The sequence below is a fragment of the Adiantum capillus-veneris genome, chromosome 9, assembly GCF_014529385.1.
Source record: "Adiantum capillus-veneris isolate H3 chromosome 9, ASM1452938v2, whole genome shotgun sequence".
NCBI classification, from domain to species: Eukaryota; Viridiplantae; Streptophyta; class Polypodiopsida; order Polypodiales; family Pteridaceae; genus Adiantum; species Adiantum capillus-veneris.
Window position 1 is genome coordinate 10424423 of NC_140939.1, and position 72089 is coordinate 10496511.

General features: G+C 41.3%; 1 protein-coding gene across 1 annotated transcript; it reads left to right on the forward strand.

The window, feature by feature from the left end:
• Positions 1-29139: 29139 nt before the first annotated feature.
• Positions 29140-51871, forward strand: LOC147450126 (SNARE associated Golgi protein family). Its single transcript, XM_086519447.1, has 4 exons — positions 29140-29611; positions 50446-50716; positions 50830-51000; positions 51382-51871. The coding sequence occupies exons 1-4, from the start codon at positions 29313-29315 to the stop codon at positions 51514-51516; spliced, it is 876 nt and encodes a 291-aa protein (XP_086375573.1). The 5' UTR covers positions 29140-29312; the 3' UTR covers positions 51517-51871.
• Positions 51872-72089: the final 20218 nt, after the last annotated feature.

The window sequence follows — 72089 nt, forward strand, 5'->3', positions numbered from 1 at the left end:
AAATTTATCTACGAGCACATATGTTGTAGGTTTGGCACACCTTTAGAGATCATCTCTGATAGAGGGCCAGGTTTCAGAGCAGACTTGGTAGGAGAATTAATGCAGAAATTGGGCATTACAAGGAGGCACTCTTCACCATATTACCCTCAATGTAATGGCCTAGTTGAAAAGGTAAATGGAATGGTTTCTAAAATTATTACCAAGCAGGTAAACAATCACCCCGGAGACTGGGATAAGTATCTACTACCAGCTTTATGGGCCTACAGAACTTCATTTCGTACATCCTTGGGATTCACACCGTATCATCTAGTATTTGGTAAGGAAGCAATCTTGCCCATTGAAGTGCAACTACAAAGTCTCAGAGTAATGGCAAGCCAACTTCAACAACCCAACATGCATTTGAGAGATCACATCATCAACTTGGAAAGACTGCAGCTGGATAGAGAAGAAGCAATAAATTATTATGCAGCACAAGCAGAGCATAGACGGCTTAGCTTTAACGAGCATCTCTGGAAAAAAGAATTGAAGAAAGGAATGTTGGTGCTCCGCTACGACAATCGCTTCGACACGCGCAAGGATAAGAAACTCCTGCTCCGATGGGAAGGCCCTTTCATCATCAGGAAAAAGTATGCCAATGGAAGCTACCAGCTTATGGAGGCTGATGGAAAACTTCATAAAACCAGGGTAAATGGTTGGCGACTTAAACCTTATTTTCTTCGATTTGACCAGGCTCCACCAATTGACATTCCAGATGAGGACACACCATCAGCCGCCACCTCCGACGATAATGATCAAACAGATGAGCTAGAGACATGAATGCCTCTAGCCAAAAGGGGAGGGCTAATGATGGGGGCTTTTCACAAGCCAAGCTCCCATACCCCTCTTCTCTCGTCCCCACCCCATGAAAACCCCCTCTTATGGAGGAAGTGATAAAGGCATTGGAAAAAAGTAAGAAAAAAAAATAAAGTATGATTATGTAAATATATAAGAAAGGTAAAATAGGCCACCTCATGCCTGCGGGGTAGCCCATCCCCACCTTGCTTCCTTTTTCTTCACTGTTGCCCCGCCGGGTGTCCCTTTTCCTCTCCTCCACTCAAAAGGTCAACCCCCTCTCTCTTCCCCTTGTCCTTTCTCCTTTCTCTCTCCCCTCAAGCTACCCCACCTCTCACCAATAATGCATTATAACTCACCAATAATGCACCCTAACTCACATGCAACTTACCCTATCTTCCAAAATAGTATACCCCACCCCCTCTTTCTCTCTCCTATCATATACCATGGCCCAAATGCCCCCCTCTCTCTCTAAAGGGCGCCATGTCTCTTGTCTTGTAGCTAAATAACCTTCCCCACACTCACACACACTCAGTTTCACTGAAAAAGGTGCCCACAGACCCATCCCCACCCGGTGGTTACCTGATTTTTCTTGTGTTCACACACATATGCACACAGATTCACCTCTGAACACACTCCCCTCTCTCCCCTCTTGTAATTACTTTATTCTCCATGTCACCTCTCACTTTTTTTCATCAACCCACCTCTCTCTCTTAGTCTCTCTCTCATGAGACTGCTGTTCTGGCACATATACACACAGCCTGACAAGTGGGGCCCACAGTCACATGGCCTATGTAGATAATGATTTCTTCATTTCTAAATTCTAGAATTTCTCCCCCCTCCTCCCCTATATAAAGAGGGGTCACCATCACACTAAGGACACACACCATCACCAAAGAGTACACTATGCACTGTGTGTGCCTAGTGCACACACACACACCCACACCATCACCATCACCGCAATCACCATGCTCGTCTTGAGCATGACCTCTACACCCTTGGGCTATGGAAGATGAAGGGAAACTAAATGAAGGATGATGGTCATAGCCTTCGTGCGAGTCTTCGCCATCAACTCCCACCTATCCGCCATGTGCTCTACCACGCTCTCCCTTCTCATTCCCCTACCCTATGCTCCCCATTTCATCGCCTTATTCTCTAAATAAAGCTTGAGGTTTTGTGAGTATGTTTTCTGCAATGTTTTGCTCATGTGAGGTGTGCCGAATCGCCACCTAGTCTTGTGTTTGGAGTGAGCTTATGTATGTGTGAAGGGTGTGCGGATTCGCCATCCTTTTGTGGTGCCTAAGTACTAAGCCGCTATACCCCCTCCCTCACTCTCTCTCTCTCTCTCTCTCTCTCTCTCACTTGATCTCATTCCCTTTCCTCTTCATCATTACTCCCAAGCATCCATCTCTCTTGGATGAAAACTTTGTTATGGTGGTGTGTTGTTTGCGTCCTAGCCGCTGAAGCTAGGTGGTGCCCCCTGTTTGCTTTACCATGACAGGCTCGAGGCGCGCCATTCGGTCCCCGGTGTTTTAGAGGCCATCGGGGTTCGGGGTTCACTTTGCTCCCGTCAACATTACTAACAAGTCAAAACGATATCGATTAAACACTAATTTAGAGCAGGAGTATGCTAATGTGCAACTTGGCACATCTAATCCCAATGCTGGAGACTAGCTATACGGAACCATGGATGCAAGGCAATCAACTTATGGGTTGATGGACATATTTACCCTGGCGATCCAATGACCAATGCATCACTGCCTTTCCATAATGTCATTGAGCTACTGCGTTTTATTGGAGATGGGAGAGACGGACTCTTTGGCTACTGCTGGAGATTACATTCAGCTTTTTTCAATGAAATGGAAGCAAGAAAACATCTATGTGCTTCCTACATCATTGCAAGAGAAGTACGTGGAAGACATTCAGCAAGTCAGAGAGGAAGCCAACAAGAAGACGAAGCAGCTAAATGACGCGATGTCAAAGCTTATCAAAAAGTCAGAGCATCAAAAAATGGAGCAAGAGAGTCGTTTAGACAATTATGTATAGCTACAACACATTGCACGTAATATGTGCCGGTGAATAGACCATCTCACACACACTCCATTGGGCTATCACATTCGCAAGCGCAAGAGACATGTGATGTCTATGCTATCTTCAAGCGGTGGAGCTCAAAAGAAACGTATCCGTCAAACTTGGTAGGAATACAAATGCAAGCTTCTAATTTTATACATTTTTTGCAGGTTCCTGTAATATTATTTCAATATACAGGGACTTGGCTCGGACAATGATGGAAATCGATTTCGATTCTGAAATGACTGGACATACTCTTCTTGCAGCATATCACCAAACCAAAGGAGTTCGTGGAGCTTTTGGATGATCCATCCAATGCTGGCATTGTTAAAGTTTTGCGCCAGAAGTATTGCAGTGAGCTAAAGAGCATTGTTTCACCTCAGGAGGTGATGGAGGTGTGTGACATGACAAGAATAAGTTTCAAGGCCTATGATGATTGGAATAGACTTGTCACACTAGGTCACAGAGCAAAAGGTTTGTTTGGGTTGCTGCCAACACCTTACAGTGTAAGCGTTGCAAAAAGGTGCGCCAATAATGATGTTGCAAGCTTGTTGGGTGGATTTCAATATGTGGAGGATGCCCTACCATTAGAAGAGAACAAATCCTTTCGTTACAAGGAGTACAATAATGTCTATGTTGACTTGTTGAAGCTCTAGGAGTCAATGATCATATTTTATGGGTTGACACAGGAAGAGTGTGATGTCAAAGTTATATTTGTGATGAAGCTTGATGAATGCGAGTTTGTGAAAGGTCAACAGCTCAATAGGGTAAGCATCACGCTTATGAATAGAGCCTTGGTGGGTGTCGATGTTGAGCTAAATGCCAGCGTGAAGGGAAAGACCTGTTTAGGTGTTCAATCCAAGAATAATATTTGGTGGCTGGTAGCTTTTCATCTCCCACATGAGACACATGAGTCCCTCAAATGGTATTTTAATCACACCCCAATCATTGACGTCATATGAAAACAACAAGAAGGACAATGATTGTAGGTTTCAAGTCTAGGTACGTTCCAAGTGAAGTGGCATTTGGCAGGAGACTTGAAAACTCTCAAGTGTATTTAGGATGCAAGCAAGGTGTAATGACCCTCTTTCCATGCATTTATTGTTACCACAATAAAGTCTCATTAGGAACTGAGGGCAAGGGTACAGGTAAGGATGGCAAAGTTGCAGTCAACTCTACGAAAGGTAAGGGTAAGGGTGGAAAAGCTGCAATCAATTCTGCAAAAGGTATGACTACTACACAAACAGTGGGTAAGCACTACAACAATGGTTTCAAAATATCCTCACTTATAACCAGAGTGTACCCCCTAATCGAGACATGGACGATCCAAATTGGGATTCTATTCTACCGATTCCTTTGATAAATGTGCATGTGTGCACTCTTCATGCCCGTCTACAAATTCTTGACAAGTTGTTTATGCTCCATATTAATTATGCTTGGAATATGGAGCCTGCAGAAAGAAGGGAAGAGTGTATCAGAGAACTCAAATCTATTCTATCAAGCATTGGCCTCATGGAGGTGCAATAGAGTTATCAAAGGACAAGAAGGCATCTAGAAGTACACAAGATCGTCCCAATAAAATATGTATGGGTGGTAGTAAAGCTAGGCATACGCATTTAAACTATTCCGACTCCCAAAGTCCCAATGAGTTTCAATTGTGGAAAAAGGTGTGTGACATTACCACCTACAGAGGTAACGAAGCAGCCCTAGGAATTAAGTGTGCTCGTGTGTGGCAGTCTGAAGATGATACTTTTCGTTTGCTTGAAAAGGCAGATCTAACTTTTGCTGAGATATCCACCTGAAAGTTTGTAATCAATAGTTTCACAACGCAAATGGTGGATGCCTGGGGGGGACACACATAACACATTACATGGTGGGTTAAACACTTTGTCTTTGTAGTAAAAAAACATCAGTGTTTGAACTAAAGTTTTATATTTTTGCAGCACATTCTTTTTGCTCATACCTCATTTTTTCTTGACACATTTGATTCATTGGGCATCTGGAGTAGCCAAGGAATGGAGCGCTCACACTATCAAGCAAAGGCAGTGTATTTTAAAAATACAAGGCATGGAGGTGGGAGAAAAAAGAGCAATGCCCTACACGAAATGTTCAATTGGTTCTACAAAGTTTTAGCAGTGAGATAAAGGAAGAAGACTAGAGTGTAAAGAAGCTTGAAATGCAGAATAGAGAAAGTGGTTAGCGTGAGGCAATCACAATCATATCATGCTTCTAGTGCAAAAGAGTGATTTCAATGGTGGTTGGCAACAAGGCGACGAAATGGCAGGCGTTGGGGGGAAAACCAATAAATTCTTGACACTAATCATTTTCATATTAAGCATACATTGTAATGCCACATGATTTGTTGACGCCCCAATCAGTGGTTCCATGCAACAAAATTTGATAATTTTGCAGTTATTTTTTATTTTTAATGGTATTATTGAGTTTTTAAGTTTTTTTAAAAAAATACTACTTTATAGGTCAAAACTCACAACTTGAAGTTCATTTCTTGTTTGCACATTATAAAAGATCCACTGGAGCATAAACGCATATGCACTCACATCTTGCACCACATGGACGATTCACACAAGCAGACTGGCACTACGCATAGAAATACCACCACAACCACTCACACCGTAGAAAATTTGCAGCCCAAATCCCATGCAAAATCTACAGCTTCAAATCCACGTCCCCAACCACAAGTGGATAACCCACCGCGCCCAGCCTGCTCCAAACACCCAAGAGCCTCCCCAACCATCGAACCCAGATGATCTAAGCAACATGCGACATATTTTTGGAGATCTCAGCGATATAACCCATGCCAATCCCACACCTCTGCCGGATCCCCCACCGATTTCAACATTTCATATAGCAGCATAAGAAACTAGGGAAACAGGAGAAGAATACCGGGGTCCACTTGAAAATCCGCCACCCTCGCTTGCTGTCATGACCAATGGTGCTCGGGCCACCCCAAATACTACGCCGTGAAATTTTTCACGGCGAATCAAAGACAGAGTAATCAAGGTTTTACCAGGTGACCCGGTTTCTAAAGCACGAGAGGCCAAGATGAGGAGAAGGCAAAGGGAATTTTTACCATTCCGTGCAAATGTTCAATTTTAATTTGTACATTGTTTTTTATAAGTATTTGAAATGTTGGATATGTTAAATTTAAGTTGACCACCACGGTTCTCGGCTCGTCTGACGATGCACACACATGCAAAAAACCTCAAACATGCAGCCGCCGGGCGGCTGGGGGCGCGTCTCAATGATTCTTTTGCGAAACGGGACAAATGAGGGGGCGTACAAGGTTTTTTTGCCCCGTCCAACCTCGTCAGGCGTCACCGATGCGTTACTTGGTCTTATTGCACGGTGTGCAGGGGGTGCCCCATCCGACCTTGCCGGGCGCCGTCAATGTGTTACCTGGTCTTGTTGACCCATACGCCTCCCCGTTTGCCCCGTTTCGCAAAAGAATCACTGAGACACGTTCCTCGGCCATCCGGTGGCTGCGTGTTTGAGGTTCTGTGCATGTGTGTGTATCGTCGGCAGAAATGAAAATTATTGAATAATATGAATAGAAAAACAAGTATTGAATGGTGGCAAAAATCATTGACAAAAACAATTATTCTTTATTGATTTGGATATTATATCATGATCGATTAGTTTTTCTATGAATTACATCTGTGGGTATGGGGCGAATGGCTGACTTGACACCGAGGGATTTTATAATCTCCTTTGGGTTTGTCAACCCTTGCCCTAGGCTCAAGGCGCAGTGTGAGAGGACCGAGCCTTGGGTGCTTGCCTGTAAAGGCATACAATGCTGCCTCTCGGTCCACCAATATACATTTGTGAGCGTTTATGGGGAGAGAATCTTTAGCGAGTATTCCACTTAATTCTTTACACTTTAGCAGCTCTGTAGAACCCATCTTGGAGAACTCTGTGTGAGAAACTCTAAGAATCGATGGCCCCAGGTGGCTTAGGTAGTGCCAAAGCGAGCTATTCCTACCCATGAAGACGTTGCGTGAACCTCCAGTACTCATTGCAAACTTATCAACATGATAGATCGATGCTAAATCGATCATCTCTACCAATCGCGATCCATTGGCAACCACGCCGTGTTGGATCCCTAAAAGATTATGGCATATTCTTCCATGTGCTATGCCATGTAGTCAAGAAAGCTTTTGAATGCCTCTGCATGAAGGTTGGCAGTGGCGTGCATGTCAATTGTCCCCTTGAACACATTGAGTATTTCATGTGCTCAATCTGCAAGTCCTACCTTTTCTAATTGTGTGAGAAGTGCATCAGTAGACGTTGCCATGGTTTTTTTTGCGAAGATGATGCAAAGAGAGCTTAGAGCTAGAGTTTTGTGAATGTGAGAAATGAAGTTTGAAAACTAGAAAGTCACTTATATACCCAAATTCACTTTTTGAAAATCACTTAAATTAATGTCAAAATAACTTACAACTTTAATTTCAAACAAAATCAAGTGACAAATCATTGAAAGACACCAACATTGAAAACAATTGTGCTTCACATCAAATAAATTGGACGTTTCAATCATAAAAAACTTGAACAAGTTGAGAATAAACAAGTATGTGGAGAAACAAAATTCAAAACACCATATGTATTAATATGGACAAAATCCCTGTCAGTTACAAGCTTTTACAAAAATACATCGCGGAATTGGAACATTCTCACACAGAAAGCTCATCTCTCTTTTGGAGCAAACAATCTTTTCATTGATTACAAAGAGATATTGCTTGGGCAAGGTATATCTGAGATTAAGATACTCGCAAAGGTGAATGAGATGCCAGTCAATTTTCACTGTAATGTGGTGCACTGCATCATCGTGGAGACGTATTTACATGTCACAAAATTGATTCTCTAGCAGCAATCTCATAGTCTAGTGCCTCCCATTCTCCCATCCCCAGCTTCCATTTCCTATAGGAAAAGACCATCGACAAGATTTTCTTCGCAATATGGTATCTGAACACCACATTGTTTGCAACTACAGAGCACTTGATTCTATCTCCCTGGTGGTCGACCACCTTAGTTTCCCATCCAGCTGCAAGATACCCGTTGATTGCACTTCCCCCTTTGCAAGTTCACATTGTTGGTGTCCTGCGAACATTCTGAAGTCGAAATATAAACACAAACACATAAAGAGACATAAACCATGTTACCATGGCTTTATGGGAACCATAGGTCAACGTCATTGCTACTTACACATCCACTTTGATTTGCCTTTTGGTTGCTGCAATCAAGGCGCTATCTGGCTTAGGCCATTCCAAACTCTCTAAGGTTGGTGAGTGCACCAGAGACAGATCACCATATCCATTTCGCCTAGGTGTGACATAAGTATGATTATAATAAAAAATGTCACGTGAGGCAAGCTCAGAGGACTGACAACCAGCATAGAGTAACTTGCCAAGCTCAGGGTGAATGGCCTCAAAAGTTACTATGAAGGACTCTATTGGCTCCCACTCTTTAAAATTGGATGGAAAAACATGTGTAAACATGAACAAATAGTAATGGGAATCTTACAGTCATCAAAAGCAACACACAAGGAAAAAATACTAAATAAATAATCAGAAAACTTGAAAGAGGAGTAAACATTACAATTTGTAGAAAACCTCAATGGAGCCACTGCTGTCTAGCTTCAATTATGAAGTAGCATATACATGATGCACCTTCGCAAGCCTCTTGCCGCATTTTTTTTGCTTGAACTCCATGATTCTTCCCTTCCAATGGTGTGCTTGAGAAGCCACGTGTCTCCTTGAGACCTTGTGTGCACCTCTTACGTTGGGCTGCATTGTAACCCACATCATTCGTTTTGACTCCATCATCACCAAATATCCATTGTCGTCTTGTACATTGCGGCACGAAATGGAGTCAATGACACTCCTAGGTCATCAAGTACCTAATGATTCCATGGGGAATAGTGGCACAACCTGCACACAAACACTTATGATTAGACATTGCACATCCATGTTCTCAGCTGTATAAAGAGCAAGATTTTTGATGGTATACAAAGGTGAAAGATGCCAGTTACTGCTATACTGCTCCGCCTGCTTGTTGGCTTAATGTGGAAGATAATGTTGCAAAGCTTGAGAGGGAAAGTAGATCCTCTCTAGAGAGCTTAATGGAGAAGGAGCAACAAACCTGTTGAGGAAAGAAAGACGGATGATCTAGCAGAAGGATATGCTGTAGACTTCAGCTTCAGCTAGAGGTGTTTAGTGAAGCCCATGGATAAATGGAGAACTTTAGCTTGAGGAGAATGCAACCCTCAAGAATGTAGTAAGCTTGAGGAGGGGAAGGAGGTTCAAACTTCTGCTACTGAGCTTTTGGGAGGAAAAACTAAACGGAAGGAAAGAGAAACAAGTTAAGTGAAGAGAAGTGAGAGATGGTAAAAAATAGAGAGAGGGAGGGAATGATCATCACGTTTTTGGAGGGACCCCGTTTTAAAAGAGAGGGGGGAGAAACTGGCAGCCAGTAGAGAGAGAAAGGATTGATTTTTACTCAACTATTTTGAGAAAAGTGTAGTTTTTTGAATTTAAAAGAGATTTTCTCTTTGTATTTTATAAGAGAGTACAAGTTTGAACACTTACTTTTAGGCCTTGCCATACCCACCATTTCAATCCACATGGCATCCACCCATTTGCCCCTTCCATAATCTCCTTTTTAATCCATTGCAATTAAGAGGCCCCATTAGACCCCATTTCCTTCCTAATGCTTGGTGGATCCAATACAATGTATAGGTACAAAAATAGAATGGTTTGGCACAAAATAGAACGAAGTAAATTAAAAGCTAGAGTGATCATCATCGTCATTCTCAATGTCTCGAAAAGAAACCCAGTACGACAAAGGCTCTACCCTAAAGAAGTAAGTGCTCTCTTTTTTATGAATGTCACCCACTGTCTAATCTCCTCAGAGACTCTTCCTATTGTTTCCTCAGTCTTTGAGGTCTCTTGGGAGTGTCCGTGAGGCATAAGAAACCCCTTTTCCCATTCATGTGTGTGTGTGTGTGTGTGTGTGTGTGAGAGAGAGAGAGAGAGAGAGAGAGAGAGAGTAAATATGTCTCTAATATAGGTGGAGTCTTAAGTTTGTTGTGAAGCTTGTTCATTTGACTACAGAGTCTCCACCCTATGTGTCAGTGCTCTCTTCTTAATGAATGTCACCCACTGCGTAACCTCCTCAAGAGACCCTTCCTAATTTTTCCTGAAGTCTTTAAGGTGTCTTGGGAGTATTCGTGTGGTGTAAAAGAACTCCTTTTATCATGCGTGTGTATGTGTGTGTGTGTGTGTGTGTGTGTGTGTCTCCATTTACCTTTCTATCTCTTTTGGTTTGGTTGATTGGTTATCTCATTTTGCGCTTGAGTATTAGGTCTTCAGCTCAAGCCCCATCACATAGATCTTGGAGTTTGCTTTGTATTATGGCCAAGGCGATAGTTTTTCATGGTTCGTGTTGTTGTACCCTTCTAGTTACTGAAATGTTTCATGATTATTGGTTTGTTAGCACTTGTGGATTTTGAAAATGTTATCATGTAATATTGGTTTGTTGGCCCAGGTGAGGTGGAAAATGACACTATAAATTGTCTCTCTAGCGGTTGTGCAAGGACTTTAAGTAGCGAATAATAAATAATATCAATGCTAATGGGAGAAGCACTGAAAACACCCATAATATTGTTCCGTAGCTCCAATGATTGTAGTCCATGTCTATAGTTATTTGAAAGGCACACTTCGCTATATCAACTATCTCCCTCCACAACTCCTATTTTCATATAGCACTACCTTCCTAGGACATTGATATCCTTTGCCTTGTTTTTAATAGCTCAATTTAGTGACTAACTAAGCTTAACACATCACCTAGTTATTTTGAGGAACATTAGAAGGGATTAGCACATTAAGTTAACACCGTCATTTAAAGACATGGCAAGTTGAGGCCACGCTATTGCTTGTTGTCGATAGATGGTGCATCTATGGATTTATAGTGGAGAAAAATTATGATTTAGCCCCTGCATACACAAGGTGTGGAATTTTGACATTACTTTGTTTTAGACCTAATTATCTCCCATTGGTAGTCATTGCATGTTGAGATTTTCTAACCTTGCTGCAATTTTGTCTCTATTCTAATTTTTAATCCAATTGAATAAACGCTATCATGTGATTGGTTTGTTGGCACTTGTGGAGGTTGAATACAACACTATAAACCAGCTCTAGCCTCTAGTGGTTGTACGAGGCCTTTGAGTGGGCTACAATAACTTATGTCAAAGCTACACCCATAATATTGACCCATATGAATTCTGTCTCTATTCTACTTTTTTCTTTTGAGTGAATGAAATGTTACCCAGTGATGTTGGTTTGCTGACACTTGTGGAGGTTGAAATGACATTATAAACCATCTCTAGTGGTTGTATGCGGCCTTTCAGTAGGCAACAATAACTTATATCAAAGCTATTGAGAGAAGAATTGGAAACACCCATAATATCTTCCCATTTGGATTCCTCTCTCTCTCTCTCTCTCTCTCTCTCTCTCTCTCTCTCTCTCTCTCTCTCTCTCTCTCTCTCTCTCTCTCTCTCTCTCTCTCTCTCTCTCTCTCTCTTTGGATACAAATATCGTGGAGGGATCAACCAAGTGCATAGCTATTAGTTACTATTTGGAATATTTGTGCCTGAGACATGGTCACACATGTACCCTTTATTTGTCTTGTATGCATGCTGAGTTTGGCACTTTGAAGAGCAATTCTAGATCTCTCCTTGTTTGTGGAAGTCTTTGAAGAGGCACATTTCATAAAGTATGTACTGTGTTGCCATGATAAAGACACATTCAAAAAGATGTTTTGTGTAGTCGGTGTACATACTTCAATCATCATTACCATTGGCTTCTATCTAGTTTCAAATTACTAAATCATTGTATTGTGGGCTTTGATAAGTAGCTTTCTCAAAATGCATACTTTAGTGCCAATCGAATGATAATTCCAAGTACAAAATTGGAACAATAAGGAAGCAAATTCTATTTATATTCCTTGACAAGAATTTATTTGGTACTAACGGTGGATATTCAAGATTGGTGTCACATTTAATAATAACTTCGTCATGTGAACAAGTGAATGCTTATCACTTACAAGATGAGAAATTCTTGTATTCGTATTGATCTATGGTTAGATTAGTTGAACTTGTTTATTGAGATTTTTTATAAATTTTGGCTACATTTTATTGTGCTTGAAGGGCAAGGTGATCATTTGCTAATCTAGTGCATTACATTCCAATTGTTAAGTGTAGAATCAGGTCTCATAAGTTAATTAAATGTACCTCTATTAGAAGTACAATATGCTCATCGTACTACGTTCATAGAAGTTAATTTCAATAGTTTCCAATATGGTTCACTCCAATCAAGTATTGTTTGATTTAATTTGAATTGGGAGCAATGTAATTACTACAATATGATACATTTTATTTCCCTCAAGTGCAAGTGAACTCAATAGCACATCATAATCCAATTGCACTATCTAGCTGTTGCGATTGATTGGAATAAGGTCAATGCAAGAAAACTAAGTTTTGGAAGGAAATTAAGCTTTTTTAATTGAATGTAATCTGCTTTAAATTCACTAACAGTTCAATCAAAGATAGTTAACTTTCGGGTTTGATTAAGTTGAAAAAAATCAGCTTGAAATTCAATAACTGCTCAATCAAAGATAGTTAACTTTTAGATTTGATTAAATTAAAATGCAAAAGTAAAAAAAAAGTGCTCATAGTCTCACTTAAATGATAGCTTTATGCCATTGAATAGAGATAAGTCCCAACACTTAATTAAAAATAATTTTACAAAGTTTGAGTCAAAATTGATTCAAATTCACATGAATTTATAAGATGAATTCTCATGAAATTTTCATTTTTCAAATCCAGAGAATCTGAGGCTCTCGAATCGTAAGATATTCTCATGATCCCCCTCATGGTCTAACAAATCCTAGCTAAGCGTGTGCAATAAGTTCAATTCAAAGTGATATCATTCAATGTGATTTTAAGTGTACTTGAGCCAAATTTGGTGCTCTTAGGTCTAATTGATTCTTGACTAAATCCGATTTTATCCCAACTAAGTTCAAGTAGTTTACCAATGTACATTTGAGGCTGAGTAAGTTTTGACTGTCTTCGTTTCAAGTCAACTTTAAAAATCATTGATGTGAATTGTGTGATTGACTCAAATGAAGTGTAAGTGAGTTATATTTGAGTTCAACTTTATTGAGTTGACTATGATTAAGTAGAAGTATGTGAAACTAAGTAGAGTGAAACTACCTTAGTGTAGTTTATAGCTACATGAGTGCGACTAACCAAGATTTCCTAGCTTTTGATTGTGTCTAATAAGTACAAATGGTGCTTTTATTTCATTGTTGAACAACTCCGATGAAATTTTTTACGGATAATAAAAGTTTTGACATTAACTACATTGTAGTGAAATACGTGTTTTCATTTCCTATATAGAGAATATTGTCTAATAGAAGTGTGCTAGTTATCTATGGTTTTCCTATATAGGAAAATAGAAGATACGATCATTTTCTTATACTGAATAGCATGTTACCTAGATAATCCACGTGTTTTCTAATATAGAATCGCTGTATTATGTAGACATTTCCTTTTCCTAGATATATATAGGAAATCCAACTTGGTATAACTAGTAGAATAGATACATATGTTTTTTCTATTTAGGAATTGATTTAAAGTTCCTTGTGGAAGAGGATGGTGATGGTTGAAGCATTATTATTGTTGGTAGCACTGAGGTCAGGACGAGAGGTGGTAATGGCCTCTACATGCCCAACAAAGCCCTGGTCCCTCTGCAGCAACCCAGTAGGGCATGACCAAGAGTTCACGTTCGTATCGAGGTCTACAGAGAGCGTTCTTAATCCGCAAGGGTCGGCACCCTTCCGCGTGTTAAACCTCACCAACGGAGACTTTGTGGTGCTATCATCCTTGCCGACGACCTACAAGCTCATCTACGGTGGGGATTCGTCGACGAGCGTGACTAGCGTGGCGCATGGGCAAAATTTGACGATTCAGGATGTGGAAACTGGCTAGTATTTGAGCTGGATGACCACCAGTGACAATGGTAGCTACATTTTGGTTGAGGTGGAGGATTCCACCAACGCCTGCAACTTTCAGTTAGTGGAAGACGAGGATGCTATTGTTGTGTACGCTGTTCTGTCTACCACATTATGAGAAACCCTAGCTTTGGTGTCAGCAGCTACGCCAACGATGATCTCACCTATTTCACTTGAGAATCCTCCGACCTCCAATCCTTCTACATATTCCATTCTTCCTCCTCCACAACATGATCCAATCATGTCCAAGTAGCCTCCATTGTCTCATAGCTACCGTGCGGTTGCATCTCTCCCTTGTTGTTGTTGTTGTTGTTCCAAGTAGCTTCCACGCGTGCTGTCGCAATATCTCTCCCTTAATGTTGTTGCTATCAGATTGTAGTGTTCATTGAGGACCATAAATAAAAGTTTATCATATCCTTTGAACCGTTTGCCTCTTCTGCACTGCTTGCACTACTACTTCAGACCTAGTGAATGGCTTTGGGAGAAACTAGAGTGCTTCGTTAGGTGCATTTAAATTAAATTAATGTGTACAAGAAGAGACGTCCCAATTCACACACACACACACACACACACACAAGAGGAGCATTTTTTAACGATGTGTGACAATCACTACAGCTTTTAGACCTTTTTGCATGTGCAAAAAAATCAAATGGGAATTTCATTTTTGTCGTTGCAGTGTAGAAATACATCATACGAGTTTTTGCAACAAAAAATGTGGTTTTTTGTCGCATTTTTCTAGCTATCATGTTTTCATCGGTACAAAAAAGAGAAACAATGTCAGATGTCGTTGGGAAAAAGAGAGCAATAACATCGACATCACTAGCAAAATGTGTGTCAAAAGGCAATATGTGTATAGAGAGAGAGAGAGAGAGAGAGAGAGAGAGAGAGAGAGAGAGAGAGAGAGAGAGAGAGAGAGAGAGAGAGAGGAGCATGCGCTTTTGCTTGTCCTTTTTATCAGAGCATGTTACTCTTGTTTGATCAAATAGTTTTTGCCATCTTATGATTTTTGTATTTTAAATTCATCATGCATATATAAAACAAAAATTGGTTGGATATGTTTGTTAGGATATTCATAAGCATATTGGATGTGGTTACTATATATTTTTTGGATACTCCTACACTATGAAAATTTCAAAACGTTTATCGCGCCCTTTTATCACGTTTTGTAGAGAGAGAGAGAGAGAGAGAGAGAGAGAGAGAGAGAGAGAGAGAGAGAGAGAGAGAGAGAGAGAGTCTAAAATGGGCTATCCAGAGAAGAGAGAGGAAGGTGGGGGGAGGGGCTTATTTGTATTTCAAATATTATCACGGATATAGCGGCGTATATTACTGCTTATATTACCAGTATTATTGCCGTTGTAATTATCGTGTCTATTATCGAACCCCACTTTAGCACTTAAACATTCAAATTTTGGTGTCTCCCTTTGTTTTGGTGTCTCCCTTTGTTTTGCTTGTTAATTAAAACTAAAGAATATTATTTAAAATTTAACAAAAAAATAAAAAAAGATATTAAAACATGAAACAATAGCTATGTGGATAAACATGAAACTACGAAGATCTTGCTCCATCCTAAAGTTATGAATGCACCTCAAGCACTATCAGCTGAGATGAGAAGCTAAACATGGACGACACCTTTTGTTGAGGCATGGGCATGATAGAGTGAACTAGTGTGCCCACATTTTACCATACGGTAGCACCTATGTTAGTTTCTTCAAGCACTATCTTGCAACAATGTGCATACGGGCTACACTTTTGCAAGAATCTTTTTGATTCTCTTGCTTATCATGGATATTTTATAAATAATTATTTCAATAATAATAATAATATATTTTGTTATCAATTAAATTAATCACTCCCACTTGATTAACATAATTTAGCATGCTTCAAAAAATTAGAGAGAGAAAGAGGAGGGGAGAGAGAGAGATGAATGGACGACATGACAAAAAATTTCAGAACTTAAAGTATACAAAATATTTATGAATCATCTTTTAAAAGATCTCTACAAGAAGCTTCTCCAATTCTAAGCCCCTGGCTCCTAAATCAATAAAAAGAGAAATAGAATTATCGTTTGTGGATGTTTGGCTTCCTCATCGTCAAATTTATCATCCTACATCTCATCATCAACATCATCATCCTGGAAATCATCCTTGCTAAGACATGTGGCCATGGGACTTGAATCTCTTTGTCCTCTGTCTCCCCCTCATCCAAAGCAGTAGGTGGGAGAGGATCGAAGATGGACTCCATTTCATTAGTGGTAAAAATAGTTCTCCCCCAAGGTGTTATGGAAATTACGAACTAAAGTTTTGGTGGGTGGATTGCTGGGATATAGATGACCTACTGAAGACAAGTTCACAGTGAGTAACATTGGTATAATTAATGTCACAAGCAAATAAGGGTAAACAAGGTAGTCACTCACCAGCTCACAATTGCTTGGCAAAACTAAATTATTATCTCTCCCTATGTGATGCACACTAGAGTCCACCATGTAGAGATCAGTCTCATGCCATCTAGACACATTTTCAAACCACTTGCACTCAACGATAAAGGTATATAGAAAAGGTTCTTAAATTAACTTAAAAATAGTATCCTTTCAATAGTCCCACAATACTTGGCTTCATCACCATCTGTGTCAAAGTTGCCCATAATGCCAAATTCCATGATGGTTTGACGGTTGTCAATGTGGCGTGTATGAAAATTGCAACCCTTTGACCACATAGAGTTAAAGTGGTGTTAGTAGCAAGCTAACACGAATACCATTTTTCGGAGTTCTCTTTGTAAAACACTTATTATTTTGATAAATCAGGAATATTGTAACTCCTATTTTCTCGGATAAACTCTGTAATCAAGGATCCGGGGCTACAAGCTTCCAGATTGTATTAACCTGTCATTACCCAGCTTTGGTAGAACTCCCAGATTATTAGTTTTGACCACCAAAAACCTTGGCTAAGGTATAAAAACCAATTTTTGTAAGTTTTTTAGAAGTTTTGGATAATGAAATACACAGCGTGAGCTAATGACACTCACTCCTCTCCTTCTCGTGCTTCCTACTCCCTCCCCAGTTGTCACATTGCAGTCGCGTTTGTTGCATTGCAACCGCAGGTAAGAGCTCTACGCATTGACATAAACACATCACAATAATTCATAGTTTTGGCTTCGCAAACCCGCGGCCTAATTTCAACATAACTAGGAATTTACATTTTCAAATTAAAAACTAAGCGTAGGCGGAGTATTGGGGCATCATTGCTAAGCATTTAGATGCATTCTGGGTCGAAAACGACTAGGTCAAAAATCCACTGTTGTTAATAATCGCAATTTTGGAACTTGACCTAAAGTGGGATTTGAGACCATAAACATGTGTGCTTAGGTCTTATAAACATGTCCTAGAAGTTTCATTATGTTTGGATGTCATTTGATGCTGTAACGAATGTGATTTGTTTGCCGATGAGCGATTGGCTTTTGGTGATTTCAGTTACTTGAATGTAGCTTGAGTTAGATGCGAGTTGTTAGTTATTTTCCGAGATATTGACAACCTCTTGTAGCCTCTATGTACTAGTCGAGTCAGCTTCATCCCATGGATTGACAAATTAATCGTGGTTCTCGCTAATACTGCAATAAGATAGGATGGTGAGGTTAGACATACATCCCACATCTGGCACTGTTGTCGGGGATGAAGAGACCTAAACTAGGGAAAAACATGAGCGTCTTGTGAAGTTATCCTTTAACTTACTCTAGGATTGCCTAGAGTTCAAAACTTTCTTTTAGAAACCGCATAGCTTAAGATTGTCGTCTTTTCCTGTGTAGAGGTAGCTTGGAAGTAATCATACTTGCTGAGTGCCTTTAGGATTATAGGATTGTAGAAATAGGTTAGGACTTTGAGGATGATTGGTAGACAAAACAAGTCTTAAGATCACTGCTCAGAAAACCATAAAAGACAAGAAAACAAGTGTTTGTGAACACTTTCCACAACCCCATTGCATGAGAATCTAGGAGTAGGGTAAGTAGGATCCGAGGGGGATTTCAGAACATTGCTCTCTCTGAAAGAATCAAGTGTGAGTTGTTGTTGAAAGTTGCAAAATTTTAGGTCTACGGCTAGAAATAGCACGAAAAGACTCGAAACCACTCAATCTGCTGACTGGAGACTAAGCTTAAAAGTTGTCTGAACCAATTGGTAAGTTCAAAGACACTTTGAGGTAAAAATTTCAAGAGTTGGCCAAAACTCAGATTATTTACTTTTTCTTGACATTTTAGGCCAAATTAAGTTTTAACTTGATTCATAGGCTTAAAATAGCTCATATAAGGACTGTCTTTGAAAAAATTGCAAAAAAGTGTTCATTTCAAGCCTGAAGTTAATAATCGCGATTATTAACTTTCTGCTCCAAATTGACCAAGGTTTATATCATTGACTCATTGCATGTGTACAAACAACTTTTGTAAAGGCCCAAAAGATTTGGATCATCGAACTGGCAAAAACCTGGGTAAAAACTAAAGTTTGTACTGACTTTCTGAGTCTTGAGTGTAAATTGGGGAAAAATTTGTCCAAACTTTGTTGAAAATTGATTCATAGGCTTATATTGATGTGATAAACATGTGTACATGCTTAGTTGACCAAAAAGATACAAAAAGTAAATAATCGTGATTATTTACATCTGCCCCATATTTCAACTTTTTTGACCTGTGACCAAATTTGCAAAGTTAGTTTGCGGACAGAAAATTGATGACCATTTGATAAAAAATTATCCAAACTTGATGAAACTTGGCTACTGACCTTGATCTGAGGTTCTTAACAGATCTGTGTCAAATTTGGGGCAAAAAGTTGTAAAAATATAGCTGGAGTAAATAATCGTGATTATTTAAATCTGCTTCAAAAATTGAGAAATTTGCACATTCGAGTATACCACAAGGTCAAGCATATCAAGTAGACCCCACAAATCAATTTTGGTGAAATCTGGATCACAAAAGTGAGACTTAAGCCAGATTCTTGAAATCAGAGTCTGCGCACACAAAACAGTTGATAAACTTGGTCATAATTTTTCCAAACTTGATGAAACTTGTCCAGGGACTTTAACAAGTTGTATACTTGCCAAACCATTCCAAAAAGTACAAGAAACTAGCAAAAGTAAATAATTGTGATTATTTACTACTGCTACCCAGGGACATTAGTTTTGACTTTTGAACTTATACAGTGTTAGACCAACATAATACAAAGCCATCGGGAAATTTTGGGTTCAATCGGATCAAAATTGTTACATGTTTACTCAGTTTCCAGATTGCACATTAAACCCTTGATTTTTTGCTAAAGTCGAATCTGAAAGTCAATTTTTGACTCCCATAGATCGATTTGAAGTGATACACAAAGATCAATCACGAGAATTAGCCAAAACTCTACTGTCTTTATAGAAGAATAGCTAACTTGATCAAATTTGTATAGGAATCAGGTTGCAGACGAGGAATCAGTGGCTTGACAAAAAGTTGCAATCGAATCACGTGGAAATTGATGACAAGTCAATCCACAGGTAAGTACTCTAACCAGGGCTTCATAAGTCTATATGAACCTTAGATCTGGTCGTGTACTAGGAAATCAGGGCATACTTGGAGAAACTTCCAGTAGAGTATCCACCGAAGAAAGTGTGAATCAAGGCAATTTCTTGCACACAATTCTTGAAGAAGTCTCAGACACCTTTTCAGATTCAATATCTAAAATGTCTTTTTACTCGACTCACTCGAAAATCGGAACGACAATGCGCTATAAGCATATACTCTCTTTTTACAAGACTAACCGCCAGGTTTACTTGGACCCTAATGAAGAGTATGCTATTCGCATTGATGACCATGGTATTGAGTTCAAAGAAGAGATTAGGGCAAACAAACAAGGAAAAATGTACATGGACAGAAATGGAACTCAGTATGTACAAGTCGAAAACCCTAATGTGGTAGACAAATGGGGGTTAGAAGTAAACACCATAATCCCAGATATGTCAGCAAAAGAAGGACCACCAACTTTAGAATTCGAGGGATACGATCAAGTAGATTTGAAGCCTTTGAAACGGCTTGGTACGGATAATCCTAGGATCGGAGTCTATTGTTGGGAGGATGGAAATATAAAAGATCTTTTGCGGACTTTGCATGCCAAACCAGGACAACTAACGGCCATGAAGATCATCTATATCTTCAAGATCAAAGATAAGGGATCAGCCGACCTACCAACCTACCTGTTTAGGGATTGTTATAACAACAACTTTGTTATGATGACTCCTGAGGAGGTAGAACAAACCAAATACCAAGGGTATTCCATAAGGGATTGGATATTGGGACAAGGACCAGAAAAAATTCCAAGAGCCCGGGTAGGCCACCTAATAAAAATGTAACCTATCACGTGAGTTCAACAGAAGGGTATTTAAAGTTCTTGAAACTTACAAAAATATATATACAGAAGGGTATAAACTGTTCAAATTCGAAAAAAACTTACAGATTTTAAAAGAAAAGGGTACATTATATTCTTAAGAAAATTCACAACTAAGGGGTTTTACAAACATGTCTTGAACGCATGTGATATGGGAGTTTTACACATAGTGAACCTTCCGAGTCCAAGAGATGAACACCGTGAGAGATCATCTGAGAGTAATGCGAAGAAACTAGAAACCACCTCATCACGTAGAAAACCGGGTGACACTAAGGCCAGTCCAGGGCTACATGAGTCAGTATTTCCAACAGACTGGTTTGAAGGGCTCGGAACATGACCAACTGCCAGGAGATTGGGAGTTGAACCAAACAGACACGTCAGACCAGCTGATTTTCAGAAATGGATTCAAAAATACAGTGGATCAGGGGATTCATACGACCACTTAGTAGGCTTTAAGTAAGTGCTAAGAGTAGAACGCATATTCGATTTCCATACTCAAGTTGAGGGGTTGGAATGACATTAGAAGGAAAAGCATTGACATGGTTCCAAAACACACATGCCACTATAGTACCAAATGTATAAAGTACTTAACATGCAACCATATTCATGCAACCAACATGCACAATAATGTCTTACATAACCTTAATTAACATGCAACCAAACCAAATGATACATTGCCAACCATGTAGAGTAATAGTACTTACCCTTCTTCTTTGTTGTGGATCTATTCACTTGTGCAGCAGAGGATTTTCCCATGCTCTCTGTCATCTTTGATTGATCAATGTTCTACCTCTCTTTGGGGGTTGTAGTACCACCGCTGCTGCGATGCTCGTTCTTGCTGGTATGAGGCTCATTGCGGCTGCTACTAGGAGTTTTGAATGAACTCCCCTTCATCCTAGACTGCTTCTCTTCAAAAATTTTGGGTGTGGCTTTAGATGCACATTTGCAGGCTGGCGTCCTCATGTTGACAGATGTTTGGCGGACAAAATGATGAAGCTCCGATTTCCAAAGAAAGAGTCACATTTTTCAGGGAATTACATTTTTGCGGAAATCTCATCCTTTATAAAAGAGCTTCTCTGAGCCAAGAACTTGTAAAAGAATTTATGATTATTTTTCTGGGAGCAAATGTATATAAGAGAGCCCGTTAGGAGTTTAGAAGCTTTTGGCCGGACAAGCCATTTGTAAAGACCTAAACTATAAAGCTCAATTTTGTAAGTTTGAACGTGATCTTTTTGATGAGAAACTGAGAAGACAGCGTACGTTTGAGATCTTCTTCTTGCTCCAACTTGTAATCTTCGCTATGTGGCTACGATAATCCGAATTCAATTTCATTTATTGCATTGTGTTCCTCTTACTTTGATCTTCCATTCAAGTGTAATCATTCAAGATTCGGCGTTAGTGTTCAACTATGGGTTTGTGGCCTTAAATCGTTGTTTTGAGTGTTTATATGCGTATTTTATGTTGTTTTGACTCTAGGAGAGGCTTCAGGGACGACCCTTTAGGATCATCTGTTTGTTGTTTTTGCTGACTTTGGGACAAACGATCGCGATCTTTGTACCTCTCTAGAATGTTGTGATAGTGATAGGATATGTTCCTAATAGTCCCCTATAGCTTCCCTTCAAGTTTCGTGCGAATCCGACATGATTTGCACGACAAACATGCGTGATGACTGTAGAGCTGTGTAGAAGGACATAAGCAGATTACTTGGCTTTTGTGCGTATGATTTGCTTGCAGAGTTAGTAGTGGCATCTCATCAAGTTCACTCCATTAGGAATGACACCCTAGTGAGTTTCCATGCCTCATCCTGGTCGCTTCCCTTATATTGATATTTTATGTTGATGCATGAGAGCTATGCTATGGACGTCCGTCGCGGTGACCCACAAACATTGGCGCCGCTCCCGGGGAATGCACCTTAGGTGATGAGTGACTGAGTGCGCAGTTAACTTCCTTAAAAGAAGATCAATCCACAAATCCATTTTACACCTCAGTTAGGCTGTTGGACAGGGGTTTAGAGCTTAGTGGAGTCTAGAGTCAGTGGACCGGCTAGATCCTCTCTTAGGAGATTTAGGGAGTTGTGAGTGGGAGTGTTCAAAGCATTTTTGCTCTTCAATTTCTGTAATTCGATTGAGTACTGAAATCTCACCCGAAATCCGTCTTGTCTGCTTTGTTTGATTCATTTCTTTATGTTCTTTCATTTTTGTACTTAGGAGTTGGATAAGTAAATCACATTCCAGTCAAATTTGGGTCTAAAGTTAGAGTCGAGAAGCCAAAAAACCATAACTTTTGCAAAAAAGGTCATAAGACTCTGAAATTTAGAAAACCTGACCAAATAGGGTTGATATTGGTTCAAATCACAAAGTGGTAGCACAAAACACTGGGAAACACTTGTCAGAGGGAGCAGACAAAATTTCATCAGATTTGGCCCAGGTACACCGATCGCGTACCTCTGTGCCAGAATTGGACAAGATTTGTTGTGTGCCTTCCTGATAGGATTCTAAACAAGTTTGTTTAAAGCAACCACACCCAAAAACATCAAAAATCAAGAAAATCAGGCCACTTGGGTAAAACTAGCCCGACAGACCCAGAAAGTGCAAAATCTTGGCTTTTGGTGATCCAAATGCAAAAAGACTTGGGGGATAGCCTTAAAACATCACTGTCTACAAGCATGCCAAATTTGATCAAATTTGGGCTCAGAACCACGATCGCGATCGGTGTACCTAAGTGTCAAATTTTGACCAGATTTCATATGTGAGATCCTCAGGTGTATACAAACATAAAATTCTAAAGAACCTAGAGCCAGAAACCTCAAAATACATGTCAAACTATCTGAATACAGATCCAAGTCAAAAACTGCTAAATTGGCATGGAAATTGACTTTTAGTAGACCAAAACACATCAAAACTGGAAAGAAACCATACAGAGGGATAGCCTGTACACAGAACAACCCCAAATAGCTTTCAAATCCCAAAACAAACACCAAAATCAAGTCAAACTGACAGATTCATTATTCAAGTGCTCTTTATGAGCTTTGGCCAATTATGTCCGGCCGGCCAGTTTGTACTCATTTTGGGCATTCAAGAAATCTATAAATAAATACTTGCAAGAGGGAAATGCTCACTCTTGCACGGAGGGAGATTGCACCCAGTGCTCGTGTCTATTCTTCTCTCCTCTTCTCTTATCTCTCACCGTGCCGGCGTAGCACTCCACTTTAGGAGGTGCGCCTTTAGGCTTCTTTTCTCTCTCTACCGCTCTATGTCTCTCTATCTGTTCGAGTATGGCGTTGCATACACGCTATGGGTTTGTGCCAGGTATACCGATTCGTGCTTTCATGGATTGTAACATGTTATTTACATATTTTGCAGGGCAACCACGCCTTCCGTTTGTATCAGAAAACTTGTAAAAGATTCAATGCTCTAGGTGGGTTACACAAACCATGCCCATGCAAGTGTTTGGAAGGAGCCCTGCTCCTTTGGCCCAATGATGAACAATTCTCTACTGTGTTGACCGCAAAATCACTTGGTAAATGTAGTCATTGCAAAAATCACTGTGATGATTGCCTTGGATCCAGGGGAAAATCCCACCAACGGATCCATAGCACTTGCCAAAACCACCTTGATAACTTGTCGAAACCATTGTGATGCGGATTACGATGTCCAAAACCGAACTTTGTGCATAACTTGCCTTGTCAGTCGATTTTAAGAAGACATAACGATCTGGATCCTTTGCCAATCCTATCGGTCCTTCTCAAAAACTGCTACTTGTATGCCTTGCATGGCTCTTCAAAATAAACTTGCAGCAGCTTGCCGCATGCCTCACATGCTATACCGGGATCCTTAATGTAATGCGCCTGGAATGCCCTTCATAGGCCATGAGGTTGTCAAACCTTGTGTTTGTGAACCACACAATCCCAAAGGCTTCAACATTTCTTGTTTTTGTGACTCAAAACTTGAAAATTTGATTTTCAAAGGCTACAAAACCCCAAGGGATTTGCATCAATGCCCTAGGGGATTCAACGTGGAAAATTTATTGCACCACGTGAGTGCAAGGGAGGGGTTTTTCTTCAAGTTACATAAGCATATAAGGGAGGCCCCCAATAATTTATCGCCCAAGCTTAAAAATAAGGGAGGGGGTATCATATTTATAAGGGGGGGTGAGGGGAACCAAACCCGGATTGATTATCTGTAACAATTGGTCACCGGTGTGCACTAGAACTCATTTGAGTTTAGGGGAAGTTTGTTATTAGGTCACATATCAAATTTTGCATCAAGCCGGTCATAAATAAGGCTGATTTGGAGCAAGTCAAGGGTTGATTTACACCAGCTTTGGATGGGTCAAAATTGGACGAGTAGCGAGAGTGCAGGCTGATCTGGTATATAGTTTGAATGTCAAACTAAAACACATTGAGGGTACATCTAGTTATCAACAAAAGTGGTTCCTTAGTACATTGCTAGTCACTATGCTACAAACTCTTTGACTAGCTTTACTCAGTTAGATCATGTGAGACCTAAATTTTATATGTAAGAGAGGGGTATGATAGTTTTCTTTATTGATTTTTGTATAAGTGTAGAAAGGGGGGTGTCAAATTTAGAGGTTTTATCAAAGTTGTCCGCTCGCAGGTGGCATCCCATTTTGTTTATAGAGTGAATCCCCCGGGGATCAATGCTCACCTGCAATCTGCCAAACTTGCGGGTCTCTGTCGTGGGCTAAGGCCCTTATGTGGGTAGGGTGCCCAACTTGGGGTGCCCGCTTGTGAACCCCCAAATAAAAGGGAACCTAAAACTTAAAAAAATGGTGATGGCTTCCAGAGCAGCCTGCACGAAGCAGTGTGATGCATGGAAGGCGCAGTATGGCGCTCCAACCTGCATGGTGCAGAAGCGAGTCTTGCCCCTCATCCTAGCGCGATCCTCCCAAGCTTGCTTTTGCTCGATTTGATGTTGCCCGCCTGCGTACAAGGGTTGTTTTCCACAAGTGTCTCGAGAATGCCATCATATCATAAGGGACTTTGCCCACAATCTGCTTCAATAGAGAGAGAGAGAGAGAGAGAGAGAGAGAGAGAGAGAGAGAGAGAGAGAGAGAGAGAGAGAGAGAGAGAGATATTTTATCATCATCCTCGGAGGTCAAATATGACCTATGGGACCAAAGCTACATGTGATGTGATATGTGTGTGGCCGATGAGTGATTCTCGATGCTCCAAAATTGTGGTGATGAGAGTCACAATGGAGAGCCCACATTGTGGTTGGGAGAGGAAAGTGTGTAGGTCCAAGTCATGATTGAAAATGTGAGGGAAGCAAGTTCGGACGTGACCAAAAGATGAGCACTCTAGTAGTGTGTGGTACTTAGACTCTCGAACTTGCAGTGAGCATAATGTACACAGTCGATTTGACTCTTCTCCATTGCCCCAATGCGCTGTCTCACATCAAAGGGAGTGGGAGCTAAGCCGGATGGCTGGGATAGTGCGTATCATTAACAAGGGGATAGGCTCAAGCATGTAAGTGTGAGTACGGTTTCCTCTTTCAATGAAAAACATGGTCTTGTAGTTGGGTGCAATATGGGTGGTGTAATGTATGAAGTGTGACCCACCAGATTCCTCCCAAACTGTAATACATTGGCGTTGTAGAAAAGCTTCATTCCCTTGGGAGTCAATTGAGTAGCAAGTGTAAGCATCCCATCTCCCAAACCACTTCTTTACGTCTTGCATCCATCTTGTGCTCAAGATCTTGCATTTATGCATCTTTTGAACTTTTTAGCTTGCTTCCCATGCAATCGTAGGAAGTAGATGTGAGAGGTTTTGATATGTGTGTGTGTGTGTGTGTGTGTGTGTGTGTGTGTGTGTGAGAGAGAGAGAGAGAGAGAGAGAGAGAGAGAGAGAGAGAGAGAGAGAGAGAGAGAGAGAGAGAGAACCCATGCAAGTCATGCAACTAGATCTCCGTCCTGGCCCTTGGCTTGCCACCCAGTCTTACCCTAGGCCTGACAAGCAACCTTTATTAAGCTAATCTCTTCATCGTCTACACAATTGTCTATATCATCAACAAGTTTTGATAATATTTGAACGAAACCTTATTGCCCTTGACTCATCTAGGCCCTTTCCTCCACTTGAGTGTGGTTTCTAGCGCTCTCCTCCTCTTTTGTGATCGTCCTTCTTCCCATCAAAGTTTCTCATGCCAAATTGCATGGAGCGTTTTTGCAAATAAAGCCCTTGTTCCTGCGCTAACAGAGCTTTTGCATGTCCTTCTCTTTTCGAGATAGCTTTGCACGCTTTTGTTTCTTGGTGGATGGTTTTGGAGTGGAGTCCTCCGGTTGAAGTATTGGTTGTCGTCTTTGTAAAGCAATGCTTGGTTTGGGAAATGTAGCTTTTGCTTGGAGTGCAAGAGGAGGCTTCTTTGTCTTTTTTGTCCATTTGTTCTTCCCTTCTTGATACCATGAGTTTGTTTAAAGGAGGGCAAAATAGGTAAATTTTGGCTTGCTAATGCACATGCTTTGCTTTTTCTGGTTGTTCTTCTACCTCTTACCATAGCCTAAATGAAAATATGAAACCGAACATCAACTAATGAGCAATGAAGTTAGTTTGAAGTAAGGGTGATGGACAACATGTGTGAAACACTTAGAATTTGAATGATAATACATAGTCTTAACAATCTTAATTGTATTGCTGGAACTCAATCGTTGGTGCTCTTGAGTAGGTGGGAGTATTTGTTTACAAAAAAAATCTCTTTGTGGGAGGGGGAGTAGTCTTCTTTGGGTTGACACTTCGCTTTGCAACAAGTATTGGTGTTGAAGTGGCTGCCTTGGGGTTGATGAAAGGAGCCTTCTTCCTTATGACTTTGCACATGAAGGATGACATTACATGCACACGTCCACAACAACAAACTCGGTCACCATGTTTGTGGACTAGTTGAGAGGTACACAAGAAACCAACTAATATAGGGTGTCTCTCCAGCGAACATGCCTTACATTCACATAGAGCCCCTGAGCCCATCTCTATAGAATTGAATATCTGATCAAAACAAGTTTTGAATCTGTCTTGAAACTGTCTATACACTAGCGAATCTATCTTATCTTGTTGGGTTTTCTACATGGTTGTAGTTTCAATGGATATGACAATATACAGGTGGAGATATGAGGCTATCAAAGTGCAAGCTAAAAGTAGAACTGGTTGCAGTTTGGATAGGTTGAGGCTATCAAAGGGTAGATATGTAAACAAAAGTGAGACCTAGAGAGGTTATAGGAGGCAACTGCAGGGTAGAAAAGAGGACGTTTAAAGAGTGGTTCAAAGAGTGAAAGACACCACATATATGCATGAAGGTGAAACTAGATCTTGCTTGCTGAGTCTAATTGGTCGTAAGTGTATGAGTGATCTCTCAATACAGTGGCTGTAAATGTTTTTTGATCATCACTTGGAACTGGGATTTTTGCGTCTATGATTCATGATCACTGATATATTTTGTCTCTGTTTGTGCACAAGTTTGGGGCCAATGTTGGAGAGTGGTGGTGGCAATTTAAACACGGCATGGAGCCTTCTTGGGAAGAGTGGAAGTGTATTCTATATTTTCAACCCACGTCTTTGTAATTGTCCCAAAATCGAAACAAGAAGTTTTTTTTATTCGTCTCAAAGTCTAGCACTCCTTTGCCTCCCGTCGGCGTTCTCTGCATGAGCTGGGTGGGGCTCCAGGCGGGTCGTCCATGGGATGGGAGTGTAGGCGTGCTATGTGGAGATTCCGAGCTTGGTGGATCGACTTTCACGCGACCCAGATCTACTACGTAGACGAGCTGGAGGCGATTACGGGTGAGGGGGCCCTGCCAGCTCCTGCCGGTCCGCGTTAGGGCTTTGACTTCCAACTTTTTTTTGGATCAGGGGCTGGGCGGTGACCCCCTCTTCTCTCCGAACGGATTCTTGCTTGCCTTGCCTATATGGTGGCTCTAGAGTTTGCGGTTGTTCCATCAGTGGCAAGTCGACAGAAGGTTGCAGGGTGTGGGCTTTTGGTGGCATCGGCGTGCAGTGGAGTGGAGTGTGGCCCCTTTCTTGGCCTATGGTGGCATTGGACCATCTTCGCCTTTTGCTCGGTGTGGTGGTGGCTATCCTCGGGTTAGCCATGACTTGCTGCTGCTGGTCGCGAGAGTTGATGTTTATCTGTGTGGTTTCATGGTTTGGGCTGGACTAGAAGGCTTTCCTATGGACGTTCAGGGTGGGGGTTCTCAGTGGTTGCAAGCTTTGTGTTCCTGTGGGTTGCTTCCCCCTACTTGGGTTGGATTCGGTGGTTCCTTTTTTGGGAACTAGCTATGATGATTTCTACGGCGGTATTGTTGTTGTCGATCGGCTTGGTGGGCAGTTCGTGCGGGGTGGCAACCTATCTGTGCTGGTGGAAGCCCCGGTCGGTGTTTGTGTTTTCCTCGGATGGGTGGCTCCTTCTGCCTCTGCTTGTGTGTCAGGGTGGCTCCCTTGTTAGCGAGTCAGGTCCTGTGGTCGGGTGGCTCCCGGATCAGCCGACGTTGCTAGTCGTGTACGTTTGGTTAGCTTCTCTTGATGCCCTACCTCGGCTGTGAGCAGGGCACTCATGTAATTTTTTTTGGGTAATACAATATCACTGTGAGTTTTGAAAAAAAAAAGGTCTTGGTTCTAAAAAGAGCCCCACTTTTAATTGGGACCTCTACCTAGTGTTCTGGCCGGGTGCCCGTGTGTGACACCGTGCCTTGAGCTGCAATTTCGTAAGATCGAACACCGCAACACCCCCGACAAGTCTTATTAGCCTTCGTTCGCATCCGACGGGTTTGACAATTTCATTTTGTCACAAGGGAAGGCGAACATGGCGAAGCAGAAGGCAGGTGAGAGAGAAAGGGAGGCATTGAACAAATAATATCTCCGAGCGCAGAGAGAGAGAGAGAGAGAGAGAGAGAGAGAGAGAGAGAGAGAGCGGATCCGCACAGCAGCAGGATGAAGTGGAGGCCATCTCCACCACGCAACATCTTGTGTCTGGTAAGCATGCCGCTGTCAATTTCTGCTCCTCGTATTGACGTCAAGGTCGATGAGGAGATAGCTCATCAACAACCCTCCTCGCCTGAACGCAAGCTGAACAGTAGCCCGTTCCCTTTGACACGCTGGGAGCTGGCTACCCTCTTCTTAGTCTTTTTTGTCTTCTCTGCTGCACTTGCCAGTATATATTGGACGATGCCTGAGCTTGACCCTCATATTTTCACATTTCCTCGCAACCTTGCAGATCTTCGAGTTCTCAAGTAAGCTCTATTTTTTCATCATGAGCCTGAATGCTAGTGATGTCAGGAGTTGAATAGAACACCCACATTGCATTTTCATTCCAAATCTGTCTTCTTGGCATGATCACCGGGTGTCATTGGGGAGCTGTTGGTAGTGTTTCTTGATGCAATGTTACTTCTTTGCCATGAAGTTTTAAGCCAGCTCGTCATACACATAGGAAGATCTTGCTCATGTTCTCACCACTTTTGTTGAGATGCTTTTGGCTTAAGTAAAGTTAATCTGGACAATCTTGCTAGGTAGGCCCTCGTCGCGCTTCTCATGTTCTTATCAAGGGAATTCCAACAGTTTTGCAGCTCTGTAGGTTTTTGGCTAGATTCAGGTGGCTTGAGATGAACGTTACATATAATAACCGCTTTGATTGGCAGAACTTGTGTATAATTATCAGGATCACTTTTATGTTGCCTCGCCAGTTATTATTAATGTTAATAATTGAAGTTTAAGCAACGTAGAGAGACTGTTGAGAGATCCCTTTTTGCAATTCATTCAAGACATTCATTGAAAGCAAATGTAAAAGCATTATTAAGATTTACGAGCATTAGTACCTCTTTGATTCGTGTTGAAGCTTAGTGCTAGACAAACATCCAAAAGTCACAAACAGTCTCTGCCGGTGGGAGAGGGCGAGCCTCGAAGATGCGGAAGCAAAAATGAACTAGAGTGTTAGGCCACAGACAAGCTCCCAACAGTGAACATACCTCTCTCACTGCACCACTCCTGGGGGTAAGCTCTGTGGCAAGCTGGAGTGTAGGTCGACCCCTCCTGATCACTATCATCCTGTTGGTGGAAGCCAACTCAAAATGGAGCGCAAGGCCCATGAGAGTGGACCAGACTACAGCACCCGAAGTGTACTGTCTGTGGAAAGAGCTGGCATCAGCTGAAGAACCCGAAGCCAAACGTGATGTGCCACGGGGGAGTCGCACAGACAGTGACACTGACTCTCCAAAGGACGGCCATAGGAGCTGGCATCAGCCGAAGAACCCGAAGCCAAACCTGATGTGCCATGGGGGAGTCGCACAGACAGTGACACTGACTCTCCAAAGAATGGCCACAGGCTACACAAGCTGCCGAGAAGCCACTGTGTACTAGCCAACTCCCAATTGCTCTAGCTCTATGTGCAACTAGCCACTGGAACATAGTAACTCTCCTCGATTGCTTGTAGTCCCACAACCGCTCCCAAAAACTTGACAAGGACTTAGTTGTGAGACCCTCCTCCTGCCAATGAAGTGCTGCAGCTGGACGCCTCTCTCCGTGCTGCCAGTATGTGACGCCCCAGTCGAACTGTGTACTGGATAAAGGGGATCCCAAGGTGATTGGCTGAAAAGAAGGGATCCCTCTAGAACCACTCTTCAAGGTCCCACTGTACTCGTGCCAGAGGGCATCTCCCCCAAGCCCAAAGCCTCCAGTGGCTTGTCTCAAGATCTGCTGGGTCAAGTTCTATGACACAGGTCCTCCCATAGATGCCCACAACTCGTATCTTCTGAAAGCAACACTCTTTAACTTATGGAGCCTCTACTATTGAGATTTTGTGAAGGTGACCCTCTCCTTGAACCTCAAAGAACATGTGAGGTACAAACTCCGTGCAAGCTCGAACTGCAATGAGGACCTCAAGTCGCGTGAAGGCCCCCCATCCATCTGGGAGCTGCTTCCTCTAGAGGGGTGAGCCACTCAATTGGTAAAGCCTCTGTAATATCCCGACACATGCTCTTCACCTGTTAGGTGCAGCGGAATGAATGTTGTATTTTCTCAAGATTAGTGATCTTTATTGCTCAAGGTTCCTTTTAGTTCTTTAGGGAAAGAGAGAGCTTTCCGTCTTGTAGAGTGCTGTGGTCACGAACAAAGTGAGTGGATCGTGCGTGCAAGTGAATGAGACTGAGAGAAGGAGAGAGAAGAGATACGACACTGAGAGGTTGTAAAACCCTCCTCCGAAGGCCCCACTCTCGTCGGCGAGAGTGGTCTATTCTTTGATTGCACAAAGGTGTACAATGTGTATGCAATGGATTGATGCAATGGGACTATGCCGATGACGACGACGGTGATGACGATGGCGACTTGACGGCTGAAATCTGAGATCTTCTAACTACTGAATTCTGGGACTGTTTCGGTGGCTGGTGGAATGAATGTTGTATTTTCTCAAGATTAGTGATCTTTATTGCTCAAGGTTCCTTTTAGTTCTTTAGGGAAAGAGAGAGCTTTCCATCTTGTAGAGTGCTGTGGTCACGAACAAAGTGAGTGGATTGTGCGTGCAAGTGAATGAGACTGAGAGAAGGAGAGAGAAGAGATACGACACCGAGAGGTTGTAAAACCCTCCTCCGAAGGCTCCACTCTCGTCGGCGAGAGTGGTCTATTCTTTGATTGCACAAAGGTGTACAATGCGTATGCAATGGAATGATGCCGATGACGACGATGATGACGACGGCGACTTGACGGCTGAAATCTGAGATCTTCTAACTGCTGAATTCTGGGACTGTTTCGGTGGCTGAAAATGATTGTTTTGGCGCCAGGGCAGGGATCTTGTAGGCGAGGTTCGGTGAAGAAAAACGCCAAGGAATGGAGTTTTACTGCTGGAAACAGAAAACGCTAGAGGTCTTCGGGGGGTACTGCTGAGAAGTTGCCTGTTGAGCGGGGAGCTCCTGCTGCCTCTTCTGCCAGAAAGTGTGAACTTGGGTTTGCTTATTTGTTAACTTAGCAAAATTGCCCTACCTACTTTTGTTGGAAAGTCACTTAAAAATAACAAGTGAAAATAACCAATAAATAGGAAAATAGGCTAAATGCACTGGAAAATTCTCCTAACTGATGCTAATGGATTTTGATGGGAATTCCGATGATCATGCTGTGTGCAATCGGAGGATATGCATCTATGCTAAGTGACTGGGCATGCACGGTCTACGAATAGACTCACAAAAGTGCCAGATCATTGCTAATCTAGACTTGACTGAACTGAATGAACCCTGCTGTGGTGTAGCTTGTCCAAGGATACATAGGGTTTGATGTGTCACGTGACATCCCCTCCTTTTCAAAGTGAGGTATTGGTACCGAACTGTATGGCGTCGAGGGAGATCGCCAATAGCATCCGGTGTCACAAAGTGATGACGTGGCGGACAACAGAAACCCTAATTTCCGGAAATCGCGGAGGCGGATTATTATTATTATTATTTTTTTTTTTGGAAAATGATGAGCGATGCAAATTTCGCTTTTTCTCTACTTAAATGAGAAAGAGAGAGAGAATGCTTTTGCTTTCATGTTTTGGCTCTCTGTGAGAGAGAGAGCAATTGCTTTTGATTTGAAGCTTTTGGGGCTCTGCTTTTGGGCATCCCTTGTAACCTTTAAATTAGTGGTGAGGGCCTCACTTCTCAGAGCATCTGGACGCAGAGTCTGAGAGTGAAACCCTAACCGCTCTCTTGTACTTTGATGATTGATTAATACAAAAAGAAATACCGAAAGGGGCGCCAGTCTTTGGGGCCAATATCTCTAGGCACTGAACTCCGCCGGGCCAGTGCAAATCTATTGTGATCTGTAAATTGTTTTGAAGTGGTTATTTGGTGCTGTCGCGGTTGATTCTTGACTTGGAGTGTCCAAGTTTGTTACAGTGGTATCAGAGCACGGCCGATTTCTCTTCTACGGGAAATCCGATCCCCAAATTTTTTTTTTCCGCGGCACCTATGGCTTCAGGCAATGATCAGTCGACTCCCTCTGCATCTGGAGATGCGGGCTGGGATCACAACGAAGATTCAGACAGAGAGTATGGCCCGCCTCGGCCTACTCAGGCGGAGCAAAGAGAGATGGAGTGTCGTCAATTGATTGGTGATGCAACAAAGATGATGCTCAATTTTGCCAAGGACCCGAAGATGGCAAAATATATGAACCAGACCTCTTTGGAAGAGGTACAGAGGGAGTGGCAGAGAACCACAACACCACTCCCGAAACCCGCTCTCAAGAAACCTTCTGCCTCCAAGAAATATACGGAGAAGGAACTGGAGAACGTGGTTGATGCACGGATTGCTCAGCTTTTCGACGTGCAAAAGAAAGGCAAAAAGCACGGCAAAAAGCAGAACAAAGGTACTGACTTCCCGGGATATTTGGGTCGTCAGTCGACATTCGACAAAGCAAAGAAACTGAAGAAGCGCGTCAAGTTTGAAGGCCTACCCAGTTCTTCTTCTTCTTCTGACAGTTCTTCTAGCTCTTCAGACTCGAGCGAAGAAGATAGGAAAAGCAAAAAGCAAAGCAAGAAACAACGCTTCGGAAAGGGCAAGAAAAAGGCAAGGAAATCTAGGTCTCGCCCAGTGAGTGACACTTCTACAGAGGACTCGTCTACGGACAGTTCAGACTCTGACAACGGAAACTTTTATGCAAACAAGAGGAATTTTTACAAAGCCAATCAGTATGACTTTCTCGAAGATAAAAGCAAGAAAGTCCGAGAGTTTAAGGAAGGTGGCCAAACACTTAAGTTTGATACTTTTTCGGGATACTCCGATGCTTCAAAGGCTTTGTCTTTTATACAGCAGTTTGACATCGCTTTCGCGGGAGGACGCTATTCAGAGCACTCCAAGATTCGGAGAGCTGCCTCTTATTTTAAGGGGAATGCTCGCACTTGGTGGTCCACGCTTCTATTAAGCAAGACTGTGCCAATTACATGGCTGAAATTCAAGATGCTTTTTATTTCTTCTTGGTTGACTCAAGAGTTTGAGCGAGATATACGAGCTGCTTGGAACCATCTTCGGATGACCAAGAGCGATACAATGAATTCTTACTGTGAAAGATTTTGGAACTCTTTTCTACCTGCCTCTTCATTCAAGAAGATCTCGTTCAGAGAACAGATTGAGCGGTTTACATTGGGTCTACCTACAGAGATCCGAGACCACTGCTTGGAACAGAAGTCAGCTTCTATTCAGGAGTTGATGAGTCATGCGAAGCGGGGCTTTGCAATTCACTCTGGCAGTCTGACCTACCCCACAGATGAGGTCACGACACAACGAACCGGACAGACTTCTAGGAATGAAAGTAGAAAAAGAAAGAGCAACCCAGAGAAAAAGGATGCACGACCCAGACTTACTCCTCAGGAGTGGACTCGCTACATCAGGGAGGGGAAGTGCTTTGGATGCGGGGAAACTGGACATATCTCCGCGAAGTGCCCTAAAAAGGCACAGAAAGAACAGAATGACAAGGACGACGAAAGGCCTGAGAGTTCGAGAGCAGCTGAGGACCGTGTACGAAAAGGCAAGATGAAAACAGGACTGGTTCCAGATTGTGTGGGTACTGATCCCGACACCATGGATGAGAGTACAGAACTTTGCCGAGCTTGGGGCAAAGTGAAAGATCAAGAGGCCCTGATTTTCTTTGATGGAGGAGCCAAGGCCAACTTCATTTCACTGGAATTGGCGGCGCGGCTCGAGATTACTCCCGATCGGATGGGACCACTTGCAGAGGCAGTTCTAGCGGCACCCGGTAGGGACGTAGCCATTACACCTGTCATTGGCAAACTTCGGTTGCATTGTCAGGGGTATTTGGGGCATGAGGACTTCTTCATAATGCCTTTGGAGGGTTGTGATGTTCTCTTCGGGATTCCCTGGTACCACAAGAACAACGCCGTGGTCGATTATCGGGCGAGAAAAGCGACTTTGACTACAGAAAAGGACAGAACAATTGTACTTGATATTAAACTGAAGGGCGAGTCTGTCCCTATTATATCTGCTTCGGCCATTTCAAAATTAATGAAATCCAGTCTGTTTGTTTACTTGATCTTTATGAAAGAGTTGAGTGATGATGATAGGATAAATATGTCTAAACTTGATAAAGAACGCCAAGATTTTCTACACTCTCACGCCGATTGCTTCTCAGAAGGCCTGCCAGGAGAGTTACTACCTGCTCGTCCTGAAGATCATACCATTGATCTGATACCTGGTAGTACACCACCAAACCGGCCACCCTACCGTGTGAGCTGAGCACAGAATGAAGAGATTATGAACCAAGTGAAAGACCTCTTGGAAAAGGGTCTTGTCCAGCCTAGTACTTCACCGTATTGCTCTCCAGTATTGTTGGTTTTGAAGAAAGACGGATCTTGGAGAATGTGCATCGATTATAGAGCTCTCAACAAAATCACCATCAAGAACAGATTTCCGATTCCTAGGATCGATGATATACTCGACAGGTTACAGGGATCCTCATGTTTTAGCAGGATTGACTTGAAGAGTGGATATCATCAGATCAGAATAGCACCGGGAGACGTCTACAAGACAGCTTTTCGGACGACTTTTGGGTTATTTGAGTTTTTGGTGATGCCTTTTGGCTTAACCAATGCTCCTGCGACATTTAACCGGATGATGGATAGGATTTTTCGAGAGTACAGGCTATTTGTTGGCACTTTCTTTGACGACATCATTGTTTTCTCCAAGAATGAGGCAGAACACAGAGATCATCTGCTTCAGGTCTTTCAGGCATTACGAGATCACAAGTTAGTGATTAATGCAAAGAAAAGTGAATTTTTCCTACCAGAGATATACTTTTTGGGACACATTGTGTCAGCCGCAGGAGTGCAAATGGATCCGGCCAATATAGAGACTATCCGTAATTGGCCCGACTTGAAGAATGTCCATGAAGTTAAAAGCTTCTTGGGACTGTGTTCGTACTACAGGCGGTTCATACGAAAGTTTGCAGAGGTTGCTTCCCCTTTGCATATCTTGACACAGAAAGGAGTACCTTTTTCGTGGGGACCCCCAGAGGTGACTGCCTTTCAGACGTTGAAAGAGAAATTGACTACGGGACCTATTTTGACTTTGTCGGACTTGCAGAAGTCATTTGAAGTATTTTGTGATGCTTGTGGTCGTAGTCTGGGTGCGGTCTTGATGCAAGAAGGCCATGTCATAGCTTACGAGAGCCGTTTGTTCTCTAGGCCGGAGATGACAGCACAGATCTATGAGAAAGAGCTTTTGGCGGTTATCCATGCTCTTACTCAGTGGCGGCATTACCTACTCGGAGCGGATTTTACTGTTTTTACAGACCATCAGAGTTTGCGCTACTTCTTGTCACAGAAGCAGCTTTCGGAAAAACAGATGCGGTGGGCGAACATCTTGTCACAGTTCCACTTCCAGATTGTCCATGTGCAGGGACAGAAGAATGTGGTGGCAGATGCTTTGTCTCGGAAACCGTTGGTTCTGGCTATTTCCGCGATACATCATAGGAGCTTCGAGGATATGGTCGATCAGTATGCCACAGATACAGATTTTGCAGATATTTTCACACGGATACGGGATGGGGAGATAGTAGCTGGATACTCCCTTCGGGAAGGCTACTTGATGAAAAAGACTATGTTGTGCGTTACACAGCCGTTGAGGGAAAAGGTTATGACTGAATGCCATTGTCCACCTTTTACGGGTCACCGCGGCATTGCTACCACCATGAAAGGGGTAGAGAGATATTTCTTTTGGCCGAGACTCAAGAAAGATGTGGAAGAGTTTGTGCGCAGTTGCTTGGTATGCCAGAAGGTCAAGTTTAACAGGCATAAAGCACAGGGATTGTTACAGCCTTTACCCATACCCACCTGCCCCTGGGAAAGTATAGCGATGGATTTCATTTTTGATCTCCTGAGAACACAGAGTGGTCACGATGGTATCTGGACTGTTATTGACAGATTCAGCAAGCAGGCTCATTTCATTCCAGAGAAGAAAACAGTCAAGCCGGATCACTTAGCGAGACTGTTTGTGGCCCAGATTTTCAGATTACATGGCATGCCTGAGACAATTGTCTCCGACAGAGACCCCAGATTTACGAGTTTGTTTTGGAAGGCAATTTGGGAGAACATTGGCACGTGGTTGCAGTTCTTGTCATCGTTCCACCCGCAGACTGATGGGCAATCCGAGATTGCCAATTCAGTGGTTTTAGATTTATTGAAGTCTTATATCTCAGATCAGAAGACTCAATGGGAAAGATATTTACCTTTGGTGGAATTTGCCTACAATAACACGATACACTCGTCGACGGGGAAGGCGCCATTTGAGATTGTTGAAGGTGCTGCAAAGGTTCCACCCTTCCTGAGCACGAAAGATAAGATCTTTGAAGCGGATGAATATACGCGAGATCTGGATACGGCTTTTGCCAAGGTTCGCGAGACTTTGCAGAAGTCTCAAGAACGAGAGAAAAAGGCAGCGGATCGCCATCGTCGCGACATGAAATTGAAGGAGGATGATTGGGTGCTCTTACGTTTTGAGAAGGCACGCCTACGAAAGAACAAGGGAAAGGAGAGGCTTTTTCCAAAGCTTAGTATGCGATACTACGGCCCTTTCCAGATTACTGAAAAGATAAATGAAGTCTCCTTCCGACTGAAACTGCCAGATACTTGGAGGATTCACAATGCATTTCATGTGAATCTCTTGAAACCTTTTAAAGGTGATGTGCCTGATGATGGGGAGCCTGATGAGCAACCCGAAGTGGAAGAAAACGAGGAGATCCTTGTTCCTGAATAGATTTTGGCACATAAGGATACGAAGAATAAGGGTAAAGTCCGAAGGCGGTTCTTGGTTAAGTTCAAGAATTATCCTGCACTTGATGCGAAGTGGATGGAGGAGGAGGACCTAGCAGATACTCCTCAGATTGTGAAACTTTACCTCGATGCTTTTGGTTTAGCATAGTCTACTCCAAATGGAACCCAGAATTCAGCTTGGCCGAAGATCTGGTGCAGTGGGATGCACAAGAGGGGAGTTACTCCACTCCTTTGTCAATAGATGCCTCGATTTTGATACTAAAGTCACTGATGTCTCTTTGAGCTTCAGGGATACTGAGAGCTGACAGTATTCTACTGGATGACTTTATGAAATGGAATTCCTGATTATGATACTGATTTGTTCTTGACTTCTTGTGAGTGCAGGAACTGATAGCCGAAATGACTGCAGCATTTTGGTCTGATTGATCTCGAATAGACATGGTTGCAATAGGGGTTAGTCAATCGGACATCGACGAGGTCCCGATTGGACCTAGATGTGATTGCTAGCTACATTGCCGATAAATCATGGTCTAAGATCCGAATGAATCTTGAATGTCATGTGATGTCCTGTGATGTCTGGTGATGTCCTGTGATGTCGTGTGATGTGACTGTCGATTTTGTACATGTGCTAGATGTGTGTTCCTAGTACGTAGGTACTAACAGTCAGTGTCTGCTAAGACAGTTTATGACTTTTGTCGGTTTTGCAGGCGTAATCGCGGTCGATTACAATGCTTTCAAGAGGGGGGTATGTCACAAAGTGATGACGTGGCGGACAATAGAAACCCTAAAATTCCTGCAAACCCTAATTTCTACCAGAAACCCTAATTTCCGAAAATCGCGGAGGCGGATTATTATTATTTTTTTGGAATATGATGAGCGACGCAAATTTCGCTTTTTCTCTACTTAAATGAGAAAGAGAGAGAGAATGCTTTTGCTTTCATGTTTTGACTCTCTGTGAGAGAGAGAGAGAGAGAGCAATTGCTTTTGATTTGAAGCTTTTGGGGCTCTGCTTTTGGGCATCCCTTGTAACCTTTAAATTAGTGGTGAGGGCCTCACTTCTCAGAGCATCTGGACGCAGAGTCTGAGAGTGAAACCCTAACCGCTCTCTTGTACTTTGATGATTGATTAATACAAAAAGAAATACCGAAAGGGGCGCCAATCTTTGGGGCCAATATCTCTAGGCACGGAACTCCGCCGGGCGAGTGCAAATCTATTGTGATCTGTAAATTGTTTTGAAGTGGTTATTTGGTGCTGTCGCGGTTTATTCTTGACTTGGAGTGTCCAAGTTTGTTACATCCGGAATCCTGGAAGGGACTCTTTGTCGGCCCACTCTGGTGTGTGGGTCGAGCGGTACTTGAACTTCATAAAGGTCTGCAACGCTTGCTTCTTTGGGCCGTGCCAAAAGCGACTTTGTCACAAAAATACGGAAGCGTAAACTGACTTTTAATTGTACTTCAAATACGAGAATTAGAGAGAGAGAGAAAGCTTGACACTTCATTGGGGACCAGAAGATGGGCTATCCCCCCCCCCCCATAAAGAGAATATCTTTGTTACTAAGGGAGAATCTTTACAAGCACAGGAACGGGGCGAAAGCTCGTCTTCTATTCTTTCTTGGCCTTTTTTTGCTTCTGACTGAGAGAGTAGAACTGCTCTCTGACTACTGAGAGGATCTATCCTCTTCTGCGAGGTTTTGGGAAGCTCTCAAGGGGGAGAGTCTACCTTCCACAAAACTCATCGGAAGCTCTCACGAATGAGGGTCTATCTTTCGCTAACTGTGCCACTTTGGACGTAATCATTCCTGCAATCAACCAACCATAGAAACATGCAAAACACACACACACACACGCTTGCTGTAATTTTCTGCACATAACCAGAAATTGTAACCTGAGCTCGTTTCAATTCCAAAATGGAGGTCCTTTTCGCGATGGAAATGCTCCAAACTTGGTGTATGTGTAGAGTAGGTAGTGGGGAATAAGATTCTATTAAGACTTTGCGGAAAATCACCCTAATACAAGTGATTAGGGGCTGAAAATAGGGAACTTGCAGCAGCTAGACAAGGGAGAAAGAGAGTTCCCTACTACTTTACGCGATGAAACTTCTCCCAAAGCTGCATGCAACCATGAGAGGCCTTGTTCTAGGTGATGGGTGCTTAGAGGCTCCACATACACCACAAGGTGCTGCTTTCAAGCTTCAATGGAGAGCTTCACTGCGTAGAGGATGGTCAACTTGGGGGGGGTAGTGCATTGCCAACCTGGCAAGAGGGGGAGGGGCTGCTCTCTTATAGCCTCCCAGAAGAGGGGGCGCTAGCATGAAGAGAGGGAGTGGGAGAGAGAGAGATTGCATGGGAAAGTGTGCCAAGTGGCACACTTACTTTTAAAATTTTTAAACCATTCAACTTTTGACTTTAAAAATCCTATGCTAGTTAATGAAATGTGCAATTAAGTGCAGAACTGCACACATAGATGCAATAAATGAAAACCTTATCTGTTCCCTAGCGCATTGCCGTACCAGCAATGCTTTGGCATTACCTGTTCGCACTTGTCCGGCCATTTGGTGCAGCGCAAATCATTTAAGAATACTTTTAACTAACTTATCCTAAGGCCGTAAAATAGTCAGGCCTTAGGGTTATTATTTTAAGGACCCCATCTCATTCCTGTGCTCATTCCTGTGCTTGCACTAGTGCGCGTAATTTTCTGAGCCTGAAATCTGAGGCTACTATCTATCCCTTCATTGAAGACCCGATTTCCCAATCGCTAGGGCTTCAGGGTATTTTTTGCTAGGGTCTCCCTGAGGTGCATTGGCCCAAACTTGGGCGCACCTGAGGCCCTAGAACTACTAAATCTATTCTGATGTGCACAACTAATTAGATAATTCTTTTCTTGTAAATAAATTAATTATTTACAAAGTCTGACTTCGTTACATCCCTCTTGGTTCTAAACAGTTGACCTCCAATGTAGAGCATCAACATAACTGTGCAAGATGTGGGGGTAGTCCTTAAGATCGGACTCAGTCATCCACTTTGCATCTAAAGGAGTGTAATTCTTGAACTTGACTAAATACTTTCGATGTAGACTCCCCGACTTGAGTTGTCTCTCCGAGTGGTGTAGTATCTGTTCAGGTTGAAGGATTTCCTCAGTCTCTTTGACTTTTGGAGGATCTTCTTGTATTGGTGCCATTGGAGGAGGTCCAACATATGGTCGGAGGAGACTGACATGAAAAGCATTATGGATGCGCCAGTTAGAAGGAATATCCAATCTGAAAGTCACGTCATTGACTTTATCTGTAATTTTGAAAGGGCCATAAAATCTATGGGAAAATTTGACAACTTTCCCTTTGCCGATCCGCTTTTTCAATCTAGCTTTCTCAAACCGAAGCAGGACATATTGTCCTTTTTCAAAATTGAGATTCCTTCTGTGCTTGTCTGCTTTTCTCTTCTGTTGCTCTTGAGTACGAAGAATCGCTTGCTTTACTTGTTGATGGGCAATATCAATATTGCGCACAAATTCATTTGCGGCGAGGATGTTTTCTTTGGTCACCATAATAGGAAGTAAGAGTGGCTTCCCATAAATAATTTCGAAGGGAGCTTTACCAATTGAGGAATGTATGGTATTATTATACGCAAACTCAACTATTGGTAAGTACTGTTCCCATTCGAATTGTAACAATTCTTCCACCTGCTGTTAAAGGAGAGAGAACTCTATCTCGCGTCCTCCCATTTTTGCAGTCTGCCAAGAGTCGTCAATCCCTTAAGGAAGAGAGAGATGACCTTGCTCTGATACCACTGTCACAAAAATACGGAAGCGTAAATTGACTTTTAATTGTACTTCAAATACTCAGGAGAATTAGAGAGAGAGAGAAAGCTTGACACTTCATTGGGGACCAGAAGATGGGCTGGTCCCCCCCCATAAAGAGAATATCTTTATTACTAAGGGAGAATCTTTACAAGCACAGGAACGGGGCGAAAGCCCGTCTTCTATTCTTTCTTGGCCTTTTTCTGCTTCTGACTGAGAGAGTAGAAGAACTGCTCTCTGACTACTGAGAGGATCTATCCTCTTCTGCGAGATTTTGGGAAGCTCTCATAGGGGAGAGTCTACCTTCCACAAGACTCATCGGAAGCTCTCACGAATGAGGGTCTATCTTCCGCTAACTGTGCCACTTTGGACGTAATCATTCCTGCAATCAACCAACCACAGAAACATGCAAAACACACACACACACGCTTGCTGTAATTTTCTGCACATAACGAGAAATTGTTACCTGAGCGCGTTCCAATGCCAAAATGGAGGTTCTTTTCGCGATGGAAATGCTCCAAACTTGGTGTATATGTAGAGTAGGTAGTGGGGAATAAGGGTCTATTAAGACTTTGCGGAAAATCACCCTAATACAAGTGATTAGGGGTTGAAAACAGGGAATTTGCAGCAGCTAGACAAGGGAGAAAGAGAGTTTTCTACTACTTTACGCGATGAAACTTCTCTCAAAGCTGCATGCAACCATGAGAGGCCTTGTTCTAATGATGGGTGCTCAGAGGCTCCACATACACCACAAGGTGCTGCTCTCAAGCTTGAATGGAGAGCTTCACTGCGTAGAGGATGGTCAACTTGGCGGGGGGGGGGGGGGGGGGGGGTAGTGCACTGCCAACCTGGCAAGAGGGGGAGGGGCTGCTCTCTTATAGCCTCCCAGAAGAGGAGGCGCTAGCATGAAGAGAGGGAGTGAGGGAGTTAGAGAGAGAGAGATTGCATGGGAAAGTGTGCCAAGTGGCACACTTTTAAAATTTTTAAACCTTTCAACTTTTGACTAAAAATCTTATGCTAGTTAATTGCACAACTGCACACATAGATGCAATAAATGAAAACGTTATTTGCTCCCTAGCGCATTGCCGTACCAGCAATGCTCTGGCATTACCTGTTCGCACTTGTCCGGCCATTTGGTCCAGCGCAAATCATTTAAGAATACTTTTAACTAACTTATCCTAAGGCCGTAAAATAATCAGGCCTTAGGGTTATTATTCTAAGGACCCCATCTCATTCCTGTGCTTGCACTAGCGCGCGTAATTTTCTGAGCCTGAAATCTGAGGCTACTATCTATCCCTTCACTGAAGACCCGATTTCCCAATTGCTAGGGCTTCAGGGTATTTTCTGCTAGGGTCTCCCTGAGGTGCACTGGCCCAAACTTGGGCGCACCTCAGGCCCCAGAACTGCTAAATCTATTCTGATGTGCACACAACTAATTAAATAATTCTTTTCTCGTAAATAAATTAATTATTTACAAAATCTGACTTAGTTATAGACTTAAAGTCTTCTGTGGCTCCCTTGATGCTTCAACTTCGTCTAGAGTCCTGCTTCTTTCGTCTTCAAGAATCTCCATGGCTGAAAATTCCTGAAACCATCTCCAACACAAAACCATGAACATACCCATTCCATGTAAAGTGAAGGAAACAAATCTTGTCTTCTCTAAAGACTGTGTATGCAATGTAGATGAACATAGAGACGGAGTGACAACCCGTTCATCAAACGCATGCAAACAATGCGATTGAATCTTTTCTGTTTGATCGAAATCAATCAACTGTGGCAAATCACAATGGAAATGCCCATGCTTGGTGCTCATACAATCATGTGCTCTTTCGGAATTTGTGTCATGCCAAGGAAGAGACATGGAATGCGACTTCCTTACATACAAACTTTTCAGCTTTTTATGAACAATCCGCATACATTCGTGCTCATCCATGAGAGAAACGTGCTCAACATGCAATATGTCATGCCTAGGAAAAGGGATCACGTAACGATGCTGACTAAAATACAGGAAACCGTCACGAATGAAACATTCGAACAATGCGTGTGTATCAATCATGCGAACACATATACTTCCTGTGATGGTTCTTTGGACCAAGGCTCGAGAGCCAAGATCGCTTCTTCGGGATCTATCGGATCTTCTTGTGGGGGATCTGTGGACCTCGACTCGAAAGCCAAGATCGATTCTTGGTGAGTGATCGAATCTACAACGAGGTTAGCTTCGCTAGGAACAGCATCAACTAACACATCATCCTTGTGAACAATCACATCATCTTCATGTAACGCATCATACGTGTGAGAAATCACATCTTGATCATGCAAATCATCATGCTCGTGAGAAATCACATCTTGATCATGCAAATCATCATGCTTGTCATTGGCATCCAAATCATCATGCTTAGCAATATCATTCAAATCATCATGCTTATCTTTGTCATCCAAATCATCATGCTTGTCATTCAAATCATCATGCTTATCATCATGCAAGTCATTGTCAATCAAATCATCATCATGCTTCACACAATCATGCAAATCCTGTGTGTCATGCTGTGGAGAAGAAGAGACTGAGAGAGTCTCTGTCTCATGAATCTCTTGCATCTGTGTCGGCACGGGATACAAGAGTCGCAAGAACTCTTGCATGTGTCGGTCGCGCCGTTCTTGGCTTGCCTTTCTTTCGGCTTCTCTTTCTGCTTTTTCTTTTGCGTGTCTGCGTTTCATTTCTGCCATTCTTTCCTTAAACATCTGCTTTAACTCCTCCATAGGAGTTAGTGCAATCTTTGTCGTAGATAGGGAAGGGTCGGAAAAACCTCCTGGTGGGGAAAATTCTTCTTCGCCTCTCTCATGCTCATCACTTCCAAGCGAAGTATCCATTCCGCTTCGAGTGATGATCATTCTGAAGTCGTGGGTTCTTGTGGGTTCGTGGGGGTCTTGGGTTCTTAAGTTCGCGAGGAACTTGGGTTCTTGAGGGTGGTTCTTGATTTGTGAGAATCTTGGGTTCTTGAGGTTCTTGAGGTTCTTGAGTCTTGAGGGTCTTTGGTTCTTGGGGTTCTTGAGGTTTCTTTCGCTTGCAAGTTGCGTTGGAGAAGGATCTTCTCTTCACCCGAGTTCTACTCTTTTCTGCGGGCGCACCCCTTGGCGGCCTTGCGCTCACACCAAGGTTGTTTTTCCCACCTCACGTCGATTTGCCAGCCGCTGGGTGCACGGTCCGCTCTCAATGAGTGAAAAGAGTCCAGCCCTTCTTTCTTGAGATTCCTGTCACTCTTCAACAAAACACGATTAGTGTAACAAACTGCTGACGTGTGAAAGCCTAAAGAATGGAGTCAACTTACAGATGTGGCCGAAGGGCCTAAACCCTAATTTCTGCCAAAAACCCTAACTGTTGAAACCCTAATTTTGGAAATCCTAACCCTAAAACTTGCAAACCCTAATTTCTGCCAGAAACCCTAATTGCTGAAACCCTAATTTTGGAAACCCTAACCCTAAAACTTGCAAACCCTAATTTTGTTGCCAAAAACCCTAAAACTACAGAAACCCTAACCCTAACTCTAAGGATAGATTTTTGCGTTTTGCGCTAGCTGATGACGTGGCAGGCTGTACGGATTTCCATGATTTACGCTGGCAGCTTTTGGCATTGCTTTTTGGACCAGCAGCTTTTGAGTTTGAAAGTTTTTCATGTAAAATGCTTTTTGGACCAGAAGTTTTTGAGTTTGAAAGTTTTTCATGTAAACTGCTTTTTGGACCAGAAGCTTTTGAGTTTCAAAGCTTTTCATGTAAACTGCGTTTTAGGCCAAGGGCCTTTAAATATGAGGCTAGGGCTCATTCTCTAGCATGCTTCCTGGAGAAGGTGCAGAGTCTGGAGTGCCGGCTTGTACTTTGATGATGCAATATAAAGAAATACCGAAAGGGGCGCCAAGGTTTGGGGCCAATACTCTCTAGGGTGGAATTCCGCCACTCCGTGTCGCGTGTCGTCTCTCTCTCTCTCTCTCTCTCAGTTCAGTTGTTATTGAAGTGCTAAAAGTTTGTTCAGTTTGTTCTTTTCTATTGGCACGTGTTGCCCGCCTTGTGACAATTAGGAATCGCCACGCCCAAGTAAACTTGGGTTCGTGCGATTGCAACAAGCAAAACAAATCTTGTGGTTCTTTCCTTGAGTAATGCAGAACACTTCCAAAGCTCTGATACCAATGTTAGGTGCAGCGGAATGAATGTTGTATTTTCTCAAGATTAGTGATCTTTATTGCTCAAGGTTCCTTTTATTTCTTTTGGGAAAGAGAGAGCTTTCCGTCTTGTAGAGTGCTGTGGTCACGAACAAAGTGAGTGGATTGTGCGTGCAAGTGAATGAGACTGAGAGAAGGAGAGAGAAGAGATACGACACCGAGAGGTTGTAAAACCCTCCTCCGAAGGCCCCACTCTCGTCGGCGAGAGTGGTCTATTCTTTGATTGCACAAAGGTGTACAATGCGTATGCAATGGACTGATGCAATGGGACTATGCCGATGACGACGACGGTGATGACGACGGGGACTTGACGGCTGAAATCTGAGATCTTCTAACTGCTGAATTCTGGGACTGTTTCGGTGGCTGAAAATGACTGTTTTGGCTGCGTTTTTATGGCTGAAAATGGGGCGATCATCTGCAACCAACTTGGGGGAATCTGCTACGGTGCATAAGGCTGAAAATCTGCGTTTTGTGCAGGGCTGAAACTGATGTTGAAAACGCTGATAGCTGCAGTCTTTTTCTTGCCAAAAAATGGTACCAATTGCTGGGGTCTTGCTGGTATCCCTAGCGTTAGTGGTTGCTGATGTCTTGCTGAAATGCTGTGGTAAAACGCTGGGTCTACTGCTATCAAAAACGCTGAAATGTCTTGAGTCCAACGATGGCTTTACTCCCTTGCTAGCGACCAAGGTGCTGAAGGCTTGGCTGTTGCAGATTGGTAAAAACGCCAGGGCAGGGATCTTGTAGGCGAGGTTCGGTGAAGAAAAACGCCAAGGAATGGAGTTTTACTGTTGGAAACAGAAAACGCTAGAGGTCTTTGGGGGGTATTGCTGAGAAGTTGCCTGTTGAGCGGGGAGCTCCTGCTGCCTCTTCTGCCAGAAAGTGTGAACTTGGGTTTGCTTCTTTGTTAACTTAGCAAAATTGCCATACCTACTTTTGTTGGAAAGTCACTTAAAAATAATAAGTGAAAATAACCAATAAATAGGAAAATAGGCTAAATGCACTGGAAAATTTCCCTAACTGATGCTAATGGATTCTGATGGGAATTCCGATGATCATGCTGTGTGCAACCGGAGGATATGCATCTATGCTAAGTGATTGGGCATGCACGGTCTACGAATAGACTCACAAAAGTGCCAGATCATTGCTAATCTAGACTTGATTGAACTGACTGAACCTTGCTGTGGTGTAGCTTGTCCACGGACACATAGGGTTTGATGTGTCACGTGACATCACCCCCTCATGCCTCGTAGCTGGATGCTCTGAACCTCCTCGGACAATCCTGAAAACTGAAGCCAGTTGTCGAGAGTACGGGTGTTATGTCCCACTTACACGAGAGGAGATCTAGCCTAGACGTCATCGGGATGGGTGTCCAATGTCCGGGCGGACGTAGTGTGAACCCAGCCAGTGTGGCTGGCCATCATTATAAAAGGGAGATCAACGCCTCATTTGTAGTTATCGGCCCCCATTGGCAGAGTGCCAGTGGTTAGCCCGTGAGGCTAGGAGTGCACGAGGTCACCTCGAGGAGGTGAGGTTGGGTGGTATGGGACGCTCGGTCTTACAGGTTAATTGTTGTCTTACCGCTTTGGAAAATAGGGCTCAGCCGATGATTGTTCGTATTTCCGAGAACGATACCCATCTCCAACAATTACGGACGTAGATTGTTGCTTTTGGGCGCTCACAGGGTGGCCCTACTGCCACGATTCCGTACAGAACTACCAATTTCTCAGGGGAAGAGGAGTGTACGGAAGTGGCTGTAAATAATTGGCTTCACCAATGGACCACGTATTTTGATCTCCATGGGGAGCATGATGAACGGAGGATTCAAACAATTCCTCTTTATTTGTGCAGTAAGCGCTTACCTGGTGGCGCGACAAAACAGAGAAGCCTACGACGCAGGCTGATTTTTGTGTGAAATTCAAGAAGGATTTTGCTAAGATAGATCTTTTGAAAGCTTACGCAAAATTGTAGAGTCTTTAGGTGAAGACTCTGTCTTTTAAGCGCTCACCTCCTACAAGGTAGACTCTACTCATGCTGTGCACATGTATTTGCTGGGTTTGCATGAAGACTATTGCTAGGCCTTGATTAAAGATAAAGCCCCGACTGATGTCGAGGATACAATGGCAAAGGCCAAGACGTTCCATTTAATAAATGGAGCGAATTATGAAAAGAAAAGAAGTTCATACCACCAATCTGGCGAGGGCGCTTCGAAGCAACGACCTTGATTCCAGCAAAGGTCCTAATCGCTGTCGAGATCTTCTCAGGAGAAGAAGAAGCCAAGAATGCTGCGGTTGCTGATGCAGTAAAGGAGGAGGCTTGCTTTGGATGTGGCCAAATGTCACAAACTGCTGACGTGTCAAAGTCCTTAAGAAGGGAGTCAACTTGCAGATGCTGGCCGAAGGGCGTAAACCCTAAGAAGAACAAGTAATAGAAGAAGAAGAAGTCCTACCAACTTACGGGGACCCCGTTCCATGGGGCCCCAAGTGACATAAAGAATTAAAATAAAGTAGGATCCACACACACAGGAAAAAATTGATGACATGGCAGATTTTTGAAAATTGCACTGGCATGATGACGTGGCAGGTTGTACGGATTTCCGTGTTTTGTGTTGGCTGATGACGTGGCAGTTGTATGGATTTCCGTGAATTACGTTGGCAGCGTTTTGGCTTTGCTTTTGGACCAAAAGCTTTTGAGTTTGAAGGCTTTTTACTGTAAACTGCTTCTGGGGCCTAGGGCCTTTAAATATGAGGTTTGGGCTCATTTTCTAGCATGCTTCTTGGAGAAGGTGCAGCCCCTGAAGTATCGGCTTGTACTATGTTGATGCAATATAAAGAAATATCGAAAGGGGCCTAAGGTTTGGGGCCAATACTCGCTGGGGTGGAATTCCGTCACTCCGTGTCGCGTGTTGTCTCTCTCTCTCTCTCTCTCTCTCTCTCTCTCTCTCTCTCTCTCTCACAGTTCTGTCTTTATTGAAGTGCTAAAAGTTTGTTCAGTCTGTTCTTTTCTATTGGCACGTGGTGCCCGTCTTGTGATACCAGACAGGCCACCAAATCAAAGATTGCCCCAAGAAGAAGACCAAGAAACCGTAGGGTCTTCCTTCGGTTCATATTCACGAGATCTCAGGTAACTTTGATGTTATTCAAGTCGAAATCCATCACTTAGCGCATAGTTCATGCACTAATTGTACTTTTAGCACCAAAGTCTTTGATAAGCACGATCTTCTCCGTTTCCTCGGGAAGATCAATGGTCACGACGTGACCGTACTCCTTGATAATGGAAGCTCACACAATTTTGTGAATGAAAAATGGTGTAGAACTACGCTTGCAAACGTGGGATAGTGACCATGAGTATCGCGTGAAGTGGTATTAGGTATCCGATCGGATGCGCTGAAACATGGGAACATGGTTGTTTACACCCAACAATCTGAGTTAAGAGACCAATGTGCCGCATGCCCTTACGCTAGCTATGGACATAATTACAAGATGTGTAGAGTCTATATCTCTATCCAATGCCCATATTAAATAAGCACTCTACACCGTATGGTCAGCTTGTTGAGTAGACCATTAATAAGAAGATGTCATCTTTGTGAACTTTGACAAGCTTGATGTGCTTGTCCTTAAGCACCTTGTAAATGGAATGATGATGAACATCAATGTGCTTGGCTTTGCATGAAGCATTGGATAACACTCTGACTACCACAATGCAAAACTAGAATCTCCACAATTATGATCATATCTCCCATTAGAGAAGTACACTAAATAGCTTCTTTTGTTGGTCTCTAACACATCAACATACTTGGCTTCCATGCGATATAAAGGTGTACAATCTTGTAAACAAGATTGCTATGAAACTACACCTATCACCACTCATGAATGTAAAGACATGGCCTGAAGTAGACCTTGTGTTGTTCACATTCTATGCATAATGTGCATCTGTGTAACGAGTAACAGATACTTCTTTGTCTCCAAAACAAATGTGCAGCCCCTTCAAAACGCTGCTTGCTTGGGAGCATGTAGCTACTCAAGCTGCGTAATTGATTACGCCAGAAAGTAAGAAGCTTAAAGATGGTTTGCCTTGATTGGTGGGAGTTGTCAATCTCTTTCTTCATAATAATATTTCCATTTCTTGGCTCAAGGATGCTTGGATTAAACAAAAGGCTGTATTTTTGTATGCAAAAGCAACAAAATAGATGGTAGGTTCAGCTAGTTTTGCACCTCTGTGGTTCCAGTTGTCCATGGTCCTTGTTGATGCTCTTTTTTTCACATTTGGGTCAATTTTGGCTTAATCGGGTTGTAGCTTACATGTTTCCTTTGTTGTTTTTGCAGGGATCATGTGTCTTCTTACACAAAGGACTATACAGCACAGGTCCTTTTGGGATACATTGCAACATACATATTTATGCAGACGTTCATGATTCCGGGGACCATTTTCTTGTCCCTTTTGGCAGGGGCATTATTTGGAGCCTGGAAGGGCCTCTTTTTGGTAGTGTTTTCAGCAACTGCGGGTGCTTCTTCCTGCTATTTTCTGTCAAAATTGGTTGCCAGACCTTTGGTCTTTTGGCTTTGGCCGGATAAAATAAGATACTTTCGGTCGAAGGTATACTTGCTTGCATTTAAAGCAGTTAGTATGATGACTGTGTTGGTCTTGAATCGCAAAGCATAGGAGAATCTGCATGCTTATTTTGACCAAGCTTTGTGCTGTCAATACAGGTCGCACAGCAACGGGAAAAGCTCTTAAACTATATCCTATTTTTGCGAGTAACACCAACCCTGCCAAATACTTTCATCAATTTAGCGTCGCCCATTGTCGATGTACCCTATAATACATTCTTCTTTGGAACTGCGTTTGGTCTTATCCCAGCATCCCTTATCACAGTCCGGGTACATTTCCTACTTATCTCCTCAATATCAGGGCCTAAAATTGATGGCAGTTTTTTCTGTTAAGGGCTATTTTGTCTGTCAAAACAAGTGCTTGGAAAGAACATCCTGCCATTTGACATGTTAGAATGTATGAATTCCCTGTCACTTTTTCACGTGTATATCAGTATATGTACGTTCATGTGTGGTTGTATATGTTAACTATGTAGATATTTGTCTTTCTTGTGTATATGTATGTATACATACCACTTCATACAAAGCATGTGTGGAAAGTACCTGTCAAAAGAAATTTTTACTATATCCATCAATTTTAGGCCCTGCTGCTTATCATATTTGTTATAGTTATATCTAAGTAAATGCATCCTAAAATTTTGCTTAACACAGGCTGGCCTTGCTCTTGGAGATCTTCAATCGTTGGACGACCTCTATAATGTCAAAACTATGGCATTTCTTTTTGCCATTGGGATTTTATTTATCATCCCAACCATACTGAAGAGGCCAAAGGAAGCCGACAAGTGAACCCGTCATGGACAAAAAATCGCATTGATCATCGCCTTGTAAAATAGCAACATGGAGACTGGAGCTAAGTGAAACTTGGGCATCAGTAAACATGACATCCAGGCTGACATTAAGTTAAAAGTGGGCGACAAATTACACTGCAGAAATGTCTTATAGCTGGTAACCAGTGCTTGAGCACTTTGTTCCTGACAAGCCTTCACCCACTGCAAAAGGGGTCGATGGAAATTAACACATGTATCATAAAAGGATTAGCATTTCTGTATTGGTGGGTTTTACTGTTCCTGAAGATCACCAGACATTACTATGTACAAGAATGATTCTTGAATGCAATTAAGTACATTCAGATTCTTTTCAACAGTGAGGAGTCAGGGCATCTTTATTTCACAGGGTTCTTTGTAATATTTCTTCTCTGCATATATGAAGATATTCCCATTGAAAGTTTATAAAGAAGACTACTATGGAGTCTTGTATGTGTATGTAGCAAATAGGGCCAACATTAGCCTCAATATCTTCAAGTTTTATGACCTAAAAAATTGCTCGAACGGGCTGTGATGCTATGAGGTGGCATCCCTAAAAGTGGGCCTTTTTGTAGTATGAGGTTGCAAACATCTCCACTGTTCATGCTCCAAGAGGTTGTTACAAGGTTTGGAGTCAATCTCGCAAGGGTATGTGGTAGGGGCATGGGTGGGTGCGTGTTGGGTTCGTGGGAACGAGGGATGTGATAAGAGACATTGGTCGGTGGTGCCATTCAAATAGGCATTTACTAGAGGAAAGAAGTCAAATTGCCTTTGCTTACCTATTAGAAATTATGGATGTGGCACCTATTCATTGCTATTCAATTGCATGTGTGGGGCATTAAGACTACCTCGTTTCCAAGAAAAGAGAAACGCTAGACAACATGCACGAAGCTCTTCTAAAAAGGGAAAATTACCAAAATACCCTTCTAATTTGAGGAAATTCTCAAAATACCCCTCAAATTTCAAAAATTCCCAAAATACCCTTGTATCTATTTTGGTTGGATTGTTCAAGATTTTCTAACCTTCATTCGTTTTTGACAATTGAGATCCGTTTTTGAGTGCTCAGCATGTAATTTGTCACCAGTTATCGTCGCAAAAAAGGCAATTATATCTAAAAATAATGAAGCAATTCATCTCCAAAGCCTACGTAATTAACTCAAATTGTAGTTTTAGCATCTTGTACGATAAGACAATCACTCTTCTTGTGAAGATCTACAAAAAATTTTATTTTTCGAGAAATTTGCTCTCACAACTAGGGGTATTTTGGGAATTTTGGAAAATTTGAAGGTCATTTTGGGAATTTATGACAAAATATCGGGGGTATTTTGGGAATTTCCTCAAATTAGAGGGGTATTTTGGTAATTTTCCCTTTAAAAAAAGTTCAGAGGTAGCCAAAATGAAAATATTAAGACGACAATGTCAAGGCTTGGGAAACTGATTTTTTGGAGCCAGCTTTGGATCCTTCTCACCTTTTTATGAGAAGGTGAAAACCATGTTTGAGAAGGAAAATGCTCCATAATTTTGGACTTTTCAACTAAAATTCTTGAAATTTGAAATTTGGGCCGGCCTCTAATCCTTCTTGCAAAAATTTGAGGCCGCTGTTTTTTTTACTAACAGAGGTTTTGGATACAATGAACCTACCTTTTTTTGAGCTCCAGATGATGTCTATAAGTAAGAGGGATCAAAGTGCGAGTGCCAAGCATTAACTGCAAAGCAAGTTCACATGCACCATTAATGTGCCTTAGTGTTGTCTACTCTTTCGTGTCATTGTTTTTTAGCATTTTGGATTTCGTGTTTTAGTACTATTGTTTGTGTTGTAGGTGTGGACATTGTGGGATGTGTGTCTTTATGGGATCATGCATCTCTCCTCTCTATCTATGACCCACCACCAAAGGTGGTGGTGACTGTGTGTTACGGACCCAGCAATAGAAACTCTACACCAATAGCAGCTCTACACCACTAATAACTGAGATGGGTATGATGTTCAAACTCTTGAACTTGCAAGGGACTTGTGTATACACAAATGGACTCTCTCTAGTGCCCAAACATCTCATCTCACAATCGAAGGGAAGTGGTAGATGAGCTCTTGTAATTCGCGGATTTATGTAGTGTAACACATTAAACATGAGCCTCTAGGACTTTCCCATGCTTTGATACAATGGTGTTTTTGGAAACCTCATTCACTGCAGGGTCTAGTGATGCATCATGAAGAAAGTGTGTTCCATTTCATCTTCCAAACCACTTCTTGATGTCTCACATCCATCCCGAGCTCCATATTTTGCTTATATGTGTCTTTTGAACTTTATTACTTCTCTCCCATGTCATTTTAGGAAGTTGGTATGGGCAAGCTATATGCATCTTTCTCAAATACTCCATAATTCTCTCCATTCCCATAACCTCAATGGGGAGTTCCCCATTGAGGTTCCTGCCTCAAGGAGGAGCATGTAAGGTATATAAAGTGTTTGTACCTTGACTTGGAAAAAGTTTGTCAGACAACACTTTTGAATATTTTCTCTTTCCAAATGGAGACATAATACTATCACCCCATACTTCAACCCCATAAAGAAGTACATGCGTTACGGAGGTGTCAAAAATATATATCTTGTGAATCCAACATTTGATATCCCCTTGTTGACGCATGTTTTGGTCAAAGTTATGAGTGCGAAAGGGGAGAGAGAGAGAGAGAGAGAGAGAGAGAGAGATCTAACAAATGAGCTACACAATGAATTAGATAATTATAGAAAATTACTTATATATCCCTCATTTGAATTGCCCAACTCAATTTATCATCACATAATTTTATTTAAAAAAAATAAAAAGTGTAGAATACACAGTATTGCGGACTCAAAGTGCCTTGAGCTGGCAGGTTCACTTCCCTTAATAGGACTCTCTCATACATACCAAGATATGGGTGGTTACCTGTTACAACAGTCTCTCCGAGGGGCTACGTACCACATCTACCCCCTTAGGAAGTCAAAGATGCATAACTTTTCAGAAGCGTTTGGACTAGGATCGACATGACCTGACTCTTCCAATGCCTCATAAGGGGGGAAGGTCGTACAACATCTTAACGATGACTATTGGCTGAGTGGACGTGAACAAAGTTGGTGACTAACACATGACTGACACCCTGCTCACTTCAGAGGCTTGATGATTAGATGGGGCTGGGAAGTAAGGTTTTATTCTAGATACAGAGGGTGTAGTGATAGCTTGATTGCTCACTTGGAGTTTGTTTGGACCTCTAAGGCCCTCTGACAAGTCTGGCTCATCTTTGAACCAAACTAACTCCAAGTGAAGTGAACAACAAGGCCAAAATGACTGGACAAAAATTTCTCTGATTTGGCATGTTGGGGGACATGGATTGCTATCCATATTCCACAACATTTTTTATATGTGAGCACATTAGTGTAAAGGCGCTTTGAAGGGGAGAATACTACACAACTTATCTTTGGAAACTGTATTGGGGCACATGGATTGCGATCCATGTTCCACTCCCTCTGGCAATTATAATTGCATGGTCAGATGTGCTAGGGAAATGAAGCATTCCTATGAAAAAATTTCTAAATTTGGACCTGGTTTGCTAATCCAAAAGTCCTCTGACAGTTTCAAGAAAACCAAGTAGGAAAAGAAGTTCAAGAAAACATGGAGCTTCTTCTTGAAGACAAAGATGCTGAGCAAGGGCTAAAGACTAATTGGAATGATGTTTAAGATGCAATCTCACTACTTGCAAAGAGACAACGAAGAAGAGGCAAGATGGTAATCAATACTTCTACACCAACCTCCTTGGCTCCTGAAAAGAAGGTAAAACCTTCTACTGTAGCTCCAAAGGTTGATGAGTTAGTGATAGATGACACTGTAAAAGGCATGTGTGAACTAAAGCTTAAGCTTGCAAAGCTTGAAGGAAAGGGACAACCATCAGCACCGCCTTCAATGCAAAGACAAAAAATCAAAGAAGGGTTTGCTAACAAATGTATATGGTGTGATAGGAGAGATCATGTAAGAAGAGATTGTGATAGTTTTAATGATGCTTTAAGAAACAATGTTTTGTTCTTCAAGGATGGTAAATCCACTCAAGGGAGACAAGTCTACCCTTGAGAACTAACTTCGGGAAGGGAGGAATGTAGAATTTAGTAGAGGATATGGCTTCTAACCATGCTGTATTTGCAATTGAGGCTGCTACTTATGGAGCAAAGATCAAGAAATCCAAGGGCTCTATGAATAACGATGATGGTAAGTTGTGGCCAAATATTGTGGAATTTTGTAGGAAAGGAAAGCTTACCTAGGAATACGTTCGTATAATAATTTTTATGCGTATTATACGGAATTATATGCGAACATCCCGTATTATATGCGAGAACCCGTATTATTTTTTTCGGTCGAAAAAAATACATTTGATCAAAAGATCTTTATATGGAAAGATCTTTTGATCTAAAGATTTTTAGATCAAAAAGTTAAATCACTATAAACGCTACGTGTGTATGCTTGCTCCATTCAAGCACACAATTTCTTCTCCATTAGAGATGTAAAGGTTAGCTAAAAAATATATAATAATTTAATCCTCATAAATAGATTTTAAGACCAAAAAAATAAAAAATAAAAATAAATACATTTTGCAAAGTAAAAGAAAAGATGAACCTAAAATATAACTTAGATAAATAAAAATTTGGTTCAACTAGTCAATTTCTCTAGAAAATCATTCTTAGAGCCAAGTCACACTCGGGGTTAGCAGATTCAACAAGATAATTTGCTTGCCAATTTTAGGCATGTTCATGTTGTGATGTAGGAAATCCGAGCCCTCTTGGAATGTTGCTAGCACTGTGGATTTTGGAGGTGCTAAGCAAAAGACATGGAGGTGCAAAGCACTCCTCGTTTCTAGGTCTTCAAGAACCAATTCCATTGCTCACTATTGCCCAAACCTGTGCCTAGAAAATCTCTCCCTCTTCTTTTTCTGTAAGTGCGACCACAAAGTGGGTTTCATTGTAAATTGCTTGCACTATCCCGCTGGTACTGGGTACGACTCAAACCTTAACTTTTTCAGAGAATATATATAAATATAAATATGTACACACACACACACACACACACACATATATATGTGTGTGTGTGTGTAAAAATGAATATATTAATAAAGAGTTAAAAATAGATAGCTAGATAGATAGATAGATAATGAGTTTGAAAGTATAGATATTAATAAGAAAATAAGAACTATCTAAAAAGAAAGAAATAAAGATAATAATAATCAATTAATAAACAAGATAGGCAAAGACACATATGGATGAACAAACAAATTGATAGATATATAGGTAGGTAGATAGATAGATGGATGGATGGAATGATAGAGAGATAGATGGATAGGTAGGTAGGTGGATGGATGGATGGAAGAATAGAGAAATAGATGGATAGTGGGATGGATAGATAGATAGACAAATATGTAGATATATAAATAGATAGATAGACATATAGATATACAAATAGATAGGTAGACAATTGATAGATATATAGATAGATAGCAAGAAAGTTAGATGAATTTATATAAAATATATATATCAATAAATAGATAAATAGACACACAGATAGATAAATTAAAGATAGTGTAATAGATACATAAGAAAATTTAATAATAAAAAGAGATAGATAAAAGAGAGGTGGACATATAAGTAGCTTGATAAATAGATTTAATTTTTCTCAGGTTACCAAACTAGATTTAACTCTTTCTTGTTTTTATCTTTTTTTTATTGCACTACTAAACAATTGTTTTTTTTTTTTTAATGCTTCAACTTTTATGTTTAATTTTAACTACATATATTATTATTTAAAGCTTCATATTTTTTAATTTCTAATTTTTATTCGTAAATTTTTTTGTTAGTATTTATATTTTCTTATTCATCTCTTGTTTACTTGAGAGATGCTATGTGACAACATTGCTCTCTTATAGAGAGTTTTTAGATAGAAAAATCTTCGATAGAAGAAACAAAGAAATAATATGGTTGTCCATTTTTGCTGACGTGGCATTGTATAATACGCCCATATAATATGGGGTATCGTATAATACGCCCGTATAGGGCATATTATACATATCCTATATAACGTATAATGCAACTTAGAAGCTTACAAAGGAGATCCTACATGAGGTAGGGGATTGCATACGCGTAGAAACAAGATGGAATGATTGAGTGGACTCATTGTCAGTGCATGCCTACATTACAAAATGCCAACAAAATGAAGCTATTGTAGAAGAGAAGTGCAGACGCAAGAATGTTGATGAAGGACCATAAAAAAGAGCTTCTAGAAATGGGGGAAGAAGCGACTCAATGCCTTCTCAAACACCCCCGACACAAGGACCATCTCCACATGGAATACTCATGGAGGAGTCTACAACAGAAAATAAAAGAGAGCCAACAAAATGTAAGGCAAGGTAGAAGAGGGAGACACCATGGGATTTAATCACTCTAGATAGGAGTAAGCTTCAGAAAGGGACACAAGATGAAGACCAAAAGGGAGTCAATCAAGAGTAAGTTTAAGCCACAACTAAAAACTAGCATTTCAGATTGTGATCAAAGATCCCTAAGGGGGAGGGCTACCCAATAATCTCAAGGAGACCATGGCTCAAGACCATGAGAGCCAAGAAAGATCTGGACACAAGAATTCTCAAGATGCAAGGTAGAAAGGGCAAGGACATTCTATACAACACGAAGACTGGTAAGCAACAAGGGATGACCTAGAGATAATTGCATATGAGCTTTTTAACATTTCTACTACAACATCGGAGGAAGAATCTATAGCAACGAATGATAGTGAAAACTCTCTTGAAATCATGAGTCTCAGTCTCACTAATCACAACAAGGTGGATCCACCAGATATACAGTTGCAAGAAGGAAGCATGAAGTCTTTGGCTCTACACCAATCAGCAGAGGAAGCAATTATAGAACAAATTGGGATGGTTGTTACCAAGGAATGGGACTGTGAATTTCACCCTAAGGAGATTCCTAAGAAAGTAGATGCAGTGGTGAAGATCTAGGTTTGGAGACCTAGATATAGAGATTGTGTTTGATCGTACTGTGTTTGATGCATTTAAGAAAATATTTAAAGAACCCTTGGACAAGGGGTGTTCATAAGAGTCATGCAGAGAATGAATCCCAGCATGAGAAAGATTGGAGTATGGTCTTGCATGCATATAGTCAAGATGAAGTGTTTTTCAACCAGTGGATTACAGCCTATCTTTTGTATATGCTATGCGCTTTGGTACAACATCTATCAATATTGTCTTTGAGCTATAGGGTTTGTGGATTATTACCAACATCAGAGAATGCATTATTCGGTTTTGCTAGCAGTCAAAAGGATAGTGACTCTTTTGCTCGCTTCAATAATAGTGGTAAGCTAGGTTCTGAAGAAAACTGGGACTTGCCACATCAACAAGGAATCCATAGATAGAGAACTCTGGGTACAATCTTGGGGATAATGATTCTAAGTATTTTCTTGGAAGGAGCTAAAGTACTGGATTATCCTTTCCCTTATGGTGGTTACAAATCCTATACTTTTTGGCATGAAGCAAGAAGTCTTATTGTTAGGACATTGCAGGTGACTATCATATTCTTTACCTGGGATCCTGGAGGATATTGGCACAAAATTTTGGAAGCCATATGCTTCCCATTTACTCAAAGGCAGTTTTATTTTTTGATCATTGATGCTCTAGCCAGCAGCCTTTTCAAGACGCATTGCCTTTGTTGAAAACAGGTGAATGTCCCAGAGATCTCACTAATGGCCAAATGCAATGGCTAGTTCAAACTACCACCTTATCAATGAAGACCTCTACTGCAAGGGTAAGGATCAAATTCTTAGGCGTGTACCTCTCTCTAGAGATCAACAAAATCATTTGAAGCTGCCATGATGGTGTTTGTGGAGGGAAATTTGTGGGACGGGTGTCTAACCTCACTCCTATATTATTGCAGACGTAGCAAGAACCATGATTAAATTGTCAATCCATGGGACAAAGCTGACTCGACTAGTGCATAGAGGCTACAAGAGGTTGTCAATCTCTTGGAAAACAACAAACAACTTGCATTTAACTCATGCTACACTCAAGTGACTGAAATCACCAAAAGCCAATCGCTCATCGGCAAACAAAGTATATCCGTTACAGCATCAAATGACATCCAAATGTAATGAAACTTCTAGGAAATGTTTATAAGACCTAAGCACACATGCTTATGGTCTCAAATCCCATGTTAGGTCAAGTGCAAAAATCGCGATTATTAACAACAGTGGATTTTTTATCGAGAATGCATCTAAATGCTTAGCAATGATGCCCCAATACCCCGCCTATAATTAGTTTTTGATTTTGAAGCGTAAATTCCTACTTATGATGAAATTAGGCCGTAGGTCGGAGACGCCAAAAGCTACGAAATACTGTGAAATGCTTACGTCAATGTGTAGAGCTCTTACCTGCGGTTGCAACGCAACAGACGCGACTGCAATATGACAACCGGGGAGGGAGTAGGAAGCACGAGAAGGAGAGAAGTGAGCGTTATTTGCGCACGCTGTGTATTTCATTATCCAAAACTTGAAAATAACTTACAAAAATTGGCTTTTATACCTTAGCCAAGGTTTTTGGTGGTCAAAACTAATAATCTATAAGCTCTAACTAAAGATGGGTAAAGATAGGTTGATACAATTTGGAAGGTTGTAGCCCCGGCTCATCACTTACAAAGTTTTATTCGAAAAATAAGAGTTACAATATTCCCGATTTATCAAAATAATAAGTGTTTTTACCATTAGGAAATTTCAGAGGTCATTTGGAGGGCGTTCTAAGAAAAATAGAATTTTGACTTTCTCTCTCTAGAAAATAGGTGTGGTAAAAGAAATTGTAAACTTGGAATAACCATTGAAAAAGTGCACCTTACAACTAGATTCTTGCAACAGCGTCATAACAGTCGTGATGATCGAAGAATAATGAACGTCCTAGAATTGGAGGGAGTTTCCTGTACGTGGAATGTATGACTAAAGGAAATAGGACGTATCCTTCCAAACCTGCTCTCTCCTTACTCTCTCATTGTTTGTGCGCTGACCTCAAAGAAATCCTCCCTTTCTTGCACTATTGCATACATGGCTTCTTCTTCCACCCCCACAAATGTCCTCCTTAAAAGACCCTTCTATCATCTACACATTGACTTGGATCCCCAATATATGCCACTGTGTAAGTAAGGCAAAACTAACATCAAAGTGACACTGATCATGACAGAGAGACTCAGAGCAGAGGGAGCAAAACACTTAGATATTTGGACAAAAGGCTCATTATATCCATTGAATCCCATGACCGATGTTTTCCTTGCATTTTCAAATCCCACTAACTTATTGACCTTTGCAGGTAATGGAGAGAATGGATTGCTTGGCTACTGTAAAGATCTAAACAACAAATCAGAAACTTATAAAGACATGGTGAAGCACCAAGGAAATGAGATTCAGAGACTTTCAAACTTGTATTATGAGGACCAAAAGACTGTAATTCAACGCACACAAGAATCACAAGTCTTGCAAACAAAGGTACGGTCATTACAAAACAAAGAGACAATGTTAGGCACTCGTGTACGAAAGAAGAAACTATGGAATCTTGACACGTTGAAGGTAGGCTCTGGTGGCCTTAAGAAAAGAATCCAAGCATTGAGGTGAGCATTGTAAACTGTCTAATTAATTTAAACTAATCTAAGTTTTTGTTGATGTTAGTTATGCTTTCTTTGTAGAGATTCTATCTATCTAGACAAAGAAAACATAGACCCGAAGGCTAATGTAGGAAAGCATTTAAAGCCATTGATAACTAGTGGTCTTGCAAAGGATATAATGCATGAAAAAAAGTTTAGGGTTTTGCAACGGGATGTCATTGATAGATTCATTTCAAAGAATGCAGTGCCTGCCAAGCAAATACAGGGTACATTGGACTCCCTTTGCGTTAGTAAAAGAGGTTACTCAGCTATTCAACAGTCTATCTCTTCCATGTTTGTGAAGAAGGGAATAAAGTCTAAGCTTTTACCAACAGCTGCAAGTGTTTGGAACGAAAGACTCTAGCTCAATAATGAACATACCGACTTCATTGAATGTTCATTTCATATTCAAGATATTTATAGCTCTCAGGGAATTACTATCACTAATGATGAGTACAACAATATCTTCATGGACTTGACTTTGTTACAAACTAGAATGGTAGAGTTCTACAATATCACATTCGAAGAGACATGTGGCGTTCTACATTTTGTTTTGAAGCTAGATGAGTGTGAGATTCTTAAAGAGCAAACTAGAATGGTAGAGTTCTACAATATCACATTCGAAGAGACATGTGGCGTTCTACATTTTGTTTTGAAGCTAGATGAGTGTGAGATTCTTAAAGACAAGAAGCTAGAGCGAGTTACAATCACATTAATGAATAGGTCTCTTTCCAAATGTCCCATTAATGATCCTTCATACTTCAGTGTTCAATCAGAAACAAACATATGGTGGCTTGGTGCATTTCAGGTAATCTAACTATTTCCAATTTTGTAGCTCCAGCAAGCCCTCTATTGTACCTTAATTTTGATTTTATTTTTTGTATCTCAAAAGGATTAATCTTGCAGGTAAATAAACAAAACTGTGACATTTTATTTTGGGTGTTCCATCAAACCCCTATTCCAAATATCATTGATAGGCAAATGAATTGAGGAGAGGTACTGGCTATAGATGGGAGAGGAGATTTTCAAGTTCAATGGCATCTTGCACGTGACCTCAAAACACTGAAGTGTATGTATAATTGTGGAATGGGTGCCATGGAAAAGTCTCCATGCTTGTATTTCATGGAGCCTGCAAAGGTGATGGACCCAAAGTGGTGGCGAATGGCTCCTACCCATCACAATCAAGACTCTAATTTTCGACCAATTCTAGATATACCACTTGTTAATGTCCATATTTGTACAATGCATGGTCTCTGTCGAATTGCAGAAAAGTTGGTATATCTGTACATTGGGTTTGCTTGGAAAATAAAAAAGTCAGCTGAACGACAAGTCACTCTAGAGGCTTTGGAACTAGTTTTGTCAGATATTGGTCTACATGGGGGCAATGTGAAAATCCAGCGGGACAAAAAAAGGTCAACTAATGAGAAAGATGTACCTTGTAAACCATCCATAGGTGGGGTCAAGGCACGCCGTTTTCTATCTAAACCTCAAGGTATGAAAAATGTGAAGCTAACAAAGCGAGGGAGAGTATATCACTCTACCTACATTAGCAAAGTTGAGTATATGCACTGGAAAAAACTTCATTTAGCAGTGAAAGACCAAGAGCCAACAACTCGCAATGCAAAGGGTGATGTGTGGGGTTCCATTGACACGTTATTTCAAATGTGTGAGAATGATGATTGGTCCCAGGATAATCTCAGCAAGTTTAAATAGAACCTTCAGCTACTGAAAAATCCTTCAAGACAGCATGGACTGACACTCAAATCACTCATTACATGGTAAATTCAAAGTACCTTAGATAGACTTAGTACTAAGTTTGTGTTTAATTTTCAAAATAAATTTCTTGTTTTACAGCACATTATTTTTAATCATTTGCCATACTTCATCCAGAAGTATGGGAATCCACGTATATGGAACACCTAGGTTCTGGAGAAGCCTCATTACATGGCTAGAAATGCCTACTTCAGACACACAAAACATGGAGGCTCTCGAAATAAGGCAAACAATCTGAAGGAGTTATTTCAGTGGTTTTATCGTAGAATCATTCATCGCATGCAACAAAAGAAAGTATTGGCCTCTTCAGCAACTGTACAGGCAAACAGACATTTGCAACTTCAAGAAAGAAAGCGAGCAGACACATTCAACAACTCAAGTGCTCTTGAAAGTCAAATGAGGTGGAGGGAGACAATGCAATATACCAATCATCGGTGGAACAGAGAATTAGAGTTTAGATGATCGGATGTACCACAAATGCCTGTAGAATTAAATTCAACATGTACCAAAACTATTTCAACCTTTTGATGATTTGCAATTATCATTTGGAACCTCGCCCTTGTGTCTGATCATTAAATGTTTGCCATACTCTAAGAGTCAGTAGGGTTTTCTTTCCCTAGCGATAATGCCATTGCTATGTATGTGTAGTAATATGTTGCACGGCCCTCAGTATATCCTGGCGAGTTAACCAAAACATTCTCTCCCAAAAACATTGTCGATGAAGATAACTTTGTCAACATTTTGTTGCAGCACTGGACCACCTAAGAATCGAGATAATGTCTTGAAAGCATAGGTTGAATTATTTCCCTCTTGTGACATTCCGTTGTGGAAGATTAGGATGGGTGCCTCACATAAACTAGGAAGATATTGTCCTAGACCTGCATCCCTACCACAGAACTGTCTTCTTTGACAACGAAGGAAGTCGTCCTTTTTAGCAATCCATGACTGTAAACAAAAGAAGTGTTTGTGTATGTGTGTGAGAGAGAGAGATACAGAGATGGGGGTGGGGGGAGGGGAGGGGGGGCGCAGGATTTTATACATGAAACTCTCATCTTGCAAAAAAAGCTCATCCTTCCATAGGTTGATTGATCCGGTTGACTCCTGGGCTGGTCGCTTAAACCATTCCTCCATATCCTGTTTACTAGTTGATGGCTTGAGATTATTTCAAATAGTTTAAAATGTGGCTTCATCAGGAAGGCTTTCTTTATACTTTTTTGCCTTTTCAAAGCAGAATTTAAGGCAGTCTAGTGGGTTACTGGAGATCTCCGTTGCCTCGTCATCACTACTGTCATCTGAAACAAATCCATTCCTCTCCTCCTGATACTTGGAGATAGTGGCCAGTGCAAAGTCCTCCCTCAAACAAAACATAATTTGTATATCGTGAAGGAAAATGTATGAACTATCTCCAAATTTAAACTTTGGCACTCCTGGTAGCATTAAGGTGGCTTGCCGCTCATTGAAACCTGACACATCTAGAGGTAGTTGGATATCTGAGGTTTTCACTGAGAGAATATTGCTTCGTTCCACCTCTTTTGCTTCTTCTTCAAGATCAACAGACTCCTCTATCTCCGTCACTTCAATATATTCCTCATCCTTTACCTCTTTTTCATCTGCTGGTAAATCCTGTTTCTCCATGACCTCCTTAGGATCTTTCATAAGACTTGTAAATAATCCATTGAAAAATATTAGAGATCCAAAGGATTCTTGAACCAGCTTGCACTCCCATTCATGTAAGCTGCACTAATGGGTTCTGTACATAAGAGGCAACTGATTATACTTCTTGTAGGACTGTCTTTTAGGATCACAATCTTTTAAATGGACTACCACCATTTCACCAACATTAACCCTGCCCTCATGAGTGTGAAGCTCAAATTCTCTCGTTCCAGCTTCAAGTGCTCACTCTGTTCAGCTATAAACACATCAAGATTAAATGGATCATTAAAAATTGAGGAGACCAAGTCAAACTTATCACCAGCCCCATACAAAACCGCAAAATCTAAAAGCCTTTCATCAATCACTGTAGGGTCTTCATAAATAACTGCCTCTTTTTTCTTTGGGATTAATGCAACACATTGGGCACTCTGCACAGTAGGTGCTGAAAAATCCACATCTCTCTTAAGTGAGTTCAATAAAGTAAATTTTGGAGTAGAAGGGGACTCCATTTCGACAGATGGATTAGTATCAGGCTCCTCCAAACTCATGGCAGGCTCCTCAAAACTCATGGCATGCTCTGTACCAGATATATCAATGGGTTCTATGAAGTCTACATTCCTCTTCATTGAAGTTTTTAACAGTTCCGACAGTCTTCTTGGAACGTTTTCTTGTCCAACGATGCGCTCGGGATCTATTTTCTGCCTCTTGCTCGTATGAGATCGTAATCCTGCCATTTATTGCACATTGAGAAATATAAGTTTCTTCAAACATAAATAACAAGAAGAGCACCACATGATCATATAAGTTTTGAACAAACAATAGGTAGGTATCTCACAATTATTTCCAACTAATCATATAGACAATAACACAAGATGATTAGCATGTGTGCATCCTTTGATAGAATGCAAAATAGCGTTATAGTTGTGAAGAGCAAAAGTCGATCAAGTGGATCACGGTGCGTGGAGTACATGAACAAAACTCCACAAAACTACTGGCGCGCCGTGATCCACTTGATTGGCTTTTATACAAAGTAATAGCTACCAAAACATCAAAAAATTTTATACTCCAAAAAGAAACATTTGTACAATTCCAAGAGTGGATCACGACGCGCGGAGTACATAAATGACCTCCACAATACTACTGGCGCGCCGTGATCCAATTTTGGTTGGTGAAATGTTAAATGGTCTTTTAAATTTTGAAGCACAATTCCTAGATACAACTAAACTGTGGACCAAATGGAAGTGAAGAGATGGCCTTTACCTTTGCTAGGACTAGACATTGCTCTTGGAGTAGAGATTCAGGACTGGGAATGTTGTTGTTGGTCTTCACGCTTCTGATTAATGCACCTTGTACGAGGTAGAGGCCTTTTTAACTCTCTCTCTCTCTCTCTCTCTCTCTCTCTCTCTCTCTCTCTCTCTCTCTCTCTCTTCTCTTCCCTTACTAGAGGCTAGAGGCTAGAGCTCTCTAACCTCTATCTCCCTCTCGATGTCTGTATTTGCTTCTCCAATATGATTTCTCTTCTCCCCTTTACTAAGTTTCTCTCTCTCTCTCTCTCTCTCTCTCTCTCTCTCTCTCTCTCTCTCTCTCTCTCTCTCTCTCTCTCTCTCCCTCCTTTTCATACAATAACAGACATTACCGTTAGCATTTCTAATGAAGCATGCCGACATGCAATAAATGGTTGGTACGACCACAATAAATAGTTTTTTACAACCGAAAAATACGTGTATTGTTTATGGTAGCAAATGCACACTTGGATTCATGATAAGAGAGAGAGATATAGATAGATAGAAATAGAAAGAGAAAGAGAAAGAGAAAGAGAGAGAGAGAGACCTAACCAAAGAGACGACCTCTACGAGAGAGAGAGAGAGAGAGAGAGAGAGAGAGAGAGAGAGAGCTAACCTCCAAGACGACCTCTGCAACCAAGGTGCAAAGTTCCTTCAAGCGTTTTCAACCAATTCAAAATAGCACATAGAGAAATCCACCTCGTATACTCATTTCAAACCACTTCTATCCACCAAGAGAGGTATTTCCAGAGTGTTTGTTGATGTAGAGAGAGAGAGAGAGAGAGAGAGAGAGAGAGAGAGAGAGAGAGAGAGAGAGAGAGAGAGAGAGAGAGAGAGAGAGAGAGAGAGAGAGAAGTGATGAATTGGAGCACAACGCGTGATGGACTATTTTCTTTACTCAATTTTGAGCCTACGCATCATGATCCATACAGAGAGAGAGAGAGAGAGAGAGAGAGAGAGAGAGAGAGAGAGAGAGAGAGAGAGATCTTATAGTGGAATGGAAAGAACAAAGGCAACAACAAGGAAGGCAAGGAAAGGACGAGGGCTTGCAAAGAAAGCATGTGGAAGGTCTGCTAGTAAGAAGAAAAGTTCAGGTAAACCAATGAAGATATTGAAGGGACCAAGAACGAAGAATATTCAGAGAAACATGGATTTATTTAGAGAGATCAAAAAAGCTTAGAAATGTATTGAGCTTTGTGTCCCTAAACTTCCTTTTCAAAGAGCAGTAAGGCAAATTTGCGAGGAAGCATGTGCTGGTACAATGAGATGGAAGGCTGTTGCCCTGCTCTGTCTTCAAGAAGCAGCATAAGATTTTTTAATGGAGTACTTTAATGATATCACCATTGTTGCTACTCATGCTCACCAGGTCACAATAATGGACAAGGACAGTGAGACGCTCAAGAGAGTACGTTGGAGTACGATAAGCTCCTCATCCCTAATGAGTTTATTGACCCTTAAATGAAAGATATATTGCTAATACCACCAAGCCGATGGGATCATGGGGTTAAGATTCATGAGGTTACTCATGATGTGAACACCAAAGCCAGAGCTGAGCAAGAAGAAAGACGTTACTTGGAATCAGAGAAATTAAAGAGGATACAAAAGACTGCTGTTGCTGATGAAGAGGCACAAAGGAGAAATTATGGGCAAGTTACCACAAACTTAAATGAAAGAAACAACAATATTTTACATTCCATGAAAGAAGGACTGTTAGCAACCATTCCCCTTGCTAATGGTACTCGGAAATTAGCTCTGGATTCTGTTGATATTGGGATTTTGAAAGATCCCAATGCACACATTACATACTCTATTGTTTATTTATGCCTAAAGTAGGTGTTCTTCTCTACCTTTAAGATCCTTTACTTTTGTGTTTGGTCTCTAATTAAGTCCTTGTTATTGATTGTAGCTTAATAAAGAGCCAGATCCCTCAACAAACCCATACTAAAATACATTTTTAGATCCACAATTGTTTGTGCCACTCCGAATAAAAAACACCCCTCATGGCACATTGGAGAGATGGTTTGTCCATTGTCCAATGCTTTAGGTCACAACTCTAGTGTTTCCATACGAATTAAATAATCATTGGAGCCTTGTATGCAGTGAACTAGAAAAACAAGTGGTATGGACTATCAACTCCATACGAGGAACACATTCAGAGATCATAGTGTGAGTGTTGATATAACCTTGAGTTTTTATTTGGGCTATGGATGATGACATCAATATTGTTAATAACAAATAACTTTCACTATTCATAGATGTGTAAGAAGATTACTTCACGTCTATGGAAGGATTTGTGGAAATCATGAACTCTACAGGGCAACCTTTATAGCTGTCGAAGTGCCTAATCAAACAGACCTAAATTCCTGTGGTTGGAGATGTCTTCTCCATGTAGAGTATATACTATAGAGTTTTTTTGCTTTGAGTCCATTTATGTCTAAGGTATTTCCGTGCTATGGTTTGGACCAACTTGGTGCTATTATTAATTGAAGTATTGACCACAATTTAACCTAATTTTGCAGAATGCTGTGGAAAATTACACATTGGAATATTTACAAAGGTACCGTGCATAAATGATTCAACATCTACTATCTCTTTCAACTCCAAGAGTTTTAGATGGAGAAGACAGTTTTTTTGAAGACCATATAATAACTTTAACAATGATCGATGATGAGGAAGTCATGCCAGTTTCCACCATTAGAAACAAAAACCCTAAAACTGACCCCACATTAGAGGAACAAACACCGGTTTGCTTTGCAGTTGGAGCGGCTAAAATGAAAGTTGGGGTTGATCAATGTGAAGTAGACCAAGCTCTTGAAAATGCAGACGTAAAATGATCTTCAGAGCCGAGAAATGCAACAGAGGGTCTAGGCCAAGTAGAGGAGGATAAGGGAGTGCCTATTATTGTGGCACAGGATGAGACACATGATCAATATGAGGGAGTCCAAGCTCCTATAATTGCTGAAGATGTGAAGAGCCAACGGAAGATACAAAGTGTCTAGACCATGTAGAGGAGGAGGCCAACGTTGCAAATCAAAGCCAGGAATAGACAACATAACAAGTTAACCATTCGGCCATGGAAACACAAGAGTCCTGTACTGCACAACCACAAGAGGTGGATACCCTTGGTGATACAAAAGGGAACATCGACACCCAACAACAAAATGTCAACATTAGAAATGACCAGTATGGAATCTTGCTTCAAGTAGGTATAGTTGTTCCCATAATATCCATTGTACTTAAATATTATACTCTTTTTTGTTTCTAACTACTTATATGTATGTACAAAATGATTGCAGAGACTAATTATTTTGGATCTAGTTTTCCATCTCTGTGTGCTTTGTGCTTGTCTTGTGTAGCTCTCTTGCATCCTCATTCTTTACATGGTAGTCTTTGAGCTTGGGCCATATTAGGTCGATACCTGTACATGGGTTGTCCTTGTGGCCTCATGGGCACGTACTAAACAGTCCCATCATACTTTGGTCTGAAGTAGCACTCATGGGTCTCATGGTTGGTCCATTTACCCTCAATTGCACACCATTTTTGTGGCCTAATTGGTTGTCCCTGTTGAGGTATCCCTTGTCTTTCCTTAGGGGCATCTTTTTCGTTGAAAATATCACAATTGTCTCCTAAGTCAACAGCATCTGACACACACTCTTCTAGGGTTGTATGTTTTTTACTATAGAGTATAGCATGAAGTTCTTTGTTTAGCGGTCCCTCTAGAAACAAGGATATGGTTCTTCTGCAGGTATCTCTAGCCCTGGGCATCTGGCAATATATTATTTCATTTGAGTTGCACAATCCCTAATAGACTCATCCTGTTTCTGTTTAAAGCTGTAGATTTGAGCTACCGTATTATGTTTGATCCCTGTTTTGGAACAAGCAGCTACAAATCTTTGAACTCTTTGTATACCGGATCTATATTGAAATGTTTCATTTAGATAGTTGACTACATCAGCTACAAACTTCCTAGGCTAGCCATCTGGTTTCAACTCCTCATGAGTGAGGGTTCTCTTTATGACTGCCCCTGCTCTATCGTGCTTGCCTTTTCCATGTTCTGATGCTGAAAAGTTATGCATCATCTACAGAATTGTCAATCGATAATACCTAGCCACAAAGTAGAAAGGTCTTCGTGCTTTAAATTGAGATGTTGCACCATCTTACCACACCCAATGACGTCGTAAAGAATGGACTTTTTGTTTCAACCACTTGTCATGAAGAAGAAAACAATGCTATACAAATAGAGTGGCATGCAACATATCATCAAATATGTAAAAATGGAGTGTCTTTTCAACACCACCTCTTGAGTTTCTCACATAAGTAATGTGAACAAGTATCGTAACCTGATTATACCACCAGTGCATGGACTATATCTCATTTTGTAATTCTCGGCAAAGTTGATGATCGAAACAACATCTGATGGAAACTTGAGTAAGCACTCTTTAAATTGTTGTGCCTGCCACCAAAAAATTTATTTATGCTTGATGAAGCTCTTGAGATGAGATGAGAATAGGTCAATAAAAGTAGAGCTTCTTATTCGTTGCACTACCAAGTCCTTTCTTTCCTTCTCAGACCCACCTGCATCAACTTGCCCAATTGAAACATCTGTGAAGATCTTCACAGTGACCTCCCTACTATCCATTGGAATCTCATCAGGACACAATGTCAACCTGTTTATGCCACATCTAGAGCAATCCACAAACAAGAATTTTTTTCAATAGTATTCTGTAACATGAGCCTTTGGACTTAAAAGTGATTCCCACATATCGGTGATGCTATGACACACTGATTGATTTGCAGTACACTTACCTGAATCATCACTACAACAAATGGAACATGTGCAGGAATGATCCTTTCCATGATGCCCAAACTTGTTTTTTTGCATCTGATTAAATGCCTCTTTAAAATATATCATTTGGACATGATGTACACAACACGTATATCGCTCCTTCAATTTTTGGACAAAGTAAGGCTTTAAAGCCTCAAAACATCTAAGAGAAATTTCCACTTTTAAATGGGCCCTCTTGAACCTTTGGTACAACTCAACCCGTGCATTAAAACAAAATAGATTATGAGAGTAAAATATTAGCCATTTTGTACAGTATAATACCATTTGGTACAGTACAATAGCAAATGTGGGGCTGTAAAATACCAAATGTGGGGTTGTAAAATATTAGCCAATTTGTACAGTACCATTTGGTATAGTACAATACCATTTGGTCCTGTATAGTACCAATTTTGGTACATTTGGTAGAGTACAGTAGCAAATGGATTTTGTACAGTACCAGATTTGGTATAGTAAGACATTATCTATTTGGTACTTTATCATTTGGTGCAGTAGAGTACCAATTTGGTACTGTTCAGTACCAAGTTTGAAACTAATTTAGAAATGTCTTATAGAGTACCTTAAATAGTGGTACAGGGTGGATGCCATAAAGTACCAATTTGGTGGTGTATAGTACCAATTTTGGTACTATAAGACTTTATTGTTTTGTACTAGGAAATGTATTATAGAGTACCTTGAGTAATGCTACCTTGAGTAATGCTATAGGGTCGATGGGGATATTATGTAGTACATAACATGGACTTATAGGGTACCCTTTAGTACATTTTACGGTGCTCCATATAACATGCTACTATATGATAGATAAATGTACTTTGGCCTACATCACAAGGTTCTATAGAGTACACCAATAAGATGGAATGTACTATCATGTACATTATATGTAGTATAGGGTAGATGAAGGACCTATGAACATTATTATAGGGTACTCCAATCACATGAAAAGTGCTATTGAGTACCTAGCGTGGAATCATATTGATATAGATACTATTATACCTTAGGTTGCTACATGTACCAAATGATATACCTTCAGCAAGTTACTAGAGGTATATGGGTTAATTGGCTCTACCTCTATAGAGCTCTATCGCGATGGAAGGGGGTTGCTCTTTCCCATTAAACAACAATAAGATTATGTCAAGTTTGTAGGATAGTATCCGTATAAGAAGAAGAGATTCAAATAATTTTATCATTACCCAGGTTTGAAGATCGGGTATCTCGGTTGCAGCCGATTATCCTTATGCCCTATAATTTCCTTTCTCATGAGGTCTCATGGGTGAACAGGTTCTTGGAAACCATAATAAGAGAAATGGCA

What these genes read in the sequence shown, in the direction of transcription:
- LOC147450126 (XM_086519447.1), top strand. Translation starts at nt 29,313, where the DNA reads ATGAAGTGGAGGCCATCTCCACCACGCAACATCTTGTGTCTGGTAAGC. An exon ending in GCAGATCTTCGAGTTCTCAA is followed by an intron (nt 29,612 to 50,445) that starts GTAAGCTCTATT and finishes TTGTTTTTGCAG; the next exon opens with GGATCATGTGTCTTCTTACA. An exon ending in TAAGATACTTTCGGTCGAAG is followed by an intron (nt 50,717 to 50,829) that starts GTATACTTGCTT and finishes CTGTCAATACAG; the next exon opens with GTCGCACAGCAACGGGAAAA.